Here is a 72,089-nt window from a genome sequence, read left to right as displayed (position 1 = left end):
TCAAAATACGTGAACTGACCCTCATGATGTGCTACTGTGGCTTTATTAGTGCAAATAACGTCATATGAGAGGGTGTTTACGGATTGCTGTTGGCGGTCCCTTTGATCTTGGGTCCAGCATCACTGCCTTCTCATATGTTTAGCAGGAAATGCCTCGACTATGCGTAATTTTTAGGGGTACCTGATGTAAATGGCGCCAATACGGTATGTGAATTGACTTTACTGGCGTGTTTTCGTGCCTGTGCGGGTTACTTTTAGCGTTTTACAAGAGTGCAGTTGAGAACGGTGGGTCGTGGAGGAGGGATACCAGGGCAGGGATGATCCAACGTAAATGGTTAATATGGCATCAGGACAGCGCCTTACACACACCACAGGTAAGAATATTTGGTGTTTACATGCAAGGGTTCTGTTTTCAAGGCCCAGTGAGGGAATTGTGAGGCAGGAGGAAGAGAAATGAAGGTTTGGGAGGCAGGCACAACACCGAAGGCCAAGGCATTATCGGTCTGAAGTGCCCCATTTCCATTAGTATAGCGGCCAGGTTTAAGTTTACATACACCACTGGTAAGGAAAACACGGCTTTATATGCCAAACAAATATATCCAAGGCCAGGTGAAGGAATTTTGAGCTAGGAGGCAGGGAAGTAAAAGTGCAGCGAGGATGCTGGCCACTTGGAAGGGTCTATTTTCCTTTTTAGTACAGCCTGACAGCACCTCAATAGACACCCTAAGTATGAAAAACCGATATCTGTATGCTGAGGTATGATTTTCTTGGCTAAGGGAAGGAACAGTGAGTGAGGACCAGAAAACATAAGCAGAAGGCAGGTGATAACACCAGCAGGGCACCTTCATTACACAGGTGGAATCTGTTCAGTCAGGCCTTTCAGAATATATTATTTTAGTATGTAATGAAGAGTGACAGTATTTGGTGGCAGATTGAAGGGGAAATTTTTGGAATTACTATCTCCATCATTTATTGCATCTATGTCAAAATGAAATAGCCTACCATAACCCATCCCAGCCTAACCTAGCCTAACCAGATCTGATTTTCACATGCCATTAATTCACAACCATGCAGTGGCTTATTAAACTTGTCAGCATATGGCTTATTTTTTGTGCATTTGGTTTGGTGAACATTTTGCCCATACAGTAATAGAACACACTGCCATCATTTTTAAAGCTAGGTGGCTGATTTTTTCGATTACTGTGGATGGTTTAGATATGGTAGTTTTCTTGTAGAGGAAATGCCAGTTTTATTTTCATTTTTTACTTTCATCTTTTACTGAAAAGAGTAGCACAGATCCAAACCTAATCCATATAATATTTTAGTATGTAACATACCCTAACTTAACTCAGTGGACGGTTAATGAAAATAATAAAAGAATAAAGAAGTCATAAATGTTCATCAGTGTAATTCACTGTAGTTTTCCAGGTGCTGGAGAGGTACGTCGTCATGCAGTGGCATCGATATAACCTGGCGGCTCCACTGCCTGGTTTTACAATTGTTACTCAGCATCTTTGTATGGTGGAGGTGTGGCAGTGCTTGGGGACTGTAGCCCGTCTGATCGGCAAGACAGGAGATCTAGGCACTGCTGTGGTGCAGAAGGTTAGTATGTCACCCAAGAAAGGTGGAGGTGAGGGTTCAAGAGGTGCTGATGGTGGCCAGGGGTTTTTCCCATCTTGCCAAACAACTTCTACTCTTTTACATTTGCTGTCCCACAAAGGATGGTTGGTTACAGGAGAGGTCAGCATTAAAATACAGTCCACAGGGGCATCACGTACCACGCTTTACGCTTTCCCAGATTTGTGCTGTAGTGTCTCAGTGCAGTGGAATTTTATTTGGTAATTTTATGTTGAATGATAGAGTATTCTGGGGGGAGGAGGGGGTTTCCTTCTGCCATCAGGTTTTGCCTTTCTCTTCAAACCCAATCTCACCCCATCCTTAGGTGAGAAAATTAGTTCTGGATGATGATGATTGTGGTGGTGGTGCTGATATATATATATATATATATATATATATATATATATATATATATATATATATATATATATATATATATATATATATATATATATATATATATACCTGTAAATTGTGTTTAGCAGCAGAGTAATAAAATCATTCAAAATCAGTTGCAGTTGTTCAAAACACTTGCAGAAAGTGAAAGTATGTTTTTAATAATCAGTAATAACCAGTCCTATATAACCCCTTTTTGAGGTGTAGGGTCCTGAGGCTAGACTGGCATAGTCCAGTACATTTAAGGGCCAATGACCAGCCTACTTCCCATGGTGGCATTACATGATTGAAAAACCTCTTGACTGATTCTCTGCAAGGATCACTCCATCTGGGGCACCTGAACCTTTAGACCACCAGGCACCTTCACACTGAGGGGTTAACACTGGCTGCCTTTATGTTCTATTTGCATGTTCCCTCTCAAACTTTTCCCTGTTCTGTGTTTATTAATTCTGTTTTGTTGTTTTTCAGGTGGCAGAACAAGTTAATGGAGTGTGTGAGGGAGGGCGGCACGATGTGGCATGGGAGCAGGGTAAATGCTGTTGTTGTTGCCCCAGAATCACATGAATGTGAACCCGGTGGACTGCAGGCTGAAGGAACGGTTGTTGCTGAGTAGGAACAGAAATTCCTACATGTCTTACATAACTGGATCAAGGTAATAGTAATATAGTAATGGAGAGTTAGAAATAGGAACAGAAAAAGTAATAGGTAGATGTACTTTGTATTTTATGTAGTTTACAGTATATTATTTTTATAACCAGGTGTCTTATTCCCAGAAGGGTCCACCGCAGACAAATCATCATTATACCTCTTTGCCTTCCATCATCAGGCTGCCATCTCTCCAACTCACCCCCCGTACACTCATATAGCCTATCTGTTCACCACCAGCAAGCTGCCTTTACAGTACACATTTTTTCTAGTGCTTGTTTTTCTCCTTGATGGCCACATTCATGCCGCTAGTAAATCATGCACTATCTCATTCTACTCCTCTAAATCACATCATATCAAATAATGTCATGCTTTTTCTTTAGGAAATCCTATATTGAGGCTGGCTATGTTAAAACTAATATTTTATGTGAACTGCAAGCTAAACCAAGTTTCAAACCCAGCTAATTACTTGCCAACAGTTGCTTGAATCAGCTAGGTAAAAGAAATCTCAGATGTTTAATAATCCTTAGTTTAGTATAGTTTACTGTTGTGCAGATAAGCTGTTTATAAAATGCTGTCTGTGATTTTGTTTCTGTCCATCTGTCAGCATAGGATGATTTACATTTTTGGTGGTGTAACTGTAAGATGTTCCCTTCTTTTTCTATCCATCCATCCTTCATCATCTTAGGATAAAATACTGTTGTGTTAATGAGTTGTTTGTGAATTGTTCCCAGGGATTTTATTGTCCAAAGGAGGTCATGAAGAAGGATGCCCTCATGTGATGAAAGCAATTAGAGTGGATAACGAAGGATGCCTTCGGATAAAGGTGGATGCCTTCATATGGGGAAACAGGCCAGATATACTGCACAAGCATCTCTCAGCTCCATCATCTGAGCAGGCAGGGAATGATGGACTGCAATAGTGGTACAAAGCACTGCTCTTGAAGATCCTGTACAGTAAGGGTAAGGGATACAACAGTGATGCAGTAGCCTGTATAGATAGATGGAGTTGTGTGCATATGAATCTGTGTGTGTGTGTGTGTGTGTTAATTTTTTCCTTACCTTACTTTAGAAATGCTTAACATTTTTATGCTTGGAGGTCAGACATATTGAGCATGACTACAGAGCACAACACTTAAGGAAGAGACCTCACAATGTCTACTAAGCCAGTAAGAACACAGCTCCCATGTCCACTGTATTCATGTTTGACTTATTATTACTGTAACAGATTAGCTAGTAGGTGGGCAGCTCTCATCATCCCTGGGAGGTATCATCGTTTATTTACTCTAACCTGACAAAGATTACTAACTCTTTTCAGCTCAGTTGATGGCCAGATATTGTAAGACTTGGGTGGTGCTATGACACTACACCTTTTCTATTAGCTGGCCCAGATTTTCATCCTTTTGCAACTTACCATTTCACATAGCTCAGTGGCAGAAAAAGACAGTGCTACCTCTCTAAGTCCTCTTCACATAACTTCAGGATTAGCATGATAATCTAGTGGCAGGTTCTTGTTGTAACACAGCATTTAAGATGGAGAGATGGCAATTGTAGGCCAAGTTAGAGTAAAAGGAGTATAGTAACTAAAGTGATAAAGGATAAAAACCGTGTATAGTTTTCATATACAGTACAGTACTAGAATATGATATTGTAGTCATTTTCAATCATGTGTTTGAATTCCCACCTGTGGGGGTGGCCCTTGGGTTTATCAAACTATCGGCTTTATCGAACCAGGCTTCCCCCCCAGTTAGTTTGATATAGAGGGTCTACTGTATTATTAAACATTTCAGATTTCTTTTTCCCATGTTTCCAACAACTTTTGGGAAGTAATTGCACTTGGTGTACTTTCCAGTGTACAGAAATCATCAGTTGTACCGTAGCCAGCTTCAGTATGGGGGAGACCATAAGGGGAAGCATGGCATTATTTGATTATCATTATTATTTTTATTGTTATTTTGTTATTGGTGTCCCATACAGGAGCTGCAGAGGGGAGACAGACAGCAAAATCAGTACAGTACAAAGCAAGATTAAGAACAGGAACACAAAGAAGAAAACAGTGAGGAACGAGACGATGAGGAACAAGAACACAATGAAGAAAGAGAAGTTCAGATATGTGGTCCAGGGACTTGTATCTTCCTCCTTTCTCCCAGCAGTACATTTGGGGATCTTGAAGGAAATGTGACTGTTGCAGATCATGTTCCTTGTGACAATAGAGAAGGGGTGTGGAAGAATTATGGACCTACAAGCAAAAGGTGAATGTGAACCCAGTGGACTGTAACCTGAAGTTGCCTTTCTCCTGCAGGCCACCATCCTCCTTGTGGGGGATAAGGAAAGAGTGGAGGGACACCTATATAATTGGAGAGTGGAGTTGCCTGGTTTTATTAGTGCCACCATGTGAAGGCATCCCTCGCCAGCACCATCCTCCTTTTTGGAGGATGGTGCTGGCAAACATAGGCAGTACAATTAGGGACTTTAATGTAAAATTGACGTGTATTTTATTCCAGGGATAGCTTATGGCTTAGAAAAAAAGAGCAATGCATTTAGGGACCATGGTATGCATTTGACTGTTGCTGGTTGTGTTTTGGGGAAGATTGAGATGCAGAAAATTTGTTTGTCTTCTTTAATGACCTGTGTGCAGTTCTTAAGCATTAACCAAACCGTTCTTGTTTTATCTCTTGTTCTTTTACCTTAATTTGACCCAGATTTTTGTCCTTTGGTTGCTTATTTCATGTATCTAAATGGCAGAAAAAAGCATTGCCTTTGTATCCTTGCCACAGCACTTCTTCATGACTAGCATTGTATTCTACTTTTAAGGTATTATTACAGCTCAGCTTTCAAAATGTTGAGGGCAATATTAAGACAAGCCAGTGTTTGGAGAGTATGCCTTTATTTTATTGATGTATTTATTTTTACCAGATATTTGTTCAGTTTTGCAGATCCTTCTTGTAGTGTAGAGATTGTTATTGTTGTTGCCCCAGTTTTTTTTTAGGTGTGAACCCATTGGACTGCAGGTTGAAGTTAACCTCCTCCTGCAGCACCATTCTCATTTTGGTTATACAGAGGGAGCTGAGAGGCATTGGTACAGCCAGGCAGCTCCACCACCCAGTTATTATTAGTGCCACCACTGGGAGGCAACCCTTTTAGCACCAGCTTAACACACTGAATTGGTGCTGATGAGGGACTCCTTCAAGTGGTGGGACTAATATAACTGGGTGATTGATCTGCCCAGCCAAAGAAGTGTCCCTCAGCACCACCCTATCCCACAAGAGGAGGATGGTGGACTGGAGGAGAGGGGAAGCCTGCAGTGCACTGGGTCCAAATCTATACAAGTGATTTCCATTTAGTTTATTCCTGCTGCTACCAAATGAATTTACTCACCTTAGTAAAGACCCAACAAATTAAAGGTATTTCTTAATGCTATATCTAACCCCTGAAGTTGGTAAAGTCTGTCTTAACCTGAATAAATTTGTGAGGAGATGGCAAGGGAAAAAAAAAGATAAATATACATCCCTGGGCTGCTGTTGCTGTTGTTTATGCTCCATGCTTATCGAAAATGTGAACCTGGTGGACTGCAGACTTAAGTTGCCTTTCAGTGTTCCACCATCTGCCTTGCAAGGGAGAGGGAGAATATTGGTGCAGTGTGCAGCAGAGCAGCTTGGTTATATCAGTGCCACTACATGAAGGTGTGAGGTGATGAAGGCAGTATCTAAGCTTTTTGGGTTGGTAGGTAAAACGAGTATGTGAGATTAATCCCTGTACTCTGTTTACTTCAACTTGACCCAAAATTGAAATCCCTCCACTTTGAATGTAGACTAGTACCTTGAGTAACAAGAATATGATGCTAGTCACAAAGAAGTGGGATGAATGTGCAGACCTGTGCAGCACTAACTCCCACACAACTTATGTAACAATTGTTTACCATATGAAATAAAAAGAATAAGATTGTTAACTTGCTTACTCCTTTATTGCCCAACGATAAATCTAAAGTATTTAATAACGTGAAAAATTTGACAAAGTGATTCATGGTCTATTTTATTCCTAACGAGTCTCTGGCTTAAGATCTGCATAAGGTTGATTGAGACAGATACTGAATATATGATGATTACCAAATGTACGATAAATTCTGGGATGGCCTCATGGAGACCTGTGTAGGAGGTGGAGGGGCATTCACCTGCAAATTTGGGATAGCCAGGCATACTTGGGGGGGGGGGGCAGTGCCTCAGCCAATGGGGTGGCAGGCTGGCAGACTCCGTTTTAGTGTGGTCTTAAAAAAAAATAAAATGTCAAGCCAGATACTTTTTTTTTTTTTTTTCCTCACAAGGTTCTGCATATCTGCTTGCCTATACTCGAAATGCGTTCCTGCCTGCCTGCCTGCCACCTTGCCTTCTTCCACCCAGTCTGCCTGCCTGCCACCTTGCCTTCTTCCACCCAGTCAGCCTGCCTGCCACCTTGCTTTCCTGCCCTGTCTGCCTCCCTACCACCTTGCCTCCCTGTCTGCCTGCTGCCACCTTACCTTCCTACCACCTTGTCTTCCTACCACCCTGTCTGCCTGCCTTCCACCTTTGCCTGAATGCCACCTTTGCTTCCCTGTCACCCCATCTGCCTACCTTCCTGTCACCCTGTCTTCCTCCCTTCCTCCTTGCCACCTTGCCTTCCTGCCACCCTGTCTGCTTGCCTACCTGCCTGTTTGTCTAATCCAGTCTGCCTGCCAACGCCTGCATGTCAAACAGGCCGTAATTAAGACGAAGACAAGCAAGCAGGGAGAGGGAGGCAGGTAGGGACTTCAATTATGAGCTGGTTATGGTAATTCATGCACCACAGGCTTCCTCACAACCTTTGTAAACATAATAAACGGATAAATAAATAAAAATGTATTTGTATTTTAATCTAGCGTCACGTTTCAACCAGGGGAAGGTATTCATAAATTCTCTTGATACGATCATATGAGTCAAGAGAGTTAGTTGTTTTGTGTCTCATATTCGCCTTCAAACCGTTTTAGAGGGAGGTAAAATTCTCTTCAATAGCACAACATAAGACATCTGTCCTGCGCGGCGAAGTGTAGTTCATAAATTTAACAATAGATGGCTCTGTTTAGGTATCATGGTGGGGAACATGACGTCACGTTCCCGCCAACGAGCAGCAAAACCTTTCAGGGAAGGGGGCTTATGATCTGCTATTGGGATCGAGCTGAAACCGCGAAACCCTGATGAAGTGAAAGTTAAGCAAAATTATAAAGGGTCTTAACTATATTGATAATAAAGACCACGGCAATGGAATAAATACCTTGTGTCAACCCATATCCCCATCCACACCCACCCACAAATACCCACACCTACCCACGTACCCACACGTATCCATATATACCCACCCACACTCGCCCAAATGCCTAGGAGGCTGTGGGACGTAAAAATATCGGGTTAAGATTTTTTATGAATATGCACTCGTCGCTGCCAACTCGTCGCTGCCAACCTGAACACCATTTTCGGGCAAGCTGATTTTTTTTTTTTCAACAGCACAACATAAGACCCCCGTCCTTCAAGGCAAAATGTAGTTCATAACTTAAACAATAGATGGCTCTGTTCAGGTTTGCAATGGCGCGAACGTGACGTCACACGCTGACGTCACGTTCCCGCCAAGCAGCCGACCAATCAGCGAGCAGCAGCCACCTTACAGGGAAGGGAGCTTATGATTTGCTGTTGAGACCGAGTTCAGCTCGCGCAGAAACTCCAGTTAAGCATATTTATAAAGGGTAGTAGTTTTATTTATGGCAATTTTAATACGTTTATGATAAGAAAAAAGAAGATTTTAAACACAGATCAGACTAAATTGTATTTATTAACATTCTTACTCATTAGGTAGGTGTGGGTGGGTGTGGGTAGCAGTGGGTGGGTGTGGGTAGCTGTGGGTGGATGTGGGTACGTGTGAGTGAATTTGGGTATGTGTGGGTGGATGTGGGTGGGCGTGGGTAGGTGTGGGTGGGTGTGGATAGTTGTGGGTAGCTGTGGGTGGGTGTGGGTAGCTGTGGGTGGGTGTGGGTGCATCTGAGTTGATTTGGTACGTGTGGGTGGATGTGGGTGCGTGTGGGTGGGTGGGTGTACGTTTGGGTGGGTATAGGTGGGTGTGGATGTGGGTAGGTGTGGGCAGGTGCTGGTAGTTGTGCATGGGTGTGGGTTGGTTTAGGTGGGTGTGGCTGCGTGGGTAGGTGTGAGTGGGGATGAGTAGGTTTGGGTGGGAGTAGGTAGGTGTGGGTAGGTGTATGAAGGTGTAGGTGGGTTTGGGTTTGTGTGGGTGGGTATGGTAGGTGTAGGTGGGTTAAGTAGGCGTGGTTTCATGTGGGTGGGTATGGATGGGTGTAGGTAGGTTTGAATGGGTGTGGGTTCGTGTGGGTGAGTATGGGTAGATGTGGATGGGTATGGGTAGGTGTGGGTGGGTGTGGGTGGTTGTAGGTTGGTGTGGATGAGAATGGGTAGGTGTGACAGGATGTGGGTGGGTCTGGGTAAGTGTAGATAGGTATTCGAGTGAGTCTGAGTGCAGTAGGCAGGTGTGGGTAGGTATGGGTAGGTGTAGGTAGGTGTGGGTGAGGTTGTTGTAGGCTGGTGTGGGTGGGTAGAGGATGTTGAAGGCTGGCGTGGGTGGGTGTGGGTGGGTAGAGGTTGTTGTAGGCTGGTGTGGGTCGATGTGGGTGTGTAGAGATTGTTGTAGGCTGGTGTGGGTGGGTGGAGGTGTTGTAGGCTGGTGTGGGTAGGTGTGGGTGAGTATGGGTAGGTGTGGGTAGGTATGGGAGGGTAGAGGTTGTTGTAGGCTGGTGAGGGTGGGTGTGGGTAGGTGTGGGTGGGTATGGGTGGGTGAGTGGACATGGGTAGGTGCGGGTGGGTGTGGGTAGGTGTGGCTGTGTATGGGTGGGTGTGGGTGGGTAGTGGTTGTTGTAGGCTGGTGAGGGTGGGTGTGGGTAGGTGTGGGTGGGTGTGGGCAGGTGTGGGTGGGTATGGGTGGGTGTGGGTGGATATGGGTAGGTGCGGGTGGGTGGAGGTAGGTGTGAATTGGTGTAGGTGGAAGTAAGTGGATGTGCGTGGGTGTGGATAGGTGTGTGGGGTTTGTGTAGGGGAAGATTAGCTTGGATAGATGTGGATGGTTGTAGGTAGGTGTGGGTGGGTGTAGGTGGGTGTACGAAGGTGTGGGTGGGTGCGGGTAGATGTAGGTGGATATAGAAAGGTGCGGGTGGGTGTGGGTGGGTGTACGAAGGTGTGGGTGGGTGTGGGTAGATGTAGGTGGGTGAACAAAGGTGTGGGTGGGTGTGGATAGGTGTGTGTGAGCTTAGGTAGATGTGTTTGAGTTTGGGTAGGTATGGTATGGTGTGGATACGTATGGATAGGTGTGAGTTTGAGCGTGGGTTTGGGTGTAGGTAACTGTGGGTGGGAGTGGGTGGGTGTGGGTGGATGTGGATAGGTGTGAGTGGGTGTGGGTTGGTATAGATGAGTATGAGTTTATATGGGTAGGTGTGGGTGGGTGTAAGTAGGCGTGGGTTCATGTGGGTGGGTATGGATGGGTGTAGATAGGTTTGAATGGGTGTGGGTGGGTGTGGATAGGTGTGGGTAGGTGTGGATGGGTGTGGGTGGGTGTGGATAGGTGTGGGTGGTTGCAGGTTGGTGTGGATGAGAAGGGGTAGGTGTGACAGGATGTGGGTGGGTCTGGGTAAGTGTAGGTGCCGTAGGTATTCGAGTGAGTCTGAGTAGGTGGGTGTGGGTGGGTATGGGTAGGTGTAGGTAGGTGTGGATGGGTAGAGGTTGTAGACTAGTGTGGGTGAATGTGGGTGGGTAGAGATGTTGTAGGCTGGTGTGGGTAGGTGGGAGTAGGTGTGGATAGGTGTGGGAAGGTATGGGTGGGTGCGAGTAGGTGTGGGTGGCTGTTGGTAGGTGCGGGTAGGTGTAGGTAAGTGTATTGTACTGCTGCCTTTCCTGCCTGCCAGTCTTCCTGTCTGCTTTACGGGGAGTATTAACTCTGGTCTGTTTTTCAGGCAGACAGTGAAGCAGACTTGTTGAACGGCAGGCAAGAATGGCGGCAGACAGGTGAGTATGCAGGCAGGTAGACTGGTGGGTATGCAGGCAGGGAGCCATGCAAGAGACTGGAAGGCTGGTGTGTAGGCAGGAAGGAAGGTAGGTAGGCTGGCTGACAAGTAGGTAGGCAGACAGGAAGGAAGGCATGCAAAAAGGCTGGCATTTTGACAGGGAGGCAGGTCTGAATGCAGGCAGAATGTGTGGCAGGCAGGCAAATAGGAAGGCAGGGTGGCAGGCAGCAAGACAGGTACGAAGGTAGCAGGCAGATCTTTCCTCTGAGTGTGTGATGACTATGTGTACAGTATGGTTGTATGGATGCAGAAATGATGCATAAAAGTGCTTGTAAACTTTAGGGCTCGTCCTCTCCTCGTTTCGTAAAACTTTGCCTTTGAAGTGTTTTGAGGCGTTAAAACAGAAAATTGCGATTATATCGAAAACGTTGCATCGTAGAGCAAAACTGAGTGAATTTTTTGCCCCAAATTCCCTGGAACTTTGTGTCCCCTGTCCATGGGCCAGGTCTCATCACGTAACCTCCACAGGCAAAAAGGTAATGGGTAATTTTTTGAAAACGGGTATTTAAAGGTAAACAACTAGAGAGATACTGGCACGTATATAAAACTTCTAATAGTTTTTTTTTTTTTTTTTTTTAATGTGTCCGACTCTGGGCATAGGCTTCACAGCCTGTTCTCAAGGCCCAGTAGTCCTCCTACATACGATACACTTCTCTACATATCACCACTTCGGCGCTAACACCCACCGTCCATACTGAATACATGCTAGAACTGCCTCATACAGGATTGGTGTATTGGTATTAGCGGGGGTATTTTATGACATGTCGGCGGGTCTTCTGGTATATCAGTAAAGTCTGATTTCATGAAATTCAAATCCTTAAACTGTTTCCTGCTCCAGCGGGGATTTGAACCTGGGTCCGGTAGGATTGCAGGCCATCTCTCTACCGATTGAGCCACCGCCTCCCCCTGTCTATCAAAGCCAAGCAAGTCCCATCCTAGAACCAGGAAGTGGAATAGGTAGAATAGGTGACAACAATTGCATGTAAACTCTACGGGTGTCACTCGCCTCTTTCAATTTACTATTCTCCGTCTGACTCGCAATATCGTGTATGATGACTGTATGACTGTGTGTGTGTATGAATGTATACATGAATTTTTATATGTACATATTTGTGTTTCTGTGTATATGCATGTGAGTTAAAAAGATGTTGGGTAAGTGTAGGTAGGTGTGTGTGGGTGTGGGTATGTGTGGATGGATGTTGGGTAGGTATGGAAGGGTGTGGGTGGGTGTGGGTGGGTGTGGGAGGGTTTGAGTAGATGTGGGTAGGTGAGGCGAGTGTAGGTATTTGTTGATGGGTGTGAGTAGATGTGGGTGGGAATGGATGTGGGTGTGAGGGGATGTGCGTGGGAGTGGGTGGGTGTGGGAAGGTGTAGGTGATTGTGGGCAGGTGTGAGCGGACTTGGGTGGGTATAGATGGGTACAGAAACTTGTGATTAGGTGTGGGTGAGTGTGGGTGGGTGTAGGTGGGTGAGGGTAAGTTTGGCTGAGTGTGGGTACCGTGGATGAGTGTGGGTGGGTGTGGGTGTGTGTGGGTGGATGTGGGTGAGTGTGGGTAGGTGTAGGTGTGTGTGGGTGGATGTGGGTGAGTATGGGTGGGTGTAGGTAGGTGTAGGTGGGTGTGGGTAGGTGTAGGTGAATGTGGGGGTGTGTGGGTAGGTGTAGGTGGGTTTGGATGGGTGTAGATAGATGTGGGTGGGTGTAGGTGGGTGTGGGTAGGTGTAGGTGGGTGTGGGTGGGTATAGGTAGATGTGGGTGGGTGTAGGTGGATGTGGGAGGGTGTGGGTAGGTGTGGGTGGGTGTGGTAAGTGTAGTAGGTGTGGATGGGTGTAAATAGGCAGGGTGGGTGTAGGTAGATGTGTGTGTGTGTGTGTGTGTGTGTGTGTGTGTGTGTGTGTGTGTGTGTGTGTGTGTGTGTGTGGATGGGTGTGGGACAGTGTAGTTGGGTATACGTACGTTTGGATGGGTGTGGGTAGGTGTGGGTGGGTATGGTTGGCTGTGAATGGGTGTGGGTAGGTGTGGTTGGTTGTGTGGGTGTGGGTAGGTGTGGGTGGGTTTTTGGTAGGTGTAAGAGAGTGTAGGTGGGTTTGAGTTGGTGGCATGGTGTGGGCAGAAGTGGATAGATGTGGGTGGGTATGGGTATGTGTGGGTGGGTATGGGTAGGTGTGGGTGGGTGTGGGTAGGTGTGGGTGGGTATGGGTAGATGTGGGTAGGTGTGAGTGGGTTTGGATGGGTGTGGATAGGTGTGAGTGGGTTTGGGTGGGTGTGGGTAGGTGTGAGTGGGTGTGGGTACGTGTGGGTGGGTGTGGGTGGGTGTGGGTGGGTTTGGGTGGGTATGGGTAGGTATGAGTGGGTGTGGGTGGGTGTTGGTGGGTATGGGTAGGTGTTGGTAGATGTTGATAGGTGTGGGTCGGTGTGGGTGGGCTTGGGTAGGTGTGGGTGGGTGGGTGTAGGTGTGGGTGGGTATGGATAGGTGTGGGTGGGTGTGGGAGGGTGTGGGTGGGTGTGGGTAGGTGTGGGTGAGTGTGGGTAGGTGTGGGATGGTATGGGTGGGTTTGGGTGGGTGTACTTAGGTGTCGGTAAGTGTAGTTCAGTGTGGGTAGGTGTGGGTAAATGTGGGAAGGTATGGGTGGGTGTAGACAGGTGTGGGTGGGTGTAGCTCTGTGTGGGTAGGAGGGGGTGGGTTTAGATAGGTGTGGGCAGATGTGGTTAGATGTGGGTAGGTGTGGGTGGGTGTAGTTAGGTGTGTGTGTGTGTGTGTGTGTGTGTGTGTGTGTGTGTGTGTGTGTGTGTGTGTGTGTGTGTGTGTGTGTGTGTGTGTGTGTGCTTACAATTTGAAGAGGGGGAAGGAGGAGGAGGAGGAGTACATGTGAGGTGGAGAGGGGGAGAGGGAGGGGGAAACCAAGGATGATGTGGGGGGATGAGGTGAGGAGATCTATGTGGTGTGAGTTGGAGACAGGGCAGCTTGATGGCAAAGGACAAGGTGACAGAGGCAATTTATCTGTGACCACCCCTTCTGGGATCATGGTGTCTGACTATACATGTAGGTAGATAGATAAGCAGACAGACATATAGACAGATAGATAAATAGCTTTCTCCAGGCAATTCTATTCAGCTCACAACTTACTAAACTTCCTGGGTTAGATTTAGCCTTTACTATCCCTCCCATCGTCAGAACAACTGTATTTTGTTCCAACAAACACCAGATTTTATTCAGAGGAGTCAGTTATTGAAACCCAAGTGTTAAAACTTTTTCCATTAGCCCTACCTTGGATGGGTCAACTCCGTTCGTGTGCTGATTTTCTGTGGCAAAGTGGTAGTTGGTGCTGAAGAGGGATGCCTTCACATGGCACCAACAGTGTAGCTTCCCCATTATATAAACATCCCTCAGTCCCCTCGCAATCCCCCCCAAAGGTGAATGGTGGACTGTAGAATAAGGGAAAGTTCAGCCTGCAGTCCACCAGGTTCACCTACAGATGAGTCTGGGGTTGCAACTCTACTAGTACCCAGTCAATTACAGGATGTAACAGCAAATCCTTTGATACCCCCTTAAGGTGTTTGGGCCCCAGGTTAGACTACCATAGTCCAGTACATTTAAGAGTAGATGATCAACTTACTTTCCTTAGTGACATTATATGATCAAAAAGTCTCCAGTCATTTCTTCAGGAGTTAATCCATGCAAGGTCATCACTCCAACAGGGACGTTCTTACCACTAGACCACCATATAATACCAATTAGGTGTTAACAGGGAGGGTTTAAAGGTAAAACATATAAGCTGAGATTCTCCTTGAGCACATTTTACTTAGTAATTCTTCAATTATAGTATAGTATATAAATATATATATAAATTTATATAACAATGCCCATTCCATGACCATATACAAAACCATTATCAAATGTAATCCCATAAACTTCACACAGAACGTATACTGCACATTCTAAGCAAACTCAAATACATAAATTTTCACAACTAGACATTTTGTACTGCATTATACTTTATTTTGATTACCGATTGTTACTATAAAGTTAACTACTGTACAAACATCGGCTTGCCTCCCTGGCTCCTTTTTCATAGCCTGACTGAAAGATGCTTGAATATAATGGAAGGGACTTGGATACATATCATCATCCATCTGTATGTAATAACATGCACCCTTGTCCACTAAATCTCACTCAAGCATCTATGACTCCAGGGATCAGAGAGGCAAGAGAGGTGCCTGGAACTTTGTACGCAACTGTACCTTTTAATTACAAACAGCACAAAATGCCTTCATACAGTAAACCCCAACCATATTAAATTCCATTACTTTGGAATATCAGTACCCACTTGGGATTTTGGATGCTGTTGTTGTTTTGACCCCAGGCTCATCTGAACATAAACCCAGTGAACTGCTGGCTGTAGCTACTCTTCTGCAGAGTGCCAGCCTCCTTTTGGGGTACAGGGAGGGTTATGGGACGTTTTTATAACCGAGCAGTGGAGCCGCCCAGTTATGTCAATCTCAATACATAAAGACATCCCTCTCCAGCTATTACAAGGCACCATCAGCTGTAATCAACCCCCTGAATTCAAATGATATCCTCTTCAGTTACTCTTGCTGGTACTACACTACTTTAAATAAGGAAACATCTCTGGTATTAAAGGGGTTCATTAAAGCTATATCTAACCCCTCCAGTTCAAAAAGTCGAACTTAAGCTGAATTAAATAATCAGGAGAGCAGAATAAAACTAAAAAATACCCTCGAGCTCAATGGGTTACAATATTCAGTAATTTGACACATCTGCTCATACTCTTCACTTGGATAACATGTTTAGTTTATTCTTCCTACCTACTGTACCTCTAGACGATTTCATTCAACTTAAGATGGGCATTTAGAAGTGAGAGGGTTAATGTAAAGTATGTCTAGCCCCTGAAGTTCAGAAAGTCTATGAATACAGTTGTCTAGAGATAGCAACATTATCCGTCTACCAAAGGATCTCCGTAACAGAAACACCTCCAGGCCACATCATCCTCACACACACCTCACATACCTTCTCAAACACTCTTCTTCTTCCTTCCCTTTCATCAATACATTGCTCCATTCTTCTTCTGCTTCCTTCCCTTTCACCAATACATTACTCCACTCCCTTCCTCCATACAAAACTATCCATCTATGTCCAGCACCTATTCATCCAAGGTCAGTCACCATAATCCTGTAAGGGGTGGCCACAAACAAAACATCCAGTCCACTGATATTTGGCTGCCCTCCCTCCAACTCACACTCCCCTCCCTCGTATACAGGTATTTCTATTTCTCCACTCCATCTCTACATCTCATCCATGGTCTCCCCCTCCCCCTCTCCCCCTTCAAACCAACCACAAAAAATAAATAAGTAAATAAATAAATAAAATAACACATGACTTATAATTCAGGGGTTTAAAAGATTTCCCCTTTTAGCTTATTTTCTTTTTACTCTAACTTGGCCTAAAATTGCCATCTCTCCTTCTTGAATGCTTAGTTGTAACATAAGACTAACACTAAAATAGGGTGCCAGTATGAAAAGTGCTTGGTAAAGGAGGTGGAGCCATACTGTTGTCTTTTTCTACCAATGCGCTATGTGAAATAAACAGCAAAAGGACAATAATCTGGGCCAAGTTAAAGTCAAAAGAGTATAGGAATTTTCCTCCTTGGAAAGCACCATTTGGTGGGAGGTCTGAATAACAACCAATAATCCAGTACAAATTACACTCAGCCATGACTTAAACCCTTCCACACCTGCCCCACAGTCCTTCATTCGAACCCTAACACCCGTAATTATAATTCATAATTGGATTGACGGCATTACAACATTTTCATCCTGAAACAGGATGCCTTCATGTGGTGGCACTGATGTAACTAGGTGGTGAAGCTACCTGGTTATACAAACATCCTCAATGCCCTCCCTACCCCTCAAATGGAGGATGGTGGGCTGAAGGAGAGTGGCAACTTCACCCTGCAGTCCACTGGGTTCACAGTCAGATAATCCTGAGGTTGCAACTGCTTCTAATTATTACATCACTCTAACTCCATCACCCGTCATTATACTCTTTTTACACTAACTTGGCATAAAATTGCCATCTCTCCATCATGAATCCTGATTTACAATACATTAGCATTAGAATATGATGCTAGTCATGAAGAAATGCTACATGGAAAGGATGAAGACCTGAAGTATTGTCTTTTTCTGCCACTGAGCTATGTAAAATAAGCTGCAAAAGAATGAAAATCTGGACCAAGTTAGAGTACAAAGATTATATACAGCAATTTATATTTGGATGGACTGCATTTCAACACTCCCATGCTTTACAAACAATCACAAGCAAACCTTACAATAGAGAAAACAGTGCACAAATATAAACTGAACTAGAATATCAATTAGGGGATTCCTTTGTAGAGGATATAGGAATGATGTGTGTTGAGTTAGCGGTGGTGGAAGGGATGGAGGAGGGAGGAGGATAGGGGTGAGGCAGTGTGGTGGAGGGGGAAAGGGTGGGTTCAGGGAGTGAGGAAGCAGGAGGGGTGATGTGAGGGGGTGTGGAGCATGGGGAAGGTGACGAGGAGGGGGAAGGGGTGAGGTCAGGAAGTGACGAAGGGGGAGGAGCAGGGGGAGGGGGTGTGGCTAGGGGAAGGATGGCCTGCTGGCGACTCCTGACCAAAGCCTGGTACTTCTCCTTTGCAGCTGGTATCAGAGCCATCAACTTGTGGAAGGAGTCCTGAAAATAAGCCAATCCAAATCATCATCATCAGCCACTACAGCATTATCAATCTCATATCACTGTCATCACTATCATCATTGTCATAACAATAATAATAATAATCATAATCATCATCATCATCAACATCATCATCACCATCCAGACTCTTATTCCCACATAAAGCAAGGCTGAGGTAGGATCTAAGTACTGTATCATCATCATCATCATCATCATCATCACCCTACTTTACCCTTTCTACTGTAACTTGGTATAAAACTGACATCTCTCCACCTTCACTGCTGAGTTGTACCATGAGAATAGCACTAGAATATAATGCTAGAAATGAAGTACTATGGAAATCATGTTGAGCCAAAGTACTGTCTCATTCTGCCACTGAGATACGTGAAATAGGCAGCAAAAGGATCAAAACATGGGCCAAGTTAAGGCAAAAAGACTATAGTGAAATGTTACTCTGACAATTATGGCTTAAATGCAAAACCGTCCTTTTACTTCATACTTTTTTCTTTTAATGTATCTGACTCTGGACATATGCTTAACAGTCCCTTCCCTGAGGCCCAGCAGTTCTACAAACCATAGACCTCCACATGTCACCACTTCAGCACTAACACCCACCACCCATACTGAATACATACTAGGGGTGTCTCATACAGGACTGGTGTAATGGTATTAGTGGGGGTGTTTTTATGGCATGTTAAATTCAAATCCCTTAAACCATTCCCTGCCCCAGCTGGGATTCAAATCTGTGTCCATTGGGATAGTGGATCACCTCTCTACTGATTCACCACCTTCTGCTTACATAATGCTACCTGCAGACATGGAGCAATACCTTTTTTACCTCAGCCTGGCCCAGATGTTTGTCCTTTCCCATATTACTACAGGTGGCTGAATGGCAGAAAAAGATGATGCTACAACTCAACACACAGTACTGTACTTTCCACACACTTCTTTGCAACAAGTACCATATTCTAGTGTTCATCTACTGTTACAGCTTAGCAGTCACAATGACAAGATGGCAATTTTAGGTCAAGTTACCATTAAAAAAAAAAAAAAAAAAAAAAAAAAAAAAAATTATCCTTGCCTTAACCTACTGAGCCTATTTCCCCCCCCCCAAACTTTGGTCAGTATCTCAGTATCTCATTGTACCATTTTTTTTTCCTGCACTCTATTAAACTTCCATCCTTACTCGTCAAACTGCTTCCATCGTTACTCATCATACTGCTTCCATCCTTACTCATCACACAGCCTCCATCCTTACTCATCACACAGCCTCCATCCTTACTCATCACACAGCCTCCATCCTTACTCATCACACAGCCTCCATCCTTACTCATCATACTGCTTCCATCCTTACTCACCACACACTACTTCCACAAAATAACCCACAAAACCAGCACAAACATCACATGAATTCAAACATAAGTGACTGCACCTGAGCTCCCTGATAATTAATGATGCCAACACATGAAATGTTTTGCTTGATGTGGGTAAGGCCTCCCAGTTTCTTCAGCGACAGTGCAAATACAACCGGCACCTCTTGCAGTTTTGCTTGTTGTAGTGTCTTTTCCACAGCATCATCTAGACCTCCTGCAGGGGAAGAGTGCCTTATATTACTCTTGCTTCTGCTTGGCCTAAAACTGTCAGCTCTTCATCTTGAATACTGAGGTGTTGCAAAAGATAAACGCTAGAAAGTTATACTGTACTATGTTTCTTTTACATTAACATGGCCCAGACTTTTTTTTCCTGTTGCCACTTATTTCACATAGTCCAGTGACAGAAAAAGGCAATGCTATGGTTATATATTCCCTCCACAGGATTTTTTTTTTTTTTTTTTTTTTTTCTTGCATTATATTCTAGTGCTAATCTGTTGTTACAACTCAGCATTTACAATAGAGAGATGGCAATTTTATGTCAGGTTATAGTAAAAAAAAAAAAAAAATAGTAGTCAAGAAGAGGTGCTATGAAGAGAATATACAGCCAGAGTACAGGGCATTGTCTTTTTCAGCCACTGAGCTAGAAATGACAAAACTCTGGGTCAAGTTAAGGCAAAATGAGTACCAAGTATAAAGCAGCACTTCAGACTAGGAAAAGGGTCAGTACAGAGATGGCATACATGATAAATTACTGTGCAGGATGGGGACACTGATACCCAAAATAATTATTAAAGTTTGAGATGTCTAAAATTAATAAGCTGTACAATAAAAGTCCATCAATCCGAATGGCAGTGGACCGAGAATCATTCGGATTATCAGATTTTTCGGATTTTTGGGAGGGACCCCAAAGACACTTAATTTCATGTTTAAACTGAAATTTTACCGAATGGATCACTTTTCATTCATTCATAATACAATATGGAACATATTAACATTATGTATTACACAAATTTTTTACTTAATGTATTACTGAACTATATTGAAATATTAATTGTTGTAAAGGGTACAGAGTGCTAATGCAACAAAAGGTGGTGGGTTGTGCCACACACATTACTGAAGGCACAAACTGTAATTAGTAAATTAAGAGATGTCATGGGTTGTTTAACTCACCAGTAATGCATAGTGTTGAAAACAGCAGTTCTAGGCTGGTAAATCCAATTAGAGAGAGTAAGTCCAGGGTTAATAATAATATGTATGTATTGTAAAAGCACAATTCGCCATCAAAATATGGACAATTCGCCTTCAGGACGATTCCCCGTCGTTTATTTACATATCAGTTTATTTAGCAAGTACGCTAGTTTTTGAATACTTGTACCTCTTCAAAGCCATTTTAAAATATACCCAGGAGTTGTAGTACCAAAGGAAATTAATGAAGACAGCTATAAGTGACGCTAGAATATAATTCAAAGTCAACTACAGAGAGGAAGAAACAAGTTAATCTAAAAGTGCAACTTATAAATGACATCCAATGCCTACACTATTGAACGAACACAGACTTTGATTGATACCCCCTGAAAATTAGTTTAGTTATTAAAGTATCAATTAATCAATAATAAGTATATTTACAGAATGACGGGGAACTGTCCAGGGTGCGAACTGTCCTGACAGTGAACTGTCTTGTTATTGTTGTGAGGGTGAATTGTCCCAAAACCATCAATGGATTTATCCGCCAGGTAGCTCATACACTTCAGCCAGTCATGCATATCAGCCTGCCTGACAGCCTGCACTTGTTTCTTGTAGAACTCGTTTCGCAAGATATGGAAATTGATCACCTCAGCCCCATTGTAATGATTATTTTGTTCAACAAAATGCACCAGTTTATCAAAGTACACAGAAGCTTCCTTCTGTGAAACTTCCATTACCACACCATTCGGCACTTTGGCGCATTTGGCGCCTAGTTTGAATTTTTTAATTTTGATTTTTTTTTTTTTTTTACTTTTAGAATTTTTATCGACCTTCTTCAAAAATTCGTATTATTGGGATTTTTGGATTATCAGCGTTTGGATTAATGGACTTTTACTGTATTTTCATGTGATTGTGCCTATACAAATAATATTCAGTAGGGAAAAGATAAAAGAATGTCACTAGCACATCATTCACTGCATCATTAAGAAGTAGTACTAGTAATGTGGGCTGGGAATAATGGGCATTTTGTAATATCCATCACTTGTGGTGTCATACTGTTTTGTATATAATCTGAGTGATCCTTTTTTTTTTACCATGTGTACAGTCAGTATTATTAGCTTCATCTATAACACCATATGTCCTCTTGGGAACCTATCTAAAAGGAATGGCTGTGACTGTTACATCTCCAAGCTTCTTATCCCTGCTACTTAGCCCTTACAAAGTACTGTACTGTATATCTGCAGAAAACTGTACTGCAGAATACTTCAGAGATGGAGAGAACATTTCAACAAGTACCTAAATGTGAGGAGTAAGACAAATCTGTAATGATGGCAGTGGGGACAACTAAATCAGGGGAATGGATGACTGAGAGAAAATTGATCCATGAGTATAACAGAAAAATATAGGTAAATAAGAGCGAGGTATAAAGCATATGAGGTGAATGGTACAGTGTATGTGAAGGGATGCTGTACAGGGAACTGAACTGAAATGTATAGATTACCAAAGGCTACACACAACAGAGTGCAGTCAGTAAAAAGACATAGAGATCATACAGGTTTTACTTTAATCAAATTTCACATGGAGAGACAGGCTGACGAATGAGGATATAAAGGAGCATTGTGGTGTGGATGTGGATGTGATAGGAAGCATTATGAGGAACACACTGAGGTGGTTTGGCCATGTGGAGAGGATGGAGGGTGAAAGACTGACGAAGAGAGTGTATGTGAGTGAGGTGGAGGGGGGAAGAGGGAGGGGGAGGCCGAGGATGAGATGGAGGGATGGGGTGGAGAGGTATATGAGAGAGGGGGGTGTGAGTTGGGAGCAGGGCAGTGAAATGGCGGGGGACAGAGCGACTTGGAGGCGATTTGTTTGTGGCCACCCCAAACGGGATTGAGGCGTCTGGCAATACATAGATAGATAGATAGATTTTTTAAAAACTGGTTGGCTAAAATCGACCCTTTCCATCATTAAACACACTTAAAACGATGCTGAGGGACAAATACCAGTACTGTATTGGGTACATTTTACATTATTTAGGAAGTGGAGAGATGGCATCGGGCACAAGGGCTAAGGAGTAAATGTAGAAAAAACAAAAGTGATGGTATCCAGGGCTAGGGGCAGTACTGTCAAAGAGGAAGGAGAATGGCTATGTGTGATTTGCCACAAGGGCGTAGGAAGTAATTCCATCTTGTGCAGTGTCTGTAATAAGTGGGTGCATAAGAGATGTAGTGGTATTAGACGTAGATTGCGAGATAACGCTGATTTCATGTGTGCGGTGTGTCAGAGAGAGCAGGTGGAGATTGACAGGCGTGAAAGGATTGAACTTGCTGGTGGGTCTCTTCAGTGTGTGGAAGAGTTTTGTCATTTGGGAGACATGTTATGTGCTTGTGGCAGGGCTGGAGCTAGCTCTGTGGCTAGAGCAAGGAGTGGTTGGAAGAAGTTCAGGGAGCTGTTGCCTCTCCTGACATTGAGAGGGTTCTCCCTCTGTGGTAAAGGATCTCTGTATACAGCTTTTGTTTGGAGTGTAATGCTGTATGGTAGTGAGACCTGGCAGTAAAGGAAGAGGATATTCACAAGCTCAAATGTACAGAAATGACAATGATTAGGTGGATGTGCAGTGCATCCCCAAGTGTGAGGCCTGGGAGAGCTAGGTTTATGATGGAAGAGTTGAGGAGTAGGTTGGGACTGGACTGTATTGGTGCTGTGATGAGGAAAGGCAGACTGAGATAGTTTGGGCATGTGGAGGGGATGAATGATGATAAATGGGTGCTGAAAGTGAGAAGTGTTAATGTTAGGGGTAGGGTTGCGAGAGGTACACCGAAAAACACCTGGGACGATGTCATTCAGTGTGACCTCAAGGATGAGGGACTGAATAGGGAAGCTGCCACAGATCGAGCAGCATGGAGAGCCGCCATTAGGTGACCAAGACCGATGCATAGAGTCTTCAAAAACTAAACAAAACGATGGAGCTAGAAAAGGACACCTACATTTGGCTGCACTGATATAACCGAGCTGCTCCCCTGCCCAGTTATACATACTTCCCTCAACTCCCTCCCTCTCCTCTAAAAGGAGAATGGTGAGCTACAAGAAGATGGCATCTCTGGCCTGTAATCCACTGGGTTCACATTCAGATAAGCCTAGGGTTGTGGTTACTACTACATTACTGTTTATAACACTACTTACAGTACCTGTACTGTACTGTACCATACTGTACAATATTCTCACACAATCACTCTTAACCCAAAATTTATTGGACCAAACAATGACATGAAATCACAAATTATCAATCACCGCTTACTTCACTCAATTAAGCACACAGAAAAGGGACACAGTAATATAATAACAGCTGACACACTATTGTTGGTTAATTTTCAGCTGACAAAGCTGGGCCACTTCCACACCTTGAATACCAAGTCAAGGGCATATGAAATTCTGTAAGCCTTCATTATGAGGTAGGAATCTCCTTGGTTGCTTGTCAAACTGACTCTCATCCAACTACATTTGGCCATCAACTGAGCTGAAAGAGGTTAGGATCAGAGCCGGGTTAAAACAAACATGCAAATACAGTATGTTGTTACCTGGTTCATAGCACTTCTGTATATTTGGTGCCATAATGATGCATGACATCTTGCCCATTAACTTGGTTGTCTGCTTCAGCCCACACACAAACCTCTGCCTGTCAAAAAAAGGGAGTTACAATTTGGCCTAAATTAATAGCATGAATCCAATGATGTATTAATCAACTGTATTTTCATAACTACCAGATTATTTCATTTTCCTTTGGAAGACTTTCTATGGTGATGGGGTTGATGGAGGGTATTTCTAACCTTTCTACTTCAAAGTCTCTCTTATGCTGAATAAAACTGTATCATGAGAGAATAAAATAGAAAATATCACTCTACTTTAATAGGTTAGAGCTGTTTCACTTTAAAAGCTGTTTCATTATTCTGCTGCTGATGAATTAACATCTATTAGTGGTAGGTGGGGGCGCTCACCATCCACTCACTCGACGTAGTGCTGCTCTCAGGTGACTGTCCTTTCCTCTCTTCTTTTCTTCCTTCCTCTTCTTTCTTTCTTTCTTTCTTTCTTCTTCCTTCTGTCTACAGGTGACTCTGCACTGACTGACATGGCAAATGGTCTCCTGTACATCAGGAAACCATTTACTACACTGGGTGATAACAACATAACCAAACTATGGCACCTGGTGGTTTAGTGGGTAACTATGGCACTCCTGCCAGATTAAGCCAATGCAGGTTTATATCCAAGGGTTGGTTGGGGTTTATTGCTCATGTAATGCCACTCAGCGATGAGTGAGGCTGGTCACTCTCATCTTAAATGTCTGGACCAACTTGCCTAGCCCTGGGCTCCTACACTCCTCATGGGGCAACACAGGATTAGATAATGATGATGATGATGATGACGATATTCACTTAAAGTTACTTATGATTCATTATAAAGTTGCTCGCAAGTTAGAAATGAATGTTTTTAAGCTTTAACCACTCAGTCACAAACCAGAAATATGTCTCACTTAGGGCAGTTTCACTTGAAGCAGGTGTTGGCAAAGAACGCCTTCATGTGCCAGTAGTCCGGTACCTATATAACTCGGTGGTTCCACTGCCTGGTTTTACAAACAACCATCAATTTCCTTCCCATCCCCCAATTGAAAAATGGTGGACTGCATAAAAATGTCAGCTTCAGCCTATAGTCCACTGGCTTCCTGTTTACATAGGCCTGGGGTCACTACTACTACTACTACTACTACTACCTGTGCTACAACAGCAACAACAAAAATTATCAACTGACTTGATGGCACCCTTGGCAGGGTCCCGTGCATACAGTCGCCTCTGGAACAGAACCACAGCTTTGAGCAATTCTGCTGCCACTTCATTAATTTCATCTGTCACAACATGGGTGCAGTACCTGGGGAGAGGCGTCAGATTAGAGGGTTTTCTCATCAATTCACCCCCAAGGTTAATCCATCCTAAGTCATTTCATTCTTACTAACCTAACCTAACTTGACCTAACCTTCACTAACTGAACATTACTACCAGTAAATCTAAGGTAATCTAACTTAACATGCTGGTAATATAATCTTACCTAACCCATGCTAACCTAACCTAACAACATAACCATATCTAACCTAACCCAACCTAGCCATATCTATATCTATGCTAACCTAATCTACTTACATAAAACCCGTAAAAAATAGACCAAAAAAAAGACTGTAAAAAGTTTACTAACATGCAGTAAAAAGTTTACTGTATAACAGTGTCATCAACACCGGCCACAGGCACCCACATCCAGTCATGTATTTTAAAGGCTTTATGTGTTTTTGTCTTAATTTGGGTTTTTCATACTGTACTTTACAAGTAATATACAGTACAGTATATATCACATACCTGTCTATATAGTACAATATACAGTACAGTGTTCAGTGCATAAGTTATGGTAGTCGCTTAATGTCCAGATCACTTAACATCCTATTTTTCGGAACGTACTGTGGACACCGAGTGGCAAATACCTGTATAGCATATGACCACACCAACTAAGCACACTCCCTTCTACCCTATTACCAGTAACAACATACTACCTAACCAATATTCAATACATCAGTGCACCTAAACCCCACTATACGATCTTCCATTGTGCAATTGTTTGCTTATATGATCTTAATATTTCGGCATCTTTTTCGACAAATAATCATCAATTTCCCATATAAGATTGCTATGATCCCTACATCTGATATACAACTGACTGTTTTTTTTTCCACGAACGTAACTTAATCACACAGAGGGATCTGACTGCATTCAAGTGGTTCACAATTTAAAAAAACACCTACTCTCTAAAATTACGTTGATGGACGGGATCTGCCAGCATCTTCAGTTCCTGAAATATTATCCACCGGGCTCTCTCTGCATTCATGCGCGTCTCACCCTTGGAATTCTCATCGTTCTCTTCTTTCTTATCTATTTCACCATTATTTCCACTGTCTAGGTTTTTCTCAGCCTTAGATTTTTCCCCTTTCTCTCGTTTCTTATCTACGTCACACTTAGTTCCACTGTCTAATATTTTCTCAGCCCTCAATCTTCTTCCTTTCTCTTCTTTTTCATCTATTTCACCCTTGTTATCACTGTCTAATCTTTCCTCATCACTGGATTTTTCTCCTTTCTCTTGCTTTTCTACTTCATCATTAATTAAACTATCCATCTTCTTCCCATCACTATATTTCTCTCCTATCTCCTGTTTCCTCTCCTTTTCACCCTTCATTTCACTGTCCAGTTTATCATCGTGTTCAGTTTCCCCCACATGGCTCGTCTCCTCAGTCAGTGTCGACTCCTTCCTAACGATCTCTTCATCCCGTTTCATCCCCTCCTTCTTTTCTTTCTCCTCCTCCTCGACAGGTAACAGGTCCACTGGTGTTGATGAGCTTGTAGGAGGTTGTGTCTTCTGTCTCTCTATGGCTCTCTTTGCTTCTGTTGAGTTGAGAAGGAAAAAACTGTAATTACATTATCATCATCGTCAACACATGGAAAATAACCCATTCTGCCCATGGTTGTCATTTCTATTTATTCTCGCTACCACCAGATGATATCCAGGTAATTTAGTTATGGGGTATGTCTATCCCCCTTTCTTAATACTGACTATGACAAAACACAAGAATAAGTTTCAAAGCAAGCCTGAGGACAGTAAATCAACCAGGGGGATGAGGGTGGGTTCATGGAATGTGGGAAGTTTGAGAGGAAGAGCGGGGGAAGTCGTTGAGGCATTCAGTAGGACGTGAGTGGATGTGGCGTGTTTGCAGGAAGTCTAGGAAAAGAGAGAGTAGGTTAATTACGTATGAGTCTGGGGGAAATAGCAGTCAGATAGATTATTTTCTGGTTAGGTGGGCTGATAGGAGGTTAGTGAGGGATGTTAAAGTTATAGAAAGTGAGGAGTGTGTCCAGCAGCAGAAACTATTGATTTGTGATATGGTGCTTAAAGAACAAGAGATGAAAAAGAGGACTTATGTACCTAGGAGGAAAATATGGAAGCTGAAAAACCAAGTACAGTAGTAAGGGATGCCTTCTACAGCGAGATGAGGAGAGTGGTGGCTGAACAGGGAGCTGTAGACAGAGGCATTAATGAACAGTACAGAGCCCTCAAGAACAATCTCTTGACAGTTACTAAGGTAACATGCGGTTGGACAAGAGGACCACCAAAATATAAAGTAACCTGGTGGTGGGATGAGGGTGTAGAAGCTCCAGTTAAGGAGAAAAGAAGGTTTTTCCTGGAATGGACGAAGGGTGGTAGCAAGGAGGAATTCTTGACTGCCAAGCGTAGGGCTAGAAGAGAGGTATACAAGGCGAAGTCTGAGTCACAGAGACTTTACTTGATAACCTAAATCATGGGGAAAGGAAAAATATGACATTTAAGGTGGCAAATCAGATGGAGAGGGATAATCGGGATATTATAGGTGAGCAGTGTGTGAAGAATGATGAAGGAAGGGTAGTGGTGAACAGTGAGGATATTAAAGATGCATGGAGAGAGCATTATAGCCAGTTCTTGAATGGGGAGTTTGACTGGGACAGGGAAGGTTTGGAGCCAGCAGATCCAGTGTTTGACCCTTGGCCTATGAATAATGCTGCTACTGTGAGTAAGGCAATAGCAGGATGATGGTGGGGAAGGCAGCAAGTGTGTCTGGGTTGACTGCCGAAATGTTGCAGCCCTTAGGAGATATAGGGGTGAGGTTAGTCACTGACCTGATAAATATGATTATTTGTGAGTGTGTTGTCCCATATGATTGGCTGGAGTATAATTGTAAATGTGTATAAAGGGAAGGGTGATGCCCTGGAAAGAGGAAATTATAGAGGTACACTCAACCCCCTGCTATCGCGCCTAATTGGTCACAGGAAACGCCCGTGATAGCTGAATGTGTGATAGCTGAACTGAACAATCAATGGGAAAATTTCTAATTGGTTTTTCGGTGGCCCATTTTTCTAACTTTTAACCACTTTATGCCTATGATTTCCTGCCAATCTCTTCTCTAACATGAAATAAAGCATTATTACATTAATAATAACAGTATAATGAATAAATAAACAACATAAAAGGCCATCAAACTTTTATAAGGATTACGGCTTGGGTGGTTTGATGGGTTCCGAGGCTTGGGAGTGGCTTAGTTGCCGCCAGATCTCTTTGGCTGTCTCCATTTCTTTAGCGTCCACAGCTAAAGGGGGTATCACATGGTACCTTATATCAGGAATGGCTGAGGAATTTTTAAGTGGAACAAAACTTGGACGCTATCACACATGTTCCTCACACTGTCGTCAGAGCCCCGTCTCAGTTGTAAACATGTGATTATTTTATCGACATCACAGTTTTTTCGGCATAAGAAATATTAACTCTTTATAAGGGTTTCAAAACGATTGATATTTATTCTAAAATACAATATTAATAAGTATTCAGCGTTAGGCTAAATTTCAATGCTGTAGTACAATATATTCTTTCGAGCCGAATGGGTTTTGGTCACTGTTTTGCCCGTTGTGTCCTCAGCAGGAATCCGTTCAGATGCATTCCAAATGCCCGTGCTATAATCGAGAATTTTACCACGTTACCGTTCCGATTAACCATCGTATCCTCTGCAAACCTCGTATGAAGTGCCGTGTGAATAAGTTTCGCTTAGCCTGTCTTCAAACTCGACGCGTGATAGCGGTCTTGGGGTGCGTGATAGCATGTATGGTTGTGCATTTGATGTGTGCGTGATAGCAGATAAGCGTGATAGCTGAACGCGTGATAGCAGGGGGTTGAGTGTATAATGCTTTTAGATCAGATAATGAAGCTAATGGAGAGAGTTTTAGAAGGTATGATTAGAGAAAGAATGAATATTGATGAGATGCAGTTTGGGTTTATGCCAGGTAGGGAGACCACTGATGCCATATTCATTGTCCGACAGCTTCAGGAAAAATATATTGATAGGATAAGGGGTCTGTATTTTGTTTTTGTTGATTTGGAAAAGGTCTTTGACAGAGTCCCTAGAGAGGTGGTGAAGTGGGCAATGACAAAGCTTGGCTTGGAGGAGTGGCTGGTTAGGGTGGTTATGGCTATGTATGTGGGTGCTCGCACCCAGGTAAGAGTGAATGGAGATTTCAGTGATGAGTTTTCCGTGAATGTTGGTGTGCATCAGGGGTCAGTTTTAAGTTCCATGTTGTTTATCATGGTACTTGAAGCCCTTTCATGTGACTTTAGACACGGACTCCCATGGGAGATGTTGTATGCTGATGATTTGGTGTTGATTGCAGAGAACGAAAGGGAGACGGAGGAAAGGTTTAGGAAGTGAAGAGATGGTATGGGGCACAAGGGCTTAGGGGTAAATGCAGATAAAACAAAAGTGATGATATCTAGGGTTGGTGGCGGTACTGTCAAAGACGAGGGAGAGTGGCCATGTGCAGTTTGCCACAAGGGGGTGGGAAGTAATTCTATCTTGTGCGATGTTTATGATAAATGGGTGCACAAGAGATGTAGTGGTATCAGAGGTAGACTGCGAGATAATGCTGATTTTATGTGTACGGCGTGTCAGGGAGAGCAGATGGAGATTGTCAGGCGTGAAAAGATTGAACTTGCTGGTCCGGATGATGATGATGATGATGATTATCTATCTATTCATCTATCTATTGCCAGACGCCATAATCCCGTAAGGGGTGGCCATTTGACTTTGAGTTATTTGTTTTACAGGGAGGGGCACTAACCCTTCACCAACCCACTTGCTGACACATTGGGAGCACATATGGTTTGGTTATATGGTTACCACCCAGCGTTGTAAATGGTTCTTGGCTTACAGGAAACCATTTGGCTTGTCACTCAATGTAAAGCCAACTGTAAAGGAAAGAAAAGCAATAAGAAGTGACAGGAAAGATGGGAGAAATAGGAAGAGAAGAGGGCAGGCACAAAAAAAGAATGATAAAGGCTAAGGAAGAAGTAGGCAGCACTACACCAAGTGAGTGGATGATGGTCGCCACCACCTACCACTAATTATTATTATTATTATTATCATTATTATTATTATTATTATTATTATTATTATTATTAATGCAATCTATCAAAACACTGAATGTAAAAACACACCATGTAAATTTACCTACCATTAAATATAATTTTAAATGCTGCTATTCTATCATCCTGCAGTCTTTTAGCTGCTTTCTTCAGTTTTGATAAATTTTTCTTCTTGTTGGCTCTAATTTTCCCTCGTCTCACCTGAAATTGAGAGAAAAAATAAGTGTGGCATAGTGCTATTCATTTTTTATTCCAGGTTAATACATATTCCAGCACATGAACTCCTTTAATGGTAGTACAGTAGTAGCTTTGCAGCCCTAGGTTCATCTGAATGTGAACCCAGTGAACAGCAGGCTGGAGCTGCCCCTATCCTGCAGCCCACCATCCTTTCTTCTGGGGAAAGAAAGGGAGGTGAGGGACATGTGTATAACCAGGTACAGTAGTTCCAATACCCAATCCTATCAGTGTCACCCACCACATAAAGGCATCATTCTCCATCATCCCTTTGATGATGCTGGTAGTGCCTTCATGTGATGGCACTGATAAAACCATGCAGCTCCACTGCTTGATTATACGAATGTCCCTTACGTCCTTCCTTGTTCCTCTACGTGAGGTTAGTTGACTCCAGAAAAAGAGTAACTTCTGCCTGCTGACCTCTGAGTTCACTTTCCAGATTACGCTGGGGCTACAGCAGCCACTACTACTACTATTACTACTACTACTACAGTACTACTACTAAACCCTCTGATGCAGTGATCATATTTACAAATTTACTGTATTCATTCTTGGTACTTCCAGACTATTTTATTCAACTCTGGGATGATGTCTGGTAACAGGATTCACAAAGGCTATATCTAACTCCAGTTTGAAAAGTCTCTCCTTTGTTAAATAAAATGGTCATAAAATGCAAAAAAACAAAATGCAAATACATCACTGGAATTAACTGATTAACCCCATGAATTTTGTAATGTACTGTTTAACTTATTCAAATTTCTGCCAGACAATGGTAGGCCTAATCATATTAAGAGAGTCCCCAGAGAGTAATGGAGTTAATGAAGGCTATGCTTAATTCATAGTCATCATCATCATCATCATCATCATCATCCAGACCTCACTTCCCACCTAAATCCTCCAAACTGAAAATGTCTTTCATGCTAAACATTAAAATCATCCAAAAACAGCCATGTGAAGAGGATAGGGAATGAAAGATTGACTAGAAGAGTGTATATGAGTAAGGTGAAGGGAGTGGCAAAGGATAAGAATGAGGGATGAAGTGAACAGATATATGAGAGGAGGGTGCAAGTTGGGGGAAAGGCAGACAAATGACAGAGGACAAGGCAACATGGAAAGGATTTGTTTGTGGTCACCCTTTACAGGATGAATGCATCTGGCAACAGACAGACAGTCTCTTTCATTAGCTAAATTCTTACCGTATATTCTTGTCATCTCACAGTGAGTTTATTCAGTTTAGGATATACTTTTGAACTGGCAGGGTTAGATATAGCCTTAAATAACCTCTTTAACAAATGCAAAGTTAAGTACATACCACTTTGGCAGAAGCTTTTAGATCCTTTGAAAATTTCTGGAAAAAAATAAAAGAAAGCTAAATTAGAACTTATTGCATGATGACCCTCAAAAATCCCCTAACAGTTGACTTTCACCCAAAATAATGACCACAACACAATATATATAAAGCCTGTACTGAATGATACAGAACAGTGATTATACAGTACTGTACTATTTTCATACAAAGAATTTGTACATTTATGCATAGAATTATAAATGACTGGAACAATTTACCAAAAAATGTTGTGATTACCACTTCTATAAATGTTTTCAAGGGTAGATATAACAAATTTATATCAGATACAAAACTGGAGGTGGGCAATAAGACCTAAGTGAATCATTAATGAATCCCATAGATTATACTGAGGAGTCTATTGTTTGTAAATGATCAGGAGTGCTGTAAATGTTGCTCATTCATATGCTTGTATTACAAATTAAGATTTATATTAAAGCTGATGCTTTAATGTAATGAAGAAAAGTTCACTATTTTTCAAACATATTTTTATGTTCTTTTCACTTTAACTTGGCCCAGATTCTTGTCCTTTTGCAGCTAATTTCATACAGATCAATGGCAGAATGAGAGAATGCTTCAACTTTACACTTTTTTATACCAGTAACATTTCTATAACTAGCACCGCAATCTAGTGTTAATCTCTTGTTACAACTCTGCACTGTTAAAATGAGGGGTACAGTATAGCTATAGTTATAATTCTTATACCTTAGCTTGGTCCAGATATTTGTCCTTTGCATCTTACTTCTTATAGCTCAATGGCAGGGAGGAAAAATATATACAGTATACAGTACTATGACCTTCCATCCTTTCCATAGGACTTCTTTGTGACAAACACCATATTCTACTCCAGTGCTGATTTTCTCTTTTAATAACAGATGGGTAGAGGAAGGAAACCAAACTAAATATAGAAGAGAAAATCCATACACCAGACTACAGACGTCCTTCATTCATAAAAAATCTGTAAAAGTTGAACCTGAACTGCTAGGTGTTGAAGTCTGAGGGTACACTAATCTGAGGAAGCGAATTCTAAAGTGAAGCCGTTACAGCTCTCTCTGGGACAAATAAATGTAAAACAAAGTAACCACACACTGGAGTTTGATTCTTACCCTTTGAGGGACCTTAGTTTTTAGCTTTTTGCGATTCTTCAGCTCTTCAGCAAATGCCATGAGATCAACCTCAATCAGGTCCTTTGTCTTCACCTTCTTCTTGACCGTGCTGGTGGGCAAGGCTTCAGCTCCTTGGGGAGAATCAACAAAACTTCTCTCGGGTACTGTTTGCCTGTTCCTCTTTACTGTTTGTAGTGCACTGCTGTAACTAACAAGTCCCACTTGATTTAGCATACTGCTGTCATTTTTAGTGGGTGATACATCGCTTCTGTGCTGAGATTGAACAGTATAATCCGCCATCTTGGTCCCAGCACTTTTGCCTTTGGATGCATCAACTGTAGTGTCAGGATGATCTGCTGCATGAGAACTGTAGGTCCTCCTTTTAGGCACTGCCCCTGTGGAACTAGTCTTTGTCCAGTGTAAGGCTGGGTACTCATTACTCAACATTGGTACCTGCTGACGACTAGATATGGCTTTCTGTGAACCTCCAGACAAAGCCTTCTCTAGGAAATCTCTCGTTACCATGGTTACCTTGGAGTCAGATTTGAGTCTCTGCTGAGCTTGCTTGATCTTAGTCTCACGCTTCCTGATCTTCTCTTCCTTTTTCAGCTGCTTGGCCTCTAACCATTTTTTAGCAGCTTCTGGATCAAGAGGCTTCTGGGATTTTCCTTCTGTAGTATTATTAGCATCCCCTGGTTTTGTTTTCCTGGCATAATTTCCTTCACGGTGTTTCTTGTCAGTGAATGAATTGCTACTTATATTTTTCTGGTTTTTATCATTTACATGAGATATATTTCCCCTTGCTCCTTGAGGCTCTCTATTATTTTGGACCTTTCCTCTCCTCTCATGTATGTTACGTTTGCTCGGATCTCTTGTCTGAAAAGAGCCCATGTCTGATATGTCTTTTTTATTTGAGACTACAATAATACCACTTGCTGTTGTCTTCATAGCACTCTGTAATTCCTGACCTTTCTTACCATAATCTCTATTTAATGTTTTCTTCTCGGTCCGATGTGAATGAGCCTTCTCATCATGTAACTCTTTGGGTTTGGGTTGCTTCTTTTTTGCACCCTGTACTTGCCATTCAAAAGTATCATCAATTCCTGATTTTAAGAATGAATTAGCTATAGCGTCATTAGTTTTCGGCAGAGAAAGGATATTTCCATTATTTTTAGGCTGAGTATGGATACCATCTTCAACTCTATTTTCAACTTTCACAGACGTATTACTATGAGTGGGAGTTTCAGTAGTGGACCCTGATTCCAGTTTCTTGGCTGACTGACCATTATTCTGTCTGGCTGGAGGAGTTCTTTCTTTTGTCAAATTAATGTCGACTTTCTCCGCAGCATTCATCCTGTCAGACTTCCTGTGTTTCTCGGGAGGCACTTTTATGTTTTTTTCCTTATTTTTCTGGGATTTTCCTTTCTCATTATGTGGGTTATCACATGCATCTGTACTATACTCAGAATAAGAAGAGTTTGAACCTTGAATCTGCCAAGAGTTTTTATTCTTAGGACTACTTACATTTTCTCTGAAAGACATATCAGTACTGTTACCTGACTGGACATTTTGTGGATTTCCTATTTCTGGCTCTTTCTTTTCATCCTTTGCAGATGTCCAAATATTTGGGCTACTTATATTTTCTTTTTGTGGTATGTCACTGCTGTTATTTGACCAGACATTTTGTGCCTGCCCCATTTCTGACTCTTTCTTTTCACCCCGTGCAGAAGTCCAAGTCTGTGAGCCACCAAGCGAGGGCCACTGTTCAATCTGTGAGATGCTGAAAGGTGAAGTTTTTGCTTTCTGTGTAGCTCCATCATTGTGACTGCGTTGAAGGATTTTCTTATACGTGACTGTTTCATCCCTTGATGCATTTATTGATGGGCTGCTGGAAAAATACACCTCACCTGTGGCAAAGTTATATTTCTTAGCCTTGTTCCTGTCTTTTCTTGGTGTATCTTTTTTGGACTGATATTTCTCTGCTTCCTCTCCCTCTGCCTTATGACTTGTCAGGGATTTTGAATCAAGAGGGTGGTCATGAGCTGCTAAATTTGTGGATATACTGGTACCCTGGGCCTCCTCTTTAACACTCCAATTACTGGAATCTGAAGCTCTGAGTCTCCAGGCAGTTGTATCATTTTGAGGTGACACTGATCCACGTTCAGTAAATCTGTGTCTGTGACCATGTTTACTATAGTCTTTCTTTACACCTGACTGAGAATTTAAGTTATATTTGGACACAGCAGCAGTAGCATTCTCTGGCTGCTGATCCTCCTGAGTAAACCTGGGGCTGTCACTCTTAACACATTTATGATCATCTTTCTTAAAACTTGACTGATCACTTGTAAACTTGAATCTGTCACTCTTATCATATTTGCAATCATCTCTCCTAACACCTGATTGATCATTTATGGAAAACTTAGGTCTGTCACTCTTATTATACTCAGGTTCATCTTTTCTTAAACCAGACTGATCACTTAGGGGATACTGTGATGGAGAAGCATGTCCATGAAGTACTGCCCCAGTGGTAGTGTTCTCCTTATGTTTGACTCGCCATCCTGTGGCTTCAGAAGTGGTAATGTTCTTCTGCTGTGCATCTCTTTGTCCAAAAGGTTCAGAAGTGTTGCCTTCTCTCTTTGTCACCTGTGTCACCTGCTGGCTCCTTGGTATGAATTCAGGGACGTCCGGAGACAACATTACTGTACCTGTTGAATAATAAAATATTGGTAGATGGTGGAGGCAGAGAGGGAGAGAACATAAGATAAAGGCATGGAGTGGAGAGATACCGGTACTGTATATGAGAGAGGGGGATGTGTTGGAGGGAGGGCAGCCAAATGGCAGAGGACAGGGAGACATGGATTTGATATGTTTGTGGTCACCCAATACAGGATTATGGTGTCTGGCTATAGACAGATACACAGACAGACATTTTCCAGTGGTGCAGCCAATATAACTGATTATACAAATGTTCTTCAACTCCCTCTCCCCTCAAAGAAGCATGGTGAATAGCAGGTGAAGGGCAACTTGAGCCTTCAGTTCACCAAGCTCGTGTTCAAATGAGCCATGGGACTATACAACAATAAAAATAATATTGCTGCTGTGGCCCATGGGTCATCTGGGTGCAAACCAGGTGGAGTGCAGGCTGAAGCTGCTGTCTCCTGCATCATTCCACCTTTTGCTTTCACAGCCAGGTTTGGTGCTGTTTGCCCTGGTTTGTGTAATGTTATAGTAATACTTATAATAATACTGTAACAATAATAATAATAATGATAATAATAATAACAGTAATACTGGTACTAATAATAATGGTAATAATAATATTAATAGTACCGGTAACTGCAGATTTTTTGTTTCTTAAATGCACCACTTCTACTGCATGTTAAAGAATGCAGTACCGACAAAATCTTGAAATAACATGACTAGCTACAGTATACCATCTTTACTTTAACTTGGCCCAGGTTTCCATCCTTTTGAAGCCTATTTCATATATCATAAGAAAGAAAAAGACAATACAGTACAGCAACTCTGCATCCTTTCCATGATACTTCTTCATAACTAGCACCATATTCTAGTGCTAATCTTTTGGCACAACTCAGCAATCAAGATGGAGAGATGGTAGTTTTAGGATAAGTTGAAATTAAAGTTGCATAGCAATTCATAGGCTGTACTGCATCAGGAGAGCACCTAGTAAACCCACTTTTTTGTGGGTGTGAGAAGGGAGTGTGAGCTGGGGGAAGGGCAGTGAAATGGCGGGATACAGGGCAACATGGAGGCAATTTGTTTGTGGCCACCCTTTACGGGATTAAGGCATCTGGCAATTGACAGACAGAGATGGATGATGCTTTATAAAGTGCAAATAACACACTTCCACAACCTTTGATTTATAAAGTGAAAATAACGTACTCCCACAACTTTTCATATCCATTACGCCTACCCTACCTTCATAATCATATTACGGGTATGTTCAATAATAGGGAAAAATATTATTTCTATTATTACAAGATGAAGCTCTCCCAGATTTTTTTCTACGGCTGTTATGCAGGAATACATAGGGGAATAACTATATGCCAATAGAGGTTTCCTGTTCATATACAAGCTGCCACTAGAGAAAGTTTCAGTAAAATTAGAGAACAGCTTTAGGGCACATATACTGTACATCCATTGTTCAGACATGGAGGGACAACAAATGAACTGACATACAGTATGCTTACTGCCCCAGTAATCCTACACCCACCATCCTTCTAATCAATAAGGCTGTACTGGTAAGAATAATGGTAAAAATAATACTCAGCGACACCATTGATATTTACAGCTATATTTAATGAAGACTGGATCCAGGAAAATGCTGATAAATCTACAGTAGACTGGGAAAATAAATGTACCGTACAGTGCTCAGCTGAAAAACTTTTTCTGCATTGCTCTTATTTCAAGTATACCAATTATAAATGCACTGACATAAATAATACTGTACCTTTATCATCCCTGTGTCATATTTTTTTACAGTCTTCTGTAATAGTATAAAGTGATGCTAAGAAGTTAAAAATTACTATAAATTTGTTTTGGTTTAGGCCTGCCATTGCTGGCAAAAGATAAACTGTGGTTGTACCATTGTGGGATTCCTATCCAAAAATACTTACCAATACCAACACCTCGTACGTATACTACACTATCTTCCACTCACAATGCAACAGCTTCCAAAATACACAACGGCTTTAAAGAGCTGTGTAATGGCCTTGAGTACACCACTGATGCTGCAGCCTCACATCAGCTACTCAGTATTACGTAGATAACTCATTGTAAAATTTTTTTTTATTAAATTGTTTGGTAAATGTCTTTGGATCAGTTACATGAATTTTAATATTACCTTTTCCTCAACGCCACGTCAAATGTCATCTCTAAGATTTTCCCCGATATCGAGAAGAACTGCTATGATTCCAACCAAAACAAATCTAGAGAAAACTCGATTTAGGGATGGTTTACTTCAGAGACCTCTCTGTTTCTATATCTTTCTGAGTAATGTTATCCATACTTTATTTTTGCCCCAACAGGAGCTCAGGGGCATCGGGGCAGGCTACTCGGCCCATCGATATACTGCCTCGCATGTCTCAGTGAGCAATAAATATAAGGCGTTTATTGTGTCGCCCGATTTGATCATATTTATTGTTGAGAAAAATACAGGAGTCTCCCCTCAAAATTTGTGCTGGCCCAGGGGTGGTTAGGTATATCAATTAAATCAGGGTAACTAGTCAGTGTCACTACTACTGCTCTGGCTACGCGATTGTTCCTCTAAAAGCTACAGTAGGTCCAATAGCGAGATTTTTAATGTGGAATATATAACAAAAGTCCTGTTGTATTAAATTTAATCAACGTACAATCCTCATTTGTGCTGATTAAAGTGTTCACACTGACCAGACTTTATTCACCCACTCTCACATTTTTAGCTCATGTCTGGGTCCTTACCTCTCCTCTTTTGTAACACTGGGTGCTTTAGCCTATCATCCGGTTGGGGTGCCTTAACCCACTGAACCACCAGGTATCATTTGGTTATATGGTTACCACGCAGTGTGGTAAATAATTTCGTGTTTCGTGGGTTACAGAAAAAAAAAAATCGTGACGTCACCATCAGCTGTAGTTGATAAACATTGGTGGGTGACAGGCGATGATGCAACAGAGGTCCTGAAAGCAGAGACCCTGTAAGATAGATAAAGGGTACTGTCACTGGTGGTGTAAAAATGGAGTCTGAGGTGGAAAGTGTGCATGAAAGCTTTGAAGGTGATGAGGTACAGGAGAGTAGCAAGAATAATGAAGGGAAAAAGAGAAGGAGCGGGAACAAGGCAAGTCACACCGGTAGTTCCAGCAAACCAAAAAGAACGATGGACCTTGACCTGAGTTATGCCTCCCCTCCTTGGAACTTCTCCTGGGTGGTTCATGGTGAGGTGTGTGGATCTGCCTGGCCCGAGAGTGAAGCAAACATCGCCTTCTTTAAGAATGAAGGTAATCATTTCAGTAATCCTTGTTTTAGAGCACTGTTCTCACTTTTTACATTCAATTTTACCAGTAAGTCTTTGGTAAACTACAGGTAATTTATTTATTAAAGTTTAGTTATTACCTAGAAAGTTTATTTGCCAGTTTTCTCCACTTCACAAGTTGATATAGGGTATGGTTTTGTAATTTAGTACCATATCATTCTCTTGATTCATAATGAGGGTTGTGTGTATATGCAGTTAAAACTTTATAGGGTAATTCTTTACCAAATGGGCACGGCAATTCCACCAATATTATAGCAAACTCATGATCTCAAGGTAAGTAATTTTGGTACGTAAGCAACACAGTTAAGTGTTCCATTGTGACTGTAGGAAATGATTGGGAAGGCTAAATATACCTGTTTTGGGGTATTTAAGGAAGCAACCAGGTTGCCTGTGGCAGTGTTTACCGACAATCTCTCCGACTGGCCGTGTTGTTTACTAACCTTCACTCCGACTGGACATGTCAGTGTACCCCAAGTCTGAGCAATGGGAAACTTAATGGTTCAACCAAACCTAACTTAATCCAACCTAACCTCACTTGAGGTTGACAGCTAGCTTTCAAATTCAAAAATGTGCCTTAGGAACAGTAGGTAAATATGGCCGGCTACTGGCAGACAACGGTGGAATATGTAGCCTACACATTCTAAGTCCTCATTTATAGCCTTCAGATTAAGCTTATAAAAATCCCCAGTAGCTGCGGTAATCCAGGAATAATAACAAATGATGTGCGAAAGACTCATTTCAATAGATAATATGGGAAGGTCGCGCCCATTTGTTGAAAAATTAATTTTTATCGTTATTGCATAAGGCACCACAACATTGTTTCATCACGTGTAGTGTTTTATTGGTATACTGTATATTTATCACTCTATAGCAAGATGCCATGTAAACTTTTCCAAATGTGAGTAAAAGGTCTGATTACTGTAACCCCTTTAGTTCAGTTATATGGTTTATTTATTCTTCAAATTTTCAGATTATTTTATCCAGCTTTGAGGGGGCTTCATGCAGTGAATGGATAAATGAAGACCATATGAAAGGTCTTGAGTTACAATAAAAAAAAGGGTCTTTAATATTTAAGTGTCTGGAGATAGCAGACTTAAAACAGAATATCTGTGCTTCTGTTGCCAGATGCCTTAATTCCATAAGGGGTGGCCACAGACAAATCACCTTCACACTACCCTGCCCTCTGCCATTTGTTAGCTTCCCTCCAGCACACACATACCAGTGCCCTCATATATATCTTCATTCATATCCCATCCTTGGTTGTCCCATCCCCTTTCCATGTTGACTTCATTCACATACTCTTCTAGTCAGTCTCTCATTCTCCATACTCTCCACATGGCAAGGCCACCTCATAGCATTTCTCCTAACACTTTCAGTTGCATCCACATCAATAACACAGTGCTTCTTTACTTCCTCATTTGTCAGCACATTGAAGGGGTTTAAATTAATCATTAATGGAATACTGCATATCATCTATCTATCTATATCTATAGCCCGACGCCCTAATCCTGCAAAGGGTGGCCGCAGACAAAACGCCTCCAAGTCACTCTGTCACCCACCATTTGACTCCCCTCCCCCCAGCTCACCCCCCCCTCCCTCATATACCTCTCAACTCCATCCCTCCACCTCATCCTTGGTCTACCCCTCCCTCTCCCTCCCTCCACCTCAACTACATACACCCTCTTAGTCAGTCTTTCATTCTCCATCCTCTCCACATGTCCAAACCACCTCAGTGTATTTCTCCTAATCTTTTCAACCACATCCACATCTACCCCACAACGTTCCTTCACTTCTTCATTCGTCAACCTGTCCCTCCACGTCACTCCACATGCTCCTTTCAAGTAACTCATTTCCACTGCTCTCACTCTTGACTTGTTCCCCTCTTGCAAGGTCCAGCCTCGCTTCCATACGTCAGGGTAGGGATCACAATACATGCAGTGACTTCTTAACTTCCATACTCACCTCCCTATTTCTCATCACTGCTTTCAGTGTGCCAACAACCTTCCTTCCCTGCTGTACCCTTTCACGTACTTCATCCCCCAAAGTTCCATCCTTACTCATCACACTACCCAAGTACTTGAATGCACTCACATTCTCCATATCCTCACCATCCAACCTCACTGCACACACTGTGACTTCATTCCTCTCAAACACCATAACTTTACTTTTGTTTACATTAACTTTCAGCTTCCTCCTCCTACACACTGTCCCAAATTCATTCACCAAACCTTGCAACTCCCATTCATCTTCACTCAACAATACTGTATCATCAGCAAACAGCAACACCGGAAGCTTCCAAATCTCACCCTCATTCATTAGGGCCACCCCCACATCTACTGCCCTACCTTGTACCTCCTTTACAACCCCATCCATATATATATTAAACAGCCATGGAGACATTACACACCCCTGTTTCAGTCCCACATTGAGATCAAAGAACTCACTCAGCTCACCATCCACTCGCACCGTAGCCTCCTTCGTACATACTCTTCACAGCACTGAACAATTTCCCCTCCACTCCATATATTCTTAATACCTTCCACAAACCTTTCTTATCTATTCTGTCATAAGCTTTCTCCAAGTCCATGAAGGCAGCGTACACTTTCCTTCCCTTCTCTAGATACTTCTCCACTTTGTCCATTTCTCCTTTCTCTGAAATCTCCATTCTTGGAGATTTCAATGTTCACCACCACCTTTGGCTCTCCTCTCCTTTCACGGATCCACCTGGTGAACAAGCCTACATCTTTTCTATCCTTAATGACCTAGAGCAGCTTGTACAGCACCCTACCCGTATCCCTGACTGCCTTGGAGAGAGCTCCAACATACTTGACCTCTTCCTCACAACCAATCCTTCTGCTTACTCTGTTAATCTTTTCTCTCCGTTGGGCTCCTCCGATCACAACCTTATTACCTTAACCTGTCCTATCGCTCCAGTACGGCCTCAATGGACCCTCCAGGGAAACGTCGTCTCTGGCATTTTGGAGCTGCGGACTGGGAGGCCCTCAGGCAGTACTTCTTTGATTTTCCCTGGAATGATTATTGCTTCCATGGCCGTGAGCCATCTGAGTGTGCCTTGCGCATTACGGAGGTTATTCTCTCGGGCATGGAAGCATGCATTCCTTTCTCATATCCTTTGACTAACGCAAGAAAGCCTTGGTTTAATCACGCTTGTTCTAATGCTGTCCGCAACAAGGAGAGGGCCTACAAAAGGTACCGGAGCCAACCCACCCCTGAATCACATAATCTTTACGTTTCTGCCCGGAATCGTGCTAAGTCTGTTCTTCGCTCTACTAAAAATAATTTCATCCATACTAAATGCTTTCAACTCTCCAACTCGAATTCTTCTCGCTCCTTCTGGTACCTTGCCAAAAATCTTTCTAACAACTTTACCTCATCATCCTTCCCTCCTCTTTTCTACTCTGATGGTTCTGTAGCTATTTCTTCTACTGATAAAGCAGATCTCTTCGCACAGACTTTCTCCTCCAATTCCACCTTAGACGATTCCGGTGCTGTTCCTCCATCACTTCCCCCCTCTGACTTCCTCATGGCTGACATTAAAATTTCTTCAGTTGATGTATTTTCTGCCATTACTGGCCTCAGTACTAACAAGGCATATGGGCCTGATGGAGTCCCTCCTGTTGTTCTCAAAAACTGTGCTTCTGTGCTTACACCCTGCCTAGGCAAACTATTTCGCCTTTGTCTGTCAACTTGTACCTTTCCTTCTTGCTGGAAGTTTGCTCTCATTCAGCCAGTCCCAAAGAAGGGTGACCACTCCCAACCCTCCAACTATCGTCCAATTGCTTTAACGTCCTGTATTTCAAAAGTTTTCGAGTCAATTCTTAATAAAAAAATTTTAAGGCATCTTTCCTATCACAACCTTCTTTCCGATCGTCAGTATGGGTTCCGTCAGGGACGCTCCACTGGCGATCTTCTCACCTACCTTTCAGACTCCTGGTCATCCTCCTTTCGGGACTTTGGCGAAAAGCTTTGCCATTGCACTTGACATCTCAAAGGCTTTCGATCGAGTCTGGCATAAATCTTTAATTTCCAAACTGCCCTCCTACGGTTTCTATCCTTCTATCTGTGCCTTCATCGCTAGCTTCCTTTCTGGTCGTTCTATAGCAGCTGTCGTAGGACGGCCATTGTTCTTCTCCTAGATCTATCAACAGTGGTGTTCCTCAGGGCTCTGTCCTATCACCAACTCTCTTCCTTTTATTCATCAATGATCTTCTAAGCTGTACATCTAACCCTATCCACTCATACGCTGATGACTCCACCCTTCATCTTTCCATTCGGTTCCCGCAACGCCCATCTCAACAGTTACTTCAAGAAACAAGGGATGAGGCTATGGCACACCTAATGTCTGACTTGCTCATATCTCTGACTGGGGTAAAAATAATATGGTTGTCTTTAATGCATCTAAGACTCAGTTCTTACACCTATCAACCCGACAAAATCTTCCACAGGTATACCCACTAATGTTTAATAATATTCAGATTAATCCTGCATCATCCTTGAACATGCTTGGGGTTTCATTTACTCGGGACTTATCATGGAAAGATCATATTACATCTCTTGTAAAATCTGCTTCCAAGAGATTGGGTGTGCTAAGCCGACTCCGCTCTTTCTTTACCCCTGCACAATTGTTGACTCTATACAGGGGTTTTATCCGCCCCGTGTGAGTACAACTCTCATGTGTGGGGAGTGCTCCCCACATACAGCTCTTCTCAATAGGGTGGAGTCAAAGGCTTTTCTGCCTCATTAACTCTCCTCCTCTTACTGACTCTTCAACCTCTGTCTCTTCGCCGCACTGTTGCATCTTTATCTCTTTTCTATCGCTACTTTAATGGTCACTGCTCCTCTGAACTGTCTGCTTGCATTCCTCCACCTCTACGACGGGCGCGTAGCACCCGTCTGGCAGCAAACTCTCATCCCTTTTCTGTCCAACTCTCTAATGCAAGAGTTAACCGTTACTCCCAGTCTTTCATTTATGCAACAGGTCAGCTCTGGAACTGTCTCCCTCTGTCTGTATTTCCTCCTGCCTATGATCTCCAGTCTTTCAAACGTAGTGTGTCCAGGCATCTCAAAATGATCGGATCTTGAATTTGGCTCTCTATTGTATTTTGTTTTTCTCTTGGAGGGAACTGTTACTGCGGGCTCATGGCCTTTGGTTCCTTCTTCCTCGCATTAAAAAAAAAAAAAAAAAAAATCTTAGAACAAATATCTGATCTACACACCCTTTTCCCTTCCTAAATCCCCCTTGTTCTTCTCCAACTAGCTCCTCTGTCATATGCTTAACCCTATCAATGAGTATTCTACCATATATTTTACCAGTCACACTAAGAAGGCAAATACCCCTATGGTTACCACATACTTCTCTCTCCCCTTTTCCTTTGTACAGAGGAACATTTATACCTGATTTCCAGTCCTCTGGAACCCTTCCCTCTTCCCAAGCCAATCTACACAACTTCCATATCCACTCCACAACAATCTCACCCCCATACCTAAGCATTTCACCACACACTCCATCAATTCCTGGGGCCTTTCCCAGCTTAATCTTCTTCATCGCTTCCACTGTTACTCCTCCGACCTACTGATCTCTTCCTCCCTCCTCTCATCTCTTCTTCTCCCAGCCATTCCCCAACCACTTATACTCACACTGCTCTCACTCTCTACATTCAACAAATCCTCAAAGTGCTCCTTCCATCTCCTCAATTTCTCTCTCTTCTCCACCAACAATCTATTATTCCTATCTTTCACTCCCCTACTATTTCCCCTTTCACACTGCCTTACTTTCTTTACCTCCTTCCAAAACAATTTCTTACTCTCCCTCCATTTCACACTCAGATTCCTCCCCCAAACTCTTCATCCACTTTCTTCTCTTACTCTCCTTCACCAGTCTCTTAACCTCCCTTCTCCTGCTCACATATACCTCTCTTTCTTCTCTCTCATCTTCTCCCCTACCTCTACTCGCCAGCCATTCACCATATGCCTTCTTCTTGTTTTGTTCCACAGCTCGTTTCACCTCATCATTCCACCATGCTGTCCCTTGCACACCCTTGCATCTCCTCCCTCACTCCACAAACCACCTCACACGCTGCGCTTATCTCTTCCGTGAATATCTTACATACATCTTCCACCCCTTCCATCTGCTCTAGCTCATACCTTCCCAATCTTTCTTCCACTATGCTCTTATACTCTGTCCTCTTCTCACTATCTTGCAATTTCTCCACTCTTCTCACAGGAGCTGCTTCCTCCTGTCTTCCCCTTCGCCTCCTCAGCCACTTTCTTTGCAGCTCTACCTTGGCCATCACTAAGTGATGGTCCGAGACTCCATTCCCCCACCCTCTCCACACCCTTGCATCCAACACTTGTCTTCTCATTCGCTCATCCACACACACGTAGTTTATCATTGCCTTTCGTTCAACAAGTTCACCATCCATCCTCCTCATTACTCTCCATGTATACCGGTGGATCATCTTATGATTTTAAAAGTAGGTGTTGGCTATTGCCAACCCCTTACCAGCACAGATGTCCACCAAAGCACTACCATTCCCATCTACTTCAGCTGGCACACCCCACTGACCAACCACTCCATCCACTCGTACATTCCCAACTTTGCCATTCATGTCTCCAATCAACAGCACTCTCTCGCTCCTCTCAAACTTGTCCATACATGCTTCTACTCTCGCCCAAAACTCATCTTTCACTGCATATCAACTTCCTCAAATTTACCCTCAGGTGTGGGATTCATAGTAAGCCTGAGTGAGGAGCGTAAGCCACACCGTTCAGCGAGACACCACATGGAGTGTCACCTCATCCCAGTGGAGGAATTTGAAGACCCCACCATGGATCAGATTGATGAGTTTATGGATATTTGCGACAAGGCTCGGCAGCAGAAAAAGGTACGGATGAGTATGTAGCTCGTTTTAGTTCATTATATGTGTGACTGTCTTTAATTCTTAGGGTGCAGCCACACTTGCCCCAAACACATGATTGTTTTCTTTCGTTTCTGAAGGTTCCAGCATGCTTGCATGCATCGGCCTTGGTCACCTAATGGTGGCTCTCCATGTTGCCCAATCTCTGGCAGCTTCCATATTCAGTCCAATATCCCTGATGTCACACTCAGTGACTGTCCCAGGTCTTTTTCGGTTAGCCTTTCCCAACCCTACCCCTAACATTAGCTCATCTCACATTCTGCACCCAATTATCATCCCCCATCAGTATGAGGCAATAAGGCTCAGGGGTCAAATGAATGCCTAGACTGGGGTACTGCAGCAGCTTTGTTTCATCATGTTAATCTCAAGGCCGCACCCTTATGTTGTACCATGCTGGACATGGTATTATAACTGACTCCATGACTGTGATGACTATATATTTAGAATAATTAACATTTTGTGCTTTCCATTGTATTTTCTTACCGTGTAGTTGTCAGTCCTTACATAAAGTCTAGGATGTTTGCATATAAAATGTCACTTTAAATGAAACATCTTTAAGTAGAATGTGCTTCATGTTTATGACAGAAGTTAAAAGCATGAAAAGCTCAGTTTCTGACCAAAAGAACTTAACAGGTCACAAGGAACTTTTAAGTTAAAAAGGTTTTACAAGTATTTCATCAGCAGTTTCATAATAAAACCTGTGAAATTACTTTTTTCATAATAAAACCCATGAAATTAAATGAGGACTGCCTGTGTTTTTTAAATAATTCAGCCCTTATTTTCAGTTTCTAATGCAGATATTCCATCCTGCATGATGACTGCCTGGTGATTACTGGTATGACTGGCAGAAGCATCCAGTATTGGGGGATTTATGCACCAATGCCATACACCCATGTTGTTTGTGCAAACTGCACTATAGCTAGGTATTTACTGTACTGTTATATTGGGGGTAATGATACACATACCCGGTACTCAGTTTGGTACCTTTCACTGGTACATTTGCCCAAAGTTCCAGCTGTAACAGTCATCTACATGTATAATTAATATCCATCATCAGAATAACTAAAATGATGGTGATATCATTTGTAGATCAACCCTGGCCTATCTGGAAGAGCAAACCCAACTGCAGGCAAGCGTTTGCCCTTGCTGGACTATCCTGTGCAGTGAACTAATGTTCCCTTGTGGGGGACATGCGTAGGTACCTAACTTTTTGTTGCAGGTGGAACTTTGGACAACTATACCTTTTTTAGGACGGTCTTGAGGGTGTAGCATTGCATGTCATCTTGATTGTCAGTGAACTAGCTCTGTCTTACAGGTAGTATGAAATGCAGGTTTGTGTAGATTGTTTGACCTGTGAAGTGGAGCCAAGTAATAAAGGCTTTAATGATGAGTACAGTAAATGGATGCTTTAACCATTTCACTGAGCATGCAATTTGATGTCATAAAGTCAGAGATGGGGTAAGATCACTTTTGTCAGTTCATTTTCAGGTCAGAATAAAATCTGAATTAATCAATTCCAATTCAAGTCATTTCATAAGCTTTTCAATTCCAGTTTAACACAATGTTATATGCTGTTGTCAGATATCATCATCTGATTTTTAAATAATGAAAATGGTAGGTGGGGACACTCACCATCCACTCACTCGATATAGTGCTGCTATCAGGTGACTGCCTTTTCCTCTCTTCCTTCCTTCGTTTCATTCCTTCCTCTTCTGTTTTTCTTTCCATCATTCTTTCTTCCTCCTTCAGTCTACGAGTGACTCAACACTGAGTGACAAACCAAATGGTTTCCTGTACACCAGGAAACCATTTACTGCACTGGGTGGTAACCATACAGTATAATCAAATTTTGGCGCCTGGTGGCTTAGTGGGTAATTATGGCACTCCAGTCAAATTGGGCCAGTGAAGGTTTATATCCAAGGGATGGTTGGAGCTATAGCTCACATAATGCCCCTCAGGGATGAGTGAGGCTGGTCACTCTCATTTTAAATGTCAGGACCAACTTGCCTAGCCCCGGGCTCCTATGCTTCTTATGGGGCAGCGTAGGATTGGATAATGATGATGATGATGATGATGATCAGTTCCAATTCATTTCAAATTCACCTTTTTTTTTTTTTTTAACAGTTCCAAGTCAGCTGTGCGTGACAGAAATAAATGGAGAGAAATTGTGAATGAATAAGTGATGACGCAGACCTGAGGGGATATTCTCCCGCATTTGGTCTGATCAGCTAGTCAGGTCAGGTGCGGGTAAGGGGATGGGTCTGTTATGATGTGGCAGGGGTAAACCAGTTCTGCTGTCGGGCCCTGCTGTGGATGTCACTGCTTGCATTGCGCAGTTGACCCTTGTGCGGTGTGATGCGGTGAGGATCTGTCCGTTCTCCCCTTTGAGGCTAAGATGCGAATGAATGTGTTTGAATGGATGAGTAAATGGAGAGTGAGTCGTCCTGTCTCGGCTACCTCCCTTTCCTTGGGGGAAGCAGCCTAGGTATATAGAGATAGATAGAAGTCAGTTCTAGTTCAGTTCATCATTGACCCTTTGTCTGCATACATTATATGATAGGATAAGATATCAGCCTCAAGTTGGCCCTTTCATATTCCACTGTGTTGAAAAATAAATGTAACTACAGTGCCGAATGGTACCTGATTGATTGAATGGAAGGATTATTCCTTATACACATGGAAAGCGTTGTTTATTGAGAGTTGGAGTCAGGTCAGAACCGCTGTATTTTCTTACTGAACATCATAACATTGAAATCAAGACACACTAATTGGTAACCAGCCCATACCCCACTGACCGGCTAATGTATGGCCCGGCATGCACTACAGGTGCAGGGAATCTTTGAACGAACGAACTAATTGGTCATTTGCGTAATTAGGTACAGTACAGAATAGTATTGTAGTGTGTGTGATTAATCAAAATTCAGTGGAATAAAAGCTATGCAGAATGAGAGATTGACTTGGAGAATGTGAGTGAGGTAGAAGGGGAAAGGAGAAGAGGGAGACCAAGGATGAGGTGCAGAGGTATATGAATGAAGGTGGTGCAAGAGGAAATGTGGAAGGGGAAACTCTGGAGGAGGTAGAGAGGTATATGAATGAAGGTAGTGTGAGTTGGAGGGAAGGCAGAGGAGAGGATGTTATAGAGGCAATTTGTCGTTTAACACCCCCTCTGGGAGTGAAGCATTTGACTTTAGATAGATAGATGAAAACTGTGTTTTTGTTGCAGGGTGTGTGTGTCCACTGCCGGATGGGGCGAGGCAGGACTGGTGTGATGCTTGCCTGCTACCTGGTGAAATATTACAACAAACACCCCAGCTCAGCCATCACCACTGTGCGGCTTATGCGACCTGGCAGTGTTGAGACCAGGGAGCAGGAGAGAGCCGTGAAGAACTACTGGGATTATTTAGCATGGGGACAGTTGGCAGCATAATGGCATAACAGTGTAGGTTCATTTTCACTTTTAATTGTGTCGCATACCACTGTACACAGGAGAGAGCCTTCAGGGCATACTGAGACTACATACACTCCTGTACTTAGTTTTGGGGCATCTGGCAGCATAGTTGGGTAATGGTGTAGGTTTTTCATGCATCCGTCATCCAACCCAGTAGTGCCCGTCACAAGTATAGAGGGCTAAGGAACTTGTCAAGGAAATTCAGGTGAGACTGACCAGTTACTTGCCCATTATTGGCACTATGTGGGCCATAAATCCAACGCACCCCTCAGTATTAGACCCTTATTGGCCATATCCAGACTGCCTGGGAAGGGTGTAGATTTTTCACATCTTCAAATCCTGTAATCTCCAAGGTAACAGATCCATTTGTAAGCAAATTAGTTTGGAAAATTTTTGGAGCTTAAGGTAGTGGAGTAGTTACAGTAAGTGAACTGAGAACAAATTAATATTGAAAGCTTGTGGAGTGCATACATGGAGTACATGATTAAGAGTGTGAAGCTATGCATGTGGTGTTTGAAGGATGTCAACTAGTAATAAAGGAACAGCTTTGCTACATGTGAAGGATGTGAAAAAGCAGTAGAATAAAAGATGCAATTAGGATGTATTAAAGAGAGAGGTTTAATGAAAGGAAGGAATATTCAGTAGTTACTGAGTAAGAAATGTGTGTATAGGTTAGTAAATGAAATAAAAACTAATATTTTGGAAAAAAGGGAAATAATATAATGGAAGTTAAGTGAACATGAACTACTCAAAAGATTGACACTGTTGTGGAAATAGGTGTGAAAATGTAGGAATATGTGCATGGGGGAGAATGTGAACATGCGAGAGATGAAATTGGGAGTGCTAACAAATGAAGACAAAAGAACAAGTACATGGAAAAAATGTGAAGACCTTCTGGGAATGCATACCTTGATGGAATCACTCAGCATTTTTAGGTAATGGCAGAGCCTCATTTTCAATATATTGCTTTCTACACTTCACAAGGTTATGTATACTCTCCTGTAGTAAAGTTTTCATGAAGTGAAATTTTCCAATTCTTTTATTGTCCTGTAGGATGTCTATTCTATATGTTATGTTGCATTTGTTAGCCTGAGATGGCTGCTAGAAGGAACACTGATCTTGCACCTGAGGCCATAGTTAAGGGGGGGAAGGATGACTGTAAGGTCATATGACCATTAAATAACTAACTGTGTGTTGTTGGCAACTGCAGTTAGTGACTGTAGACATCCAAGAATTAAGAATGATGGGTCCAGCCCACCAACAACTGTCAGATTATATTAGCCCCATGAAAACTGCAAACACTAACTCATGTACATGTTGCAGATAATCATTCTGTTAACTACTGGGGGGGGGGGGGATGTCATACCTAATATTCACTTAAATAGTCCATCAAACAATTTTTTTTTTTTTCCCCTTAATAAACCAGACACAGCAAGTCCTCTTACAATCTGCTTAACTCTCTCTCCCCAGTGCAATGTCATATGATATTCTTTGCACTTCCTTGCCTTCAAAATACAAAAACTTTGAGGGAGCAAACTACAAAACTAAACAATGTATCTTCTGTTCATTATTTAATTATGAAAAATGTCATCAAACACCTTTGCTAATAAAATCTTAAGTTCTACAAACTCCTCAGTGATGCTGTGTTTCCTGACACATGCGGCTAGAGATATTATTGTGATTACTCAATATCCATTACATCTGCAAATTATATATTTTTAAGTTTACAAGTGTCACTTTTCAGTTTAAAATCAATTATACTACAGTAAATCCCCAATATTTCATTCAGTTGATGAATTAAAAGCCAGACAATGGTTGCAGTGGAGGGCACAGTACTGAGGTAGTGTTCAGCATTACCATTTAATTTACATACCGGGTAATCTTAAAATACAAAGGCTTTACAAAGTTGGATATGCAGTACCCTACAATACATAAATATTGTACAAAGTATCATTAGGCTACCTTTATAAATTAAAGTGGCTAAAACTGAGGGGCCAATAAATACACCGTTTTTTACAAATATCAGTGAGAAAAACACCTTGGACCTCCTAACATGGTGCCATCATCCAACCCTTTCAGTGATGGTAAACCTTCCTGTGTAACTGGAAACTACTGGATTATGGTGTACACCGGCCAACAAACCTTGGATATAGAGTTGCTTCCCTAATATGGTAGCGGTTAGAAATCCAACACAGGAATCGTTCCAATCCAAGTCCATATCCACCATGGGGTACTGTACCATACAGCCGCTGTGGAGGGAAGAAACATCACTCATTAATTACTAGGTCATTGTCTTCCCCCCCCCCACCCCACCCAAGGATGGGATGGGGTAGGATCTAGAAACAAGGAAACAGTACAAAACCAGGAAGGCTATCACCAGCAAACTCTGAAATGGATAACATAATCCATTCCATAATATTTCAGCCATTCAAGCTATTTTTTATAGCTACTATCCATTTCAGAGGCGGAGTTGCGCTGTTTATCGCAAATATCTCCTAAACGAATCGTTGGGTCAGTATGGTATTTCAACACACTACTTTTGACATCCGGGCCTAATTTATGACCCTTAAACCATATTGCTATTTATGTTATGTGAGGAGTTTACTCATGAAAAATAACAGAAAGTCGACTAGTCATGTTGACGCATTCGAAGGAAAGTGTTGCCCCCCCAACACCCTCCCAAACTATTCCTTAACTACCCCTACTTCTCCCCCGTCTCGTCCTCGTTATCCCTCCTATTCTCCCCGAGCTCCTCGCCTCCTTCATCACTCTTGTGTCCCTCCCTCATTATCCCAGCACTGTATTATAATGTAAGAATGTTATGTAGTTGTAGACGTATTGATATGATTATTTGCAATGGATGCAAGTCGTATTTCGCGTAGAAAGTACTGTACATCAGGATGATTACGTACATGTAATAGAAGCTATGCCTATATGTTTGCAGTGTTTATGGTCAACCATTGAATTAACGAACTACAAATTGTATCACTTGTTGCTTGAACGTTCTCGGAGAAGTTATTACTATTATTACAATTCTGTGTATTCATCCTAAAATGTCAACATGGTCCAGTTGATATATATTGTTTTACCTGTCTCTATTTATATTATTACAAAATTATAAACTCCAATGCTATATTGTATATGATGCGTAATATTCATTAATATATACATACATCGTCATTTTATTGTAAATACTATTACATACATATTATGTATGCAATTAAAATGAGAAAAGAAAACGGAAGTGCAAAGATGGGAGAGGGATGGTGTGACTGGGAGTGAAGAGGGAAACGGGGAGGGGGTGAACGCGATATTGGGGGGTAGGGAAGGAATGGTCAGAGGGTTGTTCAGGGTGTTAGTGGAGGAGCTACCCCACACAGTCGCACTCGTCCGATTTTGTATAACACCTTAGATTTGATGACTGGATTAGGCTTAATATCCTTCAGTAAACTCCTAATGTAACATATGTAGCAGTATGGTTTAAGGGTCATAAATTAGGCCCGGATGTCAAAAGTACTGTGTTGAAATATCATACTGATCCAACGATTCGCTTAGGAGATATTTGCGAAAAACAGCGCAACTCCGCCTCTGAAATGGATAGTAGTTCTAAGGACATTTATTTATTTTTTTATTTATTATTTTTTTAAAATAAAGTTTTAGCAACTTTAGCATATTACTTGGCAATGGTCTGGAGATTTTGTTTAGAAACTTTGTCATAGCAAGCCTGGTGACCTGTGTGAGTCTTTGCAACTTTCTTCAAGTTTAGTAGCCTCTGTGAAATGAAACTTAACAAATTAATCACTAGTCTGGCCGAGATTTGATCCCTGGCCCACGCACTCCAATGTGCACATGTTGCCACTGAACCAAACAGAGGATCCCCAATTTGCCTACGGACAACGCAGGCATTTATAGGCCCCATTACACCCCTCTTTCCTCCCCTTGGTGATTCATTTGGTGAGTTTCGAACACACATGGTAGCATAGCACTGACGGCCACCATTAGGGATGCTGCGGACCACACCAAACAGCTCATCCCCAGGATTCAAGGACAAGAACACTAACACCCAACCAACATCAAATTGTGAACTAAGCCTTGTGTCACATCCCATGCTGCTGCCACACAATGTAATAAACGAAATGAAACTTAATCACTAGTCTGGCCGAGATACAATCCCAGGCCTACATGCTTCAAATGCACACGTCACCACTGAGCCACACAGAAGATCCCCACTTTGCCTATGGGTAATGTGGGTATTTAATGACCCCAATACAATAGCTGGTACCGTAACAAAATACCAAACAAAATATCAGTCATAGAACACAGAACAAAAGGATGCAAAGTCAACTGCTCCACACAATTTAAAGAGCTGACGAAGCCAAGGAACATAATATAACCTACCTGATCAGTGTACCAGTAGTAAGGCTTGGGGTCGAGACTGTTGGCTTTGTAGGCGTCAAGAAGTTCCTGGTGGTCGTGCATCCTCATAGACCCACCCACTATCTCACCAACATTCGGCATCAGTAGGTCTACCTGTGTAATGAACCTTGTGTTTAGTACGCTGGCTCAATTAAACTTCTATACAGTAGTAGTGGCAGATGCAACCCCAGACTCATCTGAATATGAACCCAATGGACTGCAAGCTGAAACTGTCCTTTTTCAGTACATCCTCTTTTCAGGGGACAGGGAGGGGACTGAAGGAAGTTTGTATAACCAGGCAGCTCCACCACCTGGACAAATCAGTGCTGTCATGTGAAGACAACCCTTTCTAGCACCTTTCATATTTAAGTCCTTATATTATATGCCTGGTGAGTACAATGCTCCAGAGGGATTGCTTTCCATAATTCCAATCTCCAAGAGGTGACTGGAGGCTTTTCAATCAGGTAATAACACCAAGGGAAGAAAGCTGGTCATATGCCTCTCAATATACTGAACTAAAGTAGCCTAGCCTTGAAAGGGGTCGAATGGGATTACATGTTGCTATTTTTTAGTCACCATTAAGTTTCCATTTCAAGTCACCTATATTCATGTTCTTGCCATTTATCTCACAGAAAAATTATGGAAAAGAGTTCTGTATGTTCCACTGCCATCTAAAAAGCTGATTTTCCAGAGTCTTCAGAGTTAATCCACAGCCATCTAAAAAGCTGATTATTCCAAGTTAATGTATATGTACTTGGATGGGTGAACGCCTGGGAACACCAGATGCTGTTGGTATCCCTACGTGTCAAGTGGGGTTGGTGGAGGATTAGTGCCCCTCCCTGTAAAACAATTAACTCTAAGCCCTTGGCCACCCCGTTTGGGATACATGGCGTCTGGCAATGAATGAAAAAATGATGAATGTATATGTCGTGGGGAAAAAAAAAAAAATCCTTGTACAAACTTATATATCCCTTGTCAATATCATCTCTAATGTACCGTAATAACCATCATGAGTAAAGCTGTTTAAATCAACCTCCCTACATCACTGACTGGGGTACTGATAATCCAGAATACGCAAAAGAATGCTGACAAGTACGAGCAGCCATCATAAACTGAGAATATTCCCGAGAATGCAATAATCACGGAAGTTAAGAATGTTATGAGGAACTGAAGAAAGTGAAAATTACAAAGCTGATGCAGTATATGATAAATTATAAGATGCAGCAAATACAGTGTAATAAACTAATTAAGGGAAATATGCCAAAAAGCCTTGATGAGTGGAGTGAAAGAAGGATTTACAGTAACCATCTTTGTATGACCGTTAAGTGTCTAATATAAGCCCAAATATTATTATGTCACCAGTCTGGAAAGTGTTGGGAAAAGTATGCACAGATAGTTTGGCCATGTGGAGAAAATGGAAAATGACAAATAGAAAGGAAGAATGTAGGTGAATGAGGACATGGAGGGGGAGCAAGCAGATGAGGTGAAGTGATCAAGTGGAGAGGTATATGAATGAGGATGGAGGAAGTTGGAGGGAGGGCAGAAGACACAGTGACATGAAGGCAATTTGTTTATGGCCACCCCCTCTGGGATTTAATGCGTCTGGCTACTGACATGGAGTGAAGTTTCTGTGTGAGATACGAAAGGTATATGGAAATATAATGACAGAAAAGGTACGGCAGATACTGTATCAGAAAAGGCTGGTTTCTGGAGTGGTAAAGCAAACAGTTGAGAAAAGACTGTGAAAAGGACTGAGATATTTATTCACTGATGACCAGTGTGGAAAAAAGTCTATACACTAACCGACTCTGTCAGATTTTTGTCATCTTCACAGCGAGACATGTAGAAAGCCTTGATTCCATGGGGGAACTTGTGTAGGAGAATAGGCTTCCCAATCTTGTCTGTCATTTTCCTCTCTGGCATCTCTGGAATATCCTGCAATATAAAGGCAACAGTTTACTTCTCAGTCATAATGAATTACTGAGCAAATCTTAATCTAATTCAAAAGTTAACAGAATATGATGCAATGGGCCCTGATTATAAGCAAAAACAAAAACTGCATTCCAAAACATAATAATTTATTTGTTACACCAGGTACAGTACTGTACAATGAAAGTAGGAATTTAGCTTTAAATATAGCTAGCAATGAAAATCTAATATCCGGTAGGCATTTTTCTTCTGCACTCTACTGTGGATTTATTGATAAGGGATGTAAAAAAATTAAAATAAAAATAAAACATGGACTTCCTGTATATGTAACAAAAGCTAACTCTGAAGATCTGCCAACTTTTCTGCTGATACCACTGTGCATATGTGGTGACAGCACCACGTAAATGAGGAAATGGGTCTTGTCTAGTTGGCCATGTAAGTGTGAAAAGCATATGTGGGCTACGCATAACTCGAGGGCTGTCTTGTTATACTCACCTCTCCAAACTCATACAATGTTCCATCTTCTTTGGTGATGTTGTTCTCTTTGAGGTACTTGATGGCATCAGCATAGGTCATACGAAGGAAGGGTCGTGTGGGAGGATCAAACTCAGGGTGTAGGTCCTTTATTAGGGTCTCTCCCACTGGGTGAGTCACTACACGCTGCACCACATCACACACCTGACACAACATGAACATTATAGTCACTCTACTTTGGAGTCAAACTTGAATTCTCTTCTTCCTACCCATGGTAAATTACTTATTTCTGACCCCTCAAGTCTGGAAGGTCTTTCTCAAACTGAGTGAAATCATTTGGGAAGAGTACAAAGGGTACAGCAGGGAAGAAAGGTTGCTGGTTCCTTGAAAGCAGTGATAAGAAACAGGGAAGTGAGCATGGAAGTGAAAAAGTTACTACATGACAGTATTGTGATACCAACTCTAACGTACGGAAGTGAAGCTTGGACATTGTTGGAAGGACACAAGTCAAGAGTGAGAGCAGTGGAAATGAGTTACCGGTATTTAAGAGGAGCCTGTGGAGTCACGTGGAGAGACAGGCTGACGAATGAGGATATAAAGGAGCGTTGTGGTGTGGATGTGGATGTGATAGGAAGCGTTATGAGGAACACACTGAGGTGGTTTGGCCATGTGGAGAGGATGGAGGGTGAAAGACTGACGAAGAGAGTGTATGTGAGTGAGGTGGAGGGGGGAAGAGGGAGGGGGAGGCCGAGGATGAGATGGAGGGATGGGGTGGAGAGGTATATGAGAGAGGGGTGTGTGAGTTGGGAGCAGGGCAGTGAAATGGCGGGGGACAGGGCGACTTGGAGGCGATTTGTTTGTGGCCACCCCAAACGGGATTGAGGCGTCTGGCAATAGACAGATAGATAGATAGACAAATAAAACACAAAATACATCCTCTGGCTGGAGGGGTGAAAATGATCAATGAGTCACGCACTGTCTCTACTCTGGCAACTCGATATGAGGCGTATATAAACAACTACCGTAACATGTGGGCATCATCCAGCCCTCTTGAGTTATCAGAAGAGGCTGGATGACTTCACTGATGATGCCTGTCCAGGATGCAACACAGCACCCCATACTACTAAGCACATTATAGAAGACAGCACTGCACACAATCACCTGTGTCAACAACACAACATACACTCCTTGAGAGCTCTGTGGGAAAGCCCGGTCTCAGCCATGGCCTTCCTTAGGGACTCGGAGCTGTTCGGTCAGACAGACTACGGAACAACTACTACTACCTGCAGATGACACTGAAACGTGAAAGAACTTTTGCAAAACAATATTTGTTAAAAATTGAAGGTATAGCGATGAAGTTACCTCATGAAGGTATGGCAGGATTTGCTTGTCTCACTGAATAAAGCAATACAGATGAGGTGATAATGAATGGAAAGCCCCTACTCCTAAGGATTTAAAAAGCTGTCTTGTTTGCCAGCCAAACTACAGATACAGTACACTAGTGTGAGCTGCTGCATAATTACACAATCATTACATCCTGGTAACTGATCAAGAATGAACACAGAGCATGATATGTAAATGATATTTGCAAGTCACCTACTTAATTATGAAAGTGCTTAATGGAACATCATTAAAGTGAAAAAGTACTGTACTGTACATTAAATAACAACAAAATGAGGTACTGTATACCCATCAGATGAAATATAAACTGTAGTGACCTAAGAATCAACCAACCAAGTCCTCAATACGGTCCAGTAGGTCTGTGAATGTGATGAAGGGACATTCAGCTTCAATGTGGGTGTAGGAGGCTAGATGGCGTCTGGTTCTTGACTGCTCAGCACGGAATGACTGTTCTATGCAAAACACATCTCCAAAACTGAAAGAAAAAAAAAATCACCATTACTGTACACCCATAACTCCAAAACTGAAAGAAAAAAAAAAATCACCATTACTGTACACCCACATCTCCAAAACTAAAAGAATAACATAAAATCATTCATTCACTCATTTTCCATTAAATGTTCTTTGCTTCATCAGTTTTGACAATCAAAGCAAGTAGCAGGCATCCTTATTATTATCACCATTTTTTGATTTTTTTATTATTCCTGCTACAAGTCCTTGAAAAAATTAAGAGACAATTGTGTGTTTAAGTTTTATGACTACCTATAAACCTGATATACCAGTAAAATGCAAAGTATCGGTTGTATGGACAAGTTACATCATTTTGCAACATAACCCTGCCTAGATGGGAAAGTCTACATCACTCAATAGTCTAACCAAACCTTGGTAGATAGGTTTCAATATAAAGCTCACTGACCTGAGTTAGAAATGTCTTTCCTCAAAAGATACTGAAAACTAGAGGAGGAATATTTCTTTAATTTACTGCAGACTTAACAGCAAAAAATTATATAGAAAGACTTACAAAGAAGGACTTACTTTATATGACTAACATACTTTAGGAGGCAGGTTCCAATGTAAAACTGATTGGATTGAATAAGATATGCTTTTTCACCAAAGTAGTTGTCATAAAGTGGGTGAAATGTCTGCACTTGCTAACTCATTCAGAAGTGTACACAGCCGATAAGTTTAAAAATACCTTGGGAGACATGTTTCAAGATAAAGTTGGCTGGACTGAGTGAGATAGGCCTTCTCCCCAAAGAAGTTGAAATCAAACAGTGTGGAGCCTCCCTCACATTGTGTCTGCACCATGGAGGGCGGGGACATCCATTCATAACCTCGATCAGTGTAGTGATCCACAAAGGCCTTCATCAGAATCGATCGCAGACGTAACACCTGAAAAGAAAATGTCAAAACAAATGCTGAACCAATCAACATCATCCTGATCCTTATTCCCAAGCAGGGCGAGATAGTGACTGACAAAGACCATCTGAATCAATAACAGACGCAACACCAAAGATGAAAATGTCAAAATACATGACGACATAGTCAACACCATCATTATCGGGCCAATCCTCATTCTCGGCTAAAGATTTAGGAAGGCATACAAATAAGGAATAAGAAAAAACAATACTGTACACAAAATATTAAACTCTTTTTATCCATCATTATCCTATCCAGCACTGCCTCATCAGAATGACAGAGGCTCAGGGCTAAACTCCTCATTTCAGACATTTATGACAAGAGTGACCAGTTGTTCACCCCTCAGTGGCACTACATGAGCAATGAACCCCTATCACCTCCTTTGGAAGTGATCCTTATGGGCCACACCTATTGGAGTGCTGTAACTTACTAGACTGCCAGGCATGTAAAAAACTGTATGAGGGCAATAAGGCTGATGCACTGTATCATATACAGCACATGGCATGAAGGTCCACCTTTGAAATCCCCGTGCACACCAGAGAATTATCCCAAGAGAAAAGTACAAATGCAACAAAGAAAACTTCACATCAATAAAACCTAAGTTATTTTACAGGCATCTGTTTCAAGAAATATACATATTAGTCATACTGTTGTACTGGAAGGCATGGGTGGATTAACTCACTTTTGAATCAGATTTTCTGTACCGGGCAAAGAATCCAAAATCCCTCTAATACAATTCCTGGCCAAAATTATTAAGGAACTGATGCAGTGTTCTTAATGGTTCCAGAGATTTTACAATACCTCTTTATCAGCTACTTATTCTGCATACCATATCACAGTATCATCTTGAATCTTCTTGGTACAAACAATGTCAATATTAAAGCATGAGAATGTTATGGCAAAATATGAAAAACAAGTCACATACAAAAAAGAGGAGGGTGGGGGCTATAAGGCCTCTTATGCCAACTAAAATACAGTACTAATTTTCCTGTGCTCACCTTAGATGAGTTTTCACCACGGATCATAAGGTGTCTCTTGTCCAGCTGCACATCAGGGTTGGACAGCTGGTTAATCTCTGCCTCGGCACCACCAGCCGGACTCCCACCCACCAACTCCCAGAAGTCAACCTGCAGTTCATGTCCACCAGGAGCCTGTTGAATGAAGAGGGAAGATAAAACATACACTAATACATGAAGGGCTAAATTGTCATCATCATCTGCTTCAGCTCTTACTGACCTTCTCTGAGAAGTAAACCTGCAGCTCATGTCCACATGAAGCTAACTGTTATTAAGAAAAAACAGAATCTTATAACACTATTAGAAACTGCAGTATGAGCAAGAAAAGAGTTAACTAGCACTTTTGACCAGCCTTTCAAATAGGTAAATGATCAATTCTGGAAGTGTCAACCTCAACCTATAATTCCCTCAGCCTGTGGCCCCCTGGACTTTAGATTCAAGGTGTCCAGGCTTCCTTTTATGACAAGATTTTTATCTTGCCCTTTTTGTTTTATTCTCTAGAAAACTTTCAGTGGGATTTGGGCTATTTTTGTACATTACATGAAAAAACAGAAATACTGGCAGCTGCAAATGGTGGGTTAAGCACAGGTGGAATACCCAATGAACAGGAGGATGGGAGATAGCACCACTGTACAGACGTATGAGATACACAGACTCTTGAAAATAAAAGTTCATACCACTACCTTGGAGATTTTTGTCATTCTGCTGCTTGGGATGGCAATGGACAATTTCTACCATGGTACATCTTTTCCACTACACTTTAACACAACTAGCATCATATTTCAGCATTAATCTTGTTATTATAGCATAGCATTAAAGGTGAAGAGATAGCAATAAACAAGTGGACAGCATAGTAACAGGGGCTGAAACAGTTTTGTACATGGAGGGAACATATAACTAACCTCCTTGCCTTCTGGGACCTCCTGCAGCATGCCGTAGAGTGTGACGCTGCTCTCTGTGTTGAGGATCACTGCTTCGTATGTCTGGCACAGGCGATCGGTCAGGACGGACTGTAGGTAGCCAGTTCCATCACGCAGCACAATAAACATCATATTCTTACCTGAAAAACAATTTACATTTTAATGAGACTAACTTTTCCACTTGACAACTTCAGCACAAAGTCACAGTTACACGATAATGAATTATGCCTATTTATGAGGTATGACATCTCCTTGCTTACCAGTCAAGCCAACTCTCCAATCTGACAACACAAGGACAAACTAAGTTGAAAGGGGTTAGAGATCTCCATTAGGCTGGATCTAACACAATATAGTTCTTTCACCTTAACTTAGCCAGATTTTTGCCTTCTGGTAGCTTGTTTCACTACGCTCAGTGGCACAGACACCTTTCCATGGTGCTTCTTCATTAAAAGCATTGTATTACACCATTGATTACTGGCACATGGAATGTATAAGATGGAAACCAGGCAATTTTTGGCCAAGTAAAAGTAAAAGAAGTAGAGTCTAGTCAACCCTCTAATCTGATAATCTAAACTGAAAGTGATTACAGATGTGTCAGGTTAGAAAAAAATCCTTTGAACCCACACATGTTTTTCATATTTTACTCTTACCATCCCATGATCACTTCACTTAGCTTAGGAAAGACTGTTTGATCTGAAGGCATTAGATACAGCTTTAATAAGCTCCTTCAGGCATTTTGTGGTGAATAAAACTGACTGGCAGCAGCAGCAAGAACAATTTAAAAAGAATGTCACACAGATACACAAGTTAATGCACTACAATGCAGTACTGTACAGTGGTCTCACCTTGTCTCCTAAGCCTGTGCACCCAACCATGAACCCTGACCCTCTTCCCCCTATGGTCCTTGGCTTCCCTGATCTTTATGGTTGTAGGGGATTGTAGGCTGGGGTCCTGTGTGATGGTCACTTTACGAGCCTCCTCCAGCATCTTGGCGCGCTTCTCCTCATCCTCTTTCTCCTTCTTCAGTCTTGCCTCCAGCTTTTTACACTCCTGTTGTGAGTAAGGATTGGTTGTTACTGTTCCTTAAAGTTCTGGAGTGATGAGTGGAGAGGAACATGGTACTTGCTTATATTCTTTGTACCCAGCACACTATCTTAGGTAAAATTCACATCTGGCAGGAATAATAATAGCATCAAAAACATGCAGGTATATAAAATGAATTAACTCTCTTGTCACAACTGTACCAAAGGTACATAATTTACAGCATAAAGAATATACAGTAATTAAAGTTCACAGTTAATTTCCCCCCAAAAAAAACAACAAACAAATTACTTACATCTTTCCACAGTTTGGTGAGCTTTTTTAGTTGACTCTTGGCAATAACTTCAAATTTCTGAAACAAACCATGAATCAATTAAACAAGGCACAAACTACTGTAATCATAAGTAATGTACTAAATATTACAAAACTAAAGTCATTAAAGGTTCTTAACATTAATATACTGTAAAACCTCCCCTCCCACAGCATCACTTAAGCATTTATGTAACATCATTTGCCTATCACAACAATTCAAAATGCCACAGTTCCCCTTCTGTACTGGGTTTAGTTGCATATTGCAAACTGTACAGTGAAGGCCATGCACCTCTCTCAAGCAATATGATTAATTCAGCTCTGGCAAGGTGTTAAATACATATACAAATGTTTGAGAGTTATAAAGTGCGTGCCAAGTGAAATGGGTCATTCAAGCCTTAGTAGTTATGGCTCAACCTAACCTCATATACTGTACTAAAGAGCTGTTATCATACTCTTATACTGATACACCAGCACTGTAGTTAGCTAACCACAAATATGACTGCCACACAGCAACAACAACAAATCACAAACATAACTATTAAAAATATATATATATATATATATATATATATATAAAGAACAATAACTTACCAAAATATGTGCCACATAAATATACACCAGTAAATGAACTGCAAGTTATACTAGGGTTAAAACTGCCCTCATCCTTAGTGAAATTTAGCACCATGCAACCTTGTCCAAGTTACATCAACAAAACTAACATGTTTTCTATCTCAAATTAGCTCAATTACCAAATAATAAGAGTAATAACAACAAAGAATTGACGTAACAAATACCTTAGCTTCTCACTTTATCTACAGTATGTACAAATACCATATAAGTATTTACTTTCAGAATACAGTATATATAACAGACGTGAGTACATTATTATATACAATAATACTATGATTTAATTAACCCCTCAAAAAAAATAAAAAAGTCAACACTTTTAACCCTATTCTGGCCACCATTATGAAATTTACTCAGCGCAACATAAAACATTTCACAGTGACAGCGTTAGAAGACATCCCGTAACCATCAACTCCATTATGAAGGTTAATATTGCAATAAATAACATGACTGTAAATGCGCTGCACACCACAAATAAACTACTAATGCCATGAATAATTAAACTTTTTCTGCTGCCAGCTGATGGTGGAACTTCAAATTATCCATTACGATTACAGTACAATGCACTTGGATATGGACACACTCTACAACTAAAGATACATTAACACACCTAAATAAACAGTACTGTATAAGAGAGACTAACTACACATTTTGATCTTTTTAGTAATCACCTTATGCACTACATTTTCTGGGACCCTCTGAGACTGGGGTATATTCATACCTCTAATACCCCCCTTCTCCCGAGCCCTGCTTATTATTACCTGCACTTGTGTGAAAAGACTGGACCAACCCTGACATGCACACTCAATGACAAAGCAATCACAAACCATGCAAACCAATCAGTAATTATGTATTTACAGGATCCCAAAATTAAGACCCACAAAATAACTGGGTTCACTACTGGGGTACCATCACAAGCAAAACTTTGCCAACAATCCCCTATAATCATTGTGTGTGCCCTTCCATATTTCTCATTCCTAACCAAATACACAAGAGTATCCTTCATTTTTCCTTCTCATCTTTGTGTGCTTCATACTGCTGTCACAAAATATTTTCATATGGTAGTGTCTTGCTTTCCATACTTCTCAATCCTAAACAAATATCAAAAAGCATTTTTCCTTTTTATAATCCTTCTTTTAGTGCTTCATAGTGCAACCAAATTAAACATTTTATGTAACAACTATCATCACAACTGAGAGGGAAGTGTCAGCAAACTTTTGATTCTGACAGCACTGCATTAAGTCAAGACTATGCTGAAAAATTTTGCAAATCACCTGAGATCTGGAATCCGGAAGACCAAACTGAGTAAGAACTGAGAGGTCAGTTGGGGGAAAGTCTTTTATGCTGGGACCAAAACTGTGAATGTGTCGCCACCATCGGAAGAAGTGTGGATGGGCATGATTATTGTCACCAGCGTCCAACACCCGACCCGACACCCTGCCATGTGCCACAGTGTCAGCCTGTGTGGGTGTGTGCCCCACTATATAGCTGGACTCACACAGGTGTTGGTCTAAGGCTTGGAGGCAGGGGGTGAGGTCTGTGCTTGCCGACCCTGCCTCTGTTTTACCAACTTGACCCTAGAAGAGACCAACTTACATGACAAAGGTGATGGCACACAAACACCAAACTCAACAGTTTTCAAAAGAGACATGAGCTTTCCCACCCACCCCATTAATGAGAAATGGGATGAGGATGACAATGATGACAAAAAGAATTTTCACTTTCCAAAGTTTTCAAAGAAAATAATAGTTTATGCAAAGCTGCTGCACAAAATTTAAAATAGTGGATGTTTCAGACAGCAGTTACAGATATATCAAAATCATACTGGTACAGCGCACACATGACTGTTTACAACAATAGTTCTGGCAGTGTGGTTATAACATTTCTACACCAATACAAAGTGGAGGAAGCAGTTGCAGCCAAAGGCACATCAAGACAAGAAAACAGTGGACAATAGGTTCAAGCTGCCACTTTCCTGCAGTCCACCATCCTTTCACAGGGTAAGGAGAGAGATGATGGACGTTTATATACCCAGACAGTGGTGTTACCCAGCTATATCAGTGCCACCATGTGAAGGCATCCCTCACCAGCACCCCAATACAAAAAGTCTATCTATCTATCTATCTATTGCCAGATGCCATAATCCCGTAAGGGGTGGCCATTTGACTTTGAGTTAATAGTTTTATAGGCAGGGGCACTAACCCTCCGCCAACCCGCTTGTTGACACGCAGGGAGAACGTATGGTTTGGTTATATGGTTACCACCCAGTGTTGTAAATGGTTTCTTGGCTTACAGGAAACCATTTGGCTTGTCACTCAATGTAAAGCCACCCGTACAGGAAAGAAAAGCAATAAGAAGTGACACGAAAGATTGGAGAAATAGGATGAGAGGAGGGCAGGCACAGAAAAAGAATGATAAAGGCTAAGGAAGAAGTAGGCAGCACTACATCAAGTAAGTGGATGATGGTCGCCACCACCTACTACTAAATATAAAACTGGTAAGTAATATAGCACACTGTAGTAGTAGCTTTCAACTCTGATGTGTTGCCGACTTCAGAATTGTCAGCAAATATGTCATCCCAGACCTTCTAATCTGTGCTTCAAATTACAACTGCTACAGTATTCTAGCTTGTCCCTCCCTTCCTCCTACAGTCAATTTGTTTTCACTGGATGGAATTGGGCCACTCCCTCAACCTGAATGGTGCCTTAGCTGCATGATATTCTATGAACCTTAGCTATAAAATGAGTCAGTCTCCCTAGTTACTAATTAAATTAACCATTTAGTCTTATTACACCTACACGAAACTGAGCTGAGAGGGGTTAAGGGCTATCTGGTTACAGTACACGCACTGTAGTCGAGTCCTGCCCTACTCCAGTGCAAGTGCTCACCTGTCCATCCTCCTTGCTGTCCACATATATGGTAGGGAACGGTTCTTTGCCTGCCTTACGCATGGCCTGTAGTGCCGTCTTGAAGGGTTTGTCTGCTGTGCCATCACCACTCTCATCCGATCCATGTTTCTCTGACGTGTACAACTCTCCTGTAATTTAAAGCATTCATTAACCACCTGCTGTGAACTAATTTACTTTAATTTCTTAGTTGATTAATAATGGTCCCACATTTTCTTCATTATTGTTCTATGACATTTTCTTACCCAATGGCAGGGGAGGGTCTTTTCTATGATATTTACCGACTAAACTGGTATTTAAGTGACGGTTCTTTTCAGGTCAGGAGAGAGAAATTTTGGCTTGATATGGTTTGGAACACCATTAGTCACTTCAGAATGAATATCTAAGAGTTCCCATTCATTATATATTTTTTATTTTATTTGTAAGACATTATAGTAATAGGTTTAAAATGAAGTAATGCATAATTATAAATCTACAGTATCTATTATGAAAAAAAACATCAATTTTACATGCAACCTAAACGTAACAGGACCCACTCTAATAACAAAAGCAACATTCATCAATACAGTACTAACATTAATTTCACCTGAAAATATTCCCACACAATCAGAGCGCCATAAGTTAAATATATTACACTATGAAGTAACACACCTGTGCATGGAAGCTCTCCTCAAATTAATTTAGATAGATTTTGAAGCAGGCCATTTTCATGATTTATTCTTGCTACCACCAGATGACTTTCTGGTTTAACTCCTTCACTAATTTCCATTACATTCTTCCTGCCTCCTAACGATAATACAGAGATGCTTAATTCACTCCTCTACAGTACTTCCTTAAAATAAAATAGTTCTGATAAATACTCAGATAACATGAAGATACAGTTCATCCCTCTACATGAAATTTTTCCTCAAAATAAAATGGTCTGAGAGGTAGCAAGAATCCAAACAAGGCATCCTGGGATTCTGGCATCTTCTGGTTGAAGGGGTAAGAAGGCCCTCCCGTTGTACAGATATTACACGCACTTCAATCCTACCATGATATGACGTAAGTTTCTACGGTACTTTTGACATCTCCCATGTGGCTACCGGTAAATATGTTAATACAGCATATTTTAGCCTATATCAAACACTTTCAGGCACATCACCCACCTAAACTGACTTCTGCCATTTTGTCTGCAGCTTCCTGAGCCATCACGTGTGCAGGAGACTATAAGAACAGGTACACAGCACACCTCCCCTCCCCTCACGTCTATCTGGCAGTCTGGCACTCGCTCCGACACTCGCTTACTCCCGGATCAGAGTTGCCAGATCCTATAATATCGCTAAACCTGGTCTACAAATAGCCGAAGCTGCTTAAAAATAGCAAATCTTGGTCTGAAGAGTGGCAATCAGAAGTTTTAAAAAGAGTACAAAGGATATACCATACTCCTTTTACCTTAACGTGGCCCAGGTTTCCTCTACTTTGCAGCTTCTTTAATTGCTGAGCGGCAGAAGAGTGTTACCTACTTAGCGACTATCATCGTATTCTAGTCTTAATGTATTTCTTCAACTCAGCGTTGAAGACAGAGATAGCAATTAGTCCATGTAACAGAAGATCGCACCTCGGATTTACCTCATTGGTTACGATACTGTCACTGCACAAGCTCGTAAAAAATAAAAGAATCCTTACAAACGTTCTCGAGCCTGTATGAAATTTCTTGCTTGTTTTTCCCCTTAACTTCTACAGCTACCATGCACATCACGACTACTGTATGTTAGGTGCATATTGAAGTGAAATTATAAGAAGAGCAACACCTGAAAATTGATAAAGCTTCTTAGTCAATATACGGCCTTCAAAATTTTGTGAAAGATGATAAAGTCTCTAGATTATCACTAAAACTTTCACATAATCTATATGGCACTGCAGCTGGAGTCTATATATACAAAAATCACTGCGCTAAAACCTTATAAAATCTTTAAACTATGGTTTTCTTGAGGTAGAATTCGCCAGATCTAACAACAGAACATTGACTTGGCAACTATGTTAGTATCCGTATCCACGATTCCACGTCCGGCCTGAGCCACGGCCTGAGGTGTGTTCGCTCCCATTCTACCTTTCACCTTTCTTAAGCTTTGTATATAACTTACGGCACATAGAAATGCTACAGTTACATCCTTGTAGTACACTGCAGTAAGATTCTGGATTAACCTATTGCCTACGCCCGTCAGCAATGTTCTCTTTAGCTTTGGCTTTGTCCTTATCTACTTTCTTTGATTTGATTTGATATTTATTGTAATACATTAATCATTATATTACGAAATCACTAAATAGATCAAGGGTTAAGTGACTAACAATGCATATGAATCCATACATGAAACTGACAAATTTCCTTCTAATGAAAGGTGAACTTCCGAAATAAAGAAGTTTACCAAATACATATTGAAGTTAGTGAGAGTAATGAATGAAATAGGCTCTGACCACAAAGATCAATGGTCAACGGAAGAGAAAGTAGGTTTATATTCTCACTCTCACGCTTCGGACGCTTCTTCATTATTACGTCACTGCCTCACCTGCTGCTGCATTGTATTGTTCGTCTCTAGTGTAATCCACTGCAGGCTTGCGTCATTCTTTACGTCTCCACCGTAGACAGTAATTCTCTTCATCTTTGTACCATGATGCGCTTGTCACTTTCGTTTAGCATCGTGAAGCGCCATACATTAATGTAAATAACCAGGCCTGGTGTGCCAATTACTGCAGCTAATACAGCAACAGCAACAAGTACTACTATTATTACTACTACTAATACTAATACTACTACCACTACTACTACTACTACTACTACTATTGGTGCTGCTGCTGCTACTACTACTACTACTACTTCCGCTGCTGCTGTTGCTGTGTGCCGCTATTACTACTACTACTACTACTAAAACTACTGCTACTACTACTGATAATAATAATAATATAATGTTACCATTACTACTACTACTACTGCTGCTAGTACTGCTACAACTACTACTACTACTACTACTACTACTATACTACTACTACTACAGCTACTGCTACTACTACTACTACTACTACTACTACAACTTTGCAGTATGTAGCCCGGATTCTCAAAACTTCGATCAATCACCTCTCGTAACTCACTATTGAGAGAGAGAGAGAGAGAGAGAGAGAGAGAGAGAGAGAGAGAGAGAGAGAGAGAGAGAAGACAAAAAGAAAAATAATCTTAAGGAGCATTGGAGTAAATGCATCTTTTTTTTTTTTTTTTTTTGGGGGGGACGACTTCTGAGAATAGAGATGTAGCGAGAAGAGAGTGCCATCAGCAGGAGAAGGGAGCTGCTACGGCCGCTTGTCTATGTACTGTTCTTTACTGAGGCAGATAAGTCAAAACAGTTAACACCAGAACATGAAAACGTACAAAATTAATTACCTATAACCACATCTTTCTCATAAGTTGGTTGTTACGTCAGATCTAATTACATTTTCTGATACTGATATATTTGCTGCAGTTTTAGATTTCCTGTGTTTGAAATAAGTGCATTTTCAATTTACAAATGTATTTTAAGATTGATTGTCGGTTTAACTCTGCATTTCTTCTAGATTTCCTGAATTGCAGGGGGTAGATGAATGAATGACACCTTGACCCAGTTGCAAGTGACTTTTTTTTTTATCCTTTCTTCTTTTTTCGTGTAAGGTCATGTAAGGAGGTAGGCTGGTCATCTAATTATAAATATACAGGTACTGGACTATGCTAGCCTAACCTCAGACTCCTACGCCTCAGATGGGCTATTACCTTTGCTTAGATGTAATGAGGGATGATCTCTGAGTCGGGTGGGTTGGCTTTTCCAGATTCTTGCTTGATATATAAAAATACCCTCAAATCTTACCCTGTTACCCACGCACTTAGAGATAATAGAGATAACACGACTATATTTATCAGCGGGAAATCCCTTCATAATACGGTCACCTTTGATGGAACACAGAAAATTGACATCTCGAAGAATCTTTCATATTCCAGCCATCAAGTTTTTACACACACACACACACACACACACACACACACCTGATGTAATGTTTATGCCTTGGTTTCGTCATGCGTGATAAATTCTGGGTATCATATGAGTGATAATGTATAAATCCTGACTGAAAATGATGCAATAACACGAGGGATGATATATTCAGTTCACTTTACCTTGGCCTAAAATTGCCATCTCGTCTTGAATGCTGAGTTGTAACAATAAATTAGCACTGTGATATGATGCTAGTCACGAAGAAGTGATATAAGATGAAAAGCCGCAGCACTGTCTGTTTCTACCATTGAGCTATGTGAAGCAAGCTAGAATAGGATGAAGATTTGAGCCAAGTTAAAATAATGAAGTATTGTGCCCGTTTTCGTACTAATATTTATAATTAACATCAATATAAATGAGAAAATACTGGTGTTTGCATATTTAAAAGTGTAATGCTATAAATTCATGCATTCTGTTCACTCATATTTCCACTTAATAAAAATGATTAGCAAGAATTAATGTAAAGCATGTCATTGTGAATAAATTAACGAACTCCTCGCACATTACCATCTGCCTGCTGCAAGTCGTCATTATCATTATCATCATTATTAGTATCATCATCATCATCATCATTATCGTCATCGTTGTTATTATTATCCTTGTCATCATCATTATCATCATTAACATCATCATCATCATCATTATCATCAGTATCATCATTATTATTATCATCATCATCATCATCATCATCCTAACGCTATTTCCAACCAAATCTCTTCATTACAAGGAAGTATTTTCCATGTTACTCACACCACTTGTCATAAAACTAGGCAGTCTTGCATTATTACGAATCACTAAGCACTCTGTTCAATATTTTCTAAGTTTTACGACTACTAAAGTATAATTAACGTCACTAAGAATTTTTTTTTCTTTGAATGGCAACTTCAAAAAGGGTAATGGAGACTTTAGGAGAGTTCAGTACAATTTTTTTCAAGTTCTATGACATCATCCTAAATTTTAAGCGATTCAGAAATAACATACTAGCCGAAACTTGCAGAGAAAAAGAAAGAATGACTATTCTGCTTTCTATTTAATCAAGGACAAAATATAGCCTACTATTCCACTGAGTCTAATTCACGCTTAGGGCAAGTCTGTCACATTCCTCCCTGACGCATGCTGTCAAGGAGAATCATCTATGGCCAGAGGAACAGCAAGTGTCTCTCACCTAGGGAATATTAGCTAGCAGAGGGAAGTGGGAAGTAGAAGAGGAGAAATACCACAATGTGCGGAGCCGAATCCAACACTTAGGAAAAGGTGGGAGGGGGCGTGATTTTCAGCAGAAATACCAATTAATCCTTTTAAATACTCAAAGTAAAATGCACTTTGCCTGTTTCAGTCGTAAGAGTACAGTAAAATAGGCAAGTGCAAGCGGAATAACATGCAGTAAGATATTATTGCGAAGTCTGGTAAATAACAATGTTCATTTAGTATATGCAATAAGTCAAATATACTCCTAGGGATGGTGTGCCCCCACGTCTCCTAAATCCGTGCCTGATTTGACTAGTAACCAAGGAGATTCATTCCTACCTCATGACTAGGGCTCAGTGAGTTATGCAACTACGATATAAATAAAGAAGCTGAGAGTGGCCCGGTTCCGTCAGAGGAAGACAAATAAACTATACACGTTGGCATGAAGAGACTTGGTGCACGACTCTCTCTCTCTCTCTCTCTCTCTCTCTCTCAGCCTTTCCATTGCCCCCATTCTTTTTCTTCTCCTCCCCCCTCCCCCCTTGCCAGCGCTTCCTCCTTTCCTCCGCTTTCCCTTCCTCCTCCTCCTCCTTCTCCTCCTCCCTCTACCATCTCTATTCTCCGCTTCCCTTTCCACTGCTCATCTTCATTCTCCATCACTTCAACCCCCCCCCTCTTTCTCTCTCTCTCTCTCTCTCTGCATCTCAACACCAGTATGATAAATAAAAGGAATATGATCAAGCAACAAGCAAACAACAACAACAACAACAACAGCAATAATAATAGGAAGAATAATGATAGTAGTAATAATAATAATAATAATAATAATAATAATAATGATAATGATGATGATGATAATGATTAGAAGAAGAACAAGAACAAGAACAAAAAGAAGTGCCATTACAACAACAATAATAACAACAACAATATCCAAATAAACACACTCAAAAAAAAGCAACAACAACAACAATAACCAAATCATATATAACAGAGAAGACAGAAAATGGTGAACAAGAACATCATCATCATCATTATCATCATCATCAATATCATCATCATCATCATCATCATCATCGTCATCGTCCTCCTCCTCCTCCTCCTCCTCATCATCATCATCATCATCATCATCATCATCATCAACAACCACAACTAAAACAGGTAATGAGAGCAGGCAGAGTGAAAGGGAAAG

The 72,089-nt window shown here is 41.6% G+C and overlaps 2 protein-coding genes across 3 annotated transcripts; one reads left to right on the top strand and one right to left on the bottom strand.

Moving 5' to 3' along the window:
* The first annotated feature begins 38,445 nt into the window (after positions 1 to 38,445).
* Positions 38,446 to 50,215, top strand: LOC145416211 (dual specificity protein phosphatase 23-like). The gene is made up of 3 exons (XM_080285224.1): positions 38,446 to 38,775; positions 45,552 to 45,715; positions 48,972 to 50,215. Exons 1-3 carry the CDS (start codon positions 38,514 to 38,516, stop codon positions 49,173 to 49,175), a joined length of 630 nt encoding a protein of 209 aa, XP_080141350.1. The 5' UTR covers positions 38,446 to 38,513; the 3' UTR covers positions 49,176 to 50,215.
* Positions 50,216 to 50,759: 544 nt separating this feature from the next.
* On the bottom strand, positions 50,760 to 66,929 carry AsnRS (asparagine--tRNA ligase). Of its 2 annotated transcripts, XM_080285298.1 has the most exons (13): positions 66,806 to 66,929; positions 65,640 to 65,788; positions 64,026 to 64,328; positions 62,108 to 62,164; positions 61,617 to 61,821; positions 60,754 to 60,911; positions 59,834 to 59,986; positions 58,612 to 58,808; positions 57,750 to 57,891; positions 56,037 to 56,219; positions 55,416 to 55,547; positions 53,595 to 53,726; positions 50,760 to 51,445 (listed from the first exon to the last, which is right to left on the bottom strand). In XM_080285298.1, exons 1-13 carry the CDS (start codon positions 66,846 to 66,848, stop codon positions 51,314 to 51,316), a joined length of 1,986 nt encoding a protein of 661 aa, XP_080141424.1. In that variant the 5' UTR covers positions 66,849 to 66,929; the 3' UTR covers positions 50,760 to 51,313. The 2 variants fall into 2 exon arrangements, with proteins under 2 accessions (XP_080141424.1, XP_080141425.1); XM_080285299.1 differs by lacking the exon at positions 64,026 to 64,328.
* Between the last annotated feature and the right edge of the window lie 5,160 nt (positions 66,930 to 72,089).

This window comes from Coenobita brevimanus, chromosome 105 (assembly GCF_032717465.1).
Source record: "Coenobita brevimanus isolate Jiangsu-jjx chromosome 105, ASM3271746v2, whole genome shotgun sequence".
NCBI lineage: Eukaryota > Metazoa > Arthropoda > Malacostraca > Decapoda > Coenobitidae > Coenobita > Coenobita brevimanus.
Note: the sequence above shows the minus strand (reverse complement) of the source record. Positions and strands in the feature narration are given on the sequence as shown.

Coding starts and splice junctions, on each gene's coding strand:
- LOC145416211 (XM_080285224.1), top strand. CDS start 38,514: ATGGAGTCTGAGGTGGAAAGTGTGCATGAAAGCTTTGAAGGTGATGAG. Junction 38,776..45,551: donor CGCCTTCTTTAAGAATGAAG/GTAATCATTTCA, acceptor ATTTACCCTCAG/GTGTGGGATTCATAGTAAGC. Junction 45,716..48,971: donor AGGCTCGGCAGCAGAAAAAG/GTACGGATGAGT, acceptor TTTTTGTTGCAG/GGTGTGTGTGTCCACTGCCG.
- AsnRS (XM_080285298.1), bottom strand. CDS start 66,848: ATGGCTCAGGAAGCTGCAGACAAAATGGCAGAAGTCAGTTTAG. Junction 62,165..64,025: donor TTCCGGATTCCAGATCTCAG/GTGATTTGCAAA, acceptor GGTTTGTTTCAG/AAATTTGAAGTTATTGCCAA. Junction 51,446..53,594: donor ACTACTGGTACACTGATCAG/GTAGGTTATATT, acceptor TTCCCTCCACAG/CGGCTGTATGGTACAGTACC.